At 41.7% G+C, this 72089-nt stretch overlaps 1 pseudogene; it reads left to right on the forward strand.

Annotated features, from left to right (window-relative positions):
* The first annotated feature begins 39544 nt into the window (after window positions 1-39544).
* Window positions 39545-39600, forward strand: LOC117664500 (U6 spliceosomal RNA; annotated as a pseudogene).
* Window positions 39601-72089: the final 32489 nt, after the last annotated feature.

A 72089-nucleotide genomic window follows, 5' to 3' on the forward strand; every position in this document is an offset into this window, starting at 1 on the left:
GGGCCGTGAAAATATCTACAGACCTCTCACATTCTGGCCATAAACTGTTTCAACTTCTTCCCTCAAGATGGATGCTATTGGGCAAGGGTCTCCAACCTTGGCAACTTTAAGCCTGGAGGACTTCAACTCCCAGAATTCCCCAGCCAGCTTTGCTCAGGGTTGAAAAAAGAAACACATATTCATGTTGCCTTGGCTCTGGAAAGTTTAAAAACCACTTCATTGCATAGGGCATTGCACACCAAAACAACTAGACATAAAGGCAGGATTTTTCCCTCCCATGCCATCACTCTGTTATAAACTACCGTATTTTTCGGAGTATAAAACGCACCCTTTTCCCCCTAAAAAGGGGGCAAAAATTTAGGTGCGTCTTATACACCGAATGTAGCCCCGCCCACCCACTGGCCCCCATCCTTTGGCCTCTGCCTCCCAGCAGTTACCTCCTTGCAGCAAACAGCAAGAAGAAACAGCTCCTTTCAGCTTCAGCACAGCCTAATTAGCACAAATTGATTGGATTGGCCTCCCGATTCTCAGCTGTTTTGCTTCTCAGCTGTTTTGCACGGCCTCTGCTGCTTGCTGCAAGGAGGTAAATTGCTAGAGCAGATTTTTTTTTCCTTGTGCTAATCAAGCTATGCTGAAAATGAAAATGAAAGTCAAGCAGGCTGTTTGCTGTTTGCTGCAACAAGGTAAAATTGCTGGGAGGCAGAGGCAGATTTCTTTTTCTTGTTTTCCTCACCAAAAAAGGTAGGTGCGTCTTATAGTCCGGTGCGTCTTATACTCAAAAAAATACGGTAATTCCCACAATATTTTGGGTAGTGTCTTTTTTAAAAAAAATAATTTTTATTAAACATTTTTCAAAAAACAAAAAAGACTCTTTAAACAATAGTTTCTTTCCAACATTTTTGCAATGGTTAAACATTTCTTACTGATCCATTTTTTCTCCCTTATTTCAATGTATCCTTTATACATACAAGTCTAATTGTCAAGTTTCGTGGTCGTCTCGAATAAAATGCATTTCAAGCAAAATCTTTGGAAAAAAAACCTCCTGTTTATTGAGGACTTCCAGCCCCAAAACCCTCCCTTTCCGTTACCCACTCCCCTGCACTCATTGGCCATCTTCCAAGTCATTCTACCCCTAATCTACTCTAACTCAAAGGAATTTCCCCCCTCCCATCTCATATCCTCGGAAACATTATCTCCAGGGAAAATAAGTAGGTGAAAAGTCAGCCGTCCCTTTCCAGACGCCTTCGCTTCTCCTTCTTATGTCAGCACTAGAGAAAATGCAGATTAAAGTGCTGACATCAATATTGATTTATTTACATATATGCATATAAATAACAGCGTACACAATTTCATTTCTACAAACGGCATTTTTTCTGTTTCCTCTTATTTGTAGTTACATTTCTACTCCTATATCTTCCTTATCTGATCTTTCCTTGCCTTTTATCTCTCTCATCTAGCCTTTCGTACCATTTCTCCCACACTATATAATATTCTGTTTCCTCTTTTTCTTGTATCTCCTTTGTACGTTAATCCATTTCTGCACATTCCAAAACTTTGGGTAGTGTCTAATGCCCTAGGACAGGGCTGACAAACTCCCTGCCCATGGGCTGGATGGGGGCTGGCCACACCCATGTCCAGTTTAGCAAAGGGGGAGAAAGTCCCAATATGTCACATGATACCACCGTGACCATATGAGCTTGACACCCCTGCTCTAGGATATCAAACCATGTAGGAGGGCTGTATTACTATTATCCTTATCATCTTTCCTATTTCCTATTCCTTTACATCTTATGACTATCACTTTGTTTCAGTGGTGGGATTCAAACTTTTTTACTACCGGTTCTGTGGGTGTGGCTTGGTGGGCGTGATGTGGCTTGGTGAGTGTGGCTTGGTGGGCGTGGCAGGGGAAGGATACTGTAAAATCCCCATTCCCACCCCACTCCAGGGGAAGGATACTGTAAAATCTCCATTCCCACCCCACTCCAGGGGAAGGATACTGCAAAATCCCCATTTCCTCCCGATCATCTGGGACTCGGGAGGCAGAGAATAGATGAGGGCAGGGCCAGTCAGAGGTGGTATTTGCCGGTTCTCTGAACTACTCCAAATTTCCGCTACTGGTTCTCCAGAAGCTGGAGAAGCTGCTGAATACTACCTCTGCTTTGTTTGTATCTTATGTTGATTGCTTTTATTTAGTATCTTATGATGGTCACTGAGTGTTGTACCTTATGATTTATGATGATTGTATTATGATTATGTTCATGATTTATCACTTGTTCCTTATGTGTACCCTGAGAGCTTATGTACCGCAGACAAATTCCTTGGGTGTCCGATCACACGGGACCAATACAGAAATTCTATTCTATAAAGAATTCTATTCTTGAGTTCAAGTGCATTTTACAGAGCAACAAAGCTGCATGGAAGCTAAATCCCAGATGGAAAAAAAAAGATAAAGTCAGAAATGTCCTGTATGAGAACGAAACTTACTTCTGCGCCTTAATGGCCCCTTGGTGTTCAGAAGCCAACCAGGAAAGCTTTTCATAGCATGAAAAACCAACATTTTTTTTTATTTGCTCGTACCTGCACATCAAGCTGAGGTTAAAGCTAAAGCTATAATATCCATTTGAAAAAGTGCCAATTCTCGATGTTAGAAAACGAGATCAAGCAAAGCACAGCAAGTAAATCAGAGCTAAGATGCCTTCAGAGACAGATGAACATGTCATCTTCAAGATCAGACAGAATATGAGTGTTTGAATGCCAGCCAAAAGAGAATGGAGAATTAAGAGCACTTGTATCGCAGATCACCCTGGAATGAAGATGGGTGTTTTCCTTGCAGAAGATGACAGGACTGGTATTATTGAGATAGAATAGAATAGAATAGAATAGAATAGAATAGAATAGAATAGAATAGAATAGAATAGAATAGAATAGAATAGAATAGAATAGAATAGAATAGAATTCGTTTATTTGCCAAGTGTGATTGGACACACAAGGAATTTGTCTTTGGTGCATATGCTCTCAGTGTAATAAAAAAAACAACATATATTTGTTAAGAATTATAAGATACAACACTTAGTGATAGTCATATGATACTAATAAGCAATTAAATCATACTAGAAAACAATAAAAACCATATAAGTTGCAAAGATACAAGCAACATGGATAGAGCCATAAGTGGGAAGAGATAGGTACTAGTAAGGATGAGAAGAAGAATAGTAATACAGTTTTAGTAGTTAATTTGACAGTGTTGTGGAAATTAGTTGTTTAGCAGAGTGATGGCGTTCGGGAAAAAACTGTCCTTGTGTCTTGTTGTTCTGGTGTGCCGAGCCCTCTAGCATCATTTTGAGGGTAGAAGTTGGAACAATTCATCTCCAGGATGTGAGGGGTCTGTAGATATTTTCACAGCCCTCTTTCATTTAATTTCATCTTTATTATTATTTTTACAAATAAATCAAGGTGGTGAACACATTCAACAGACCCTATTCCCGTTATTTCCCAAAGAAACAACAATCCTGTGACCCAAAGGTCCTTTTCAAAAGACAACTGGACTTCCTTTGTTCTTATTTCCTTGAAAATATTTTGCTTCTCATGTGAGAAACTTCTCCAGTTCTGACTGAATGGTGGGGAATGGAAGAATTTATATAATTATATTTATAATTATATAATTCTGTTTTAATTCTTTTTAATTTTTATACTGTATGTGTTTTAAATTTTGGCTGTTCACCGCCCTGAGTCCTTCGGGAGAAGGGCGGTATACAAATTTAAATAATAATAATAATAATAATAATAATAATAATAATAATAATAATAATAATAATAATAATATATTCTTTGCAGATATTTGGTTGTTAGCACTCTCTCTGAGAATCGTTGAGGCCACTTGGAGGATTATCTGTACCCTCAGTTCCAAGAAGTCCCCACCCCCAAATACACCCTGATTCAGGTGACTGTGAGGGTACAGATAAATCAGTAGTGAAATGCTACTGGTTCGCACCAGTTTGGGCGAACCGGTAGCAATAAAAGCTACCAGTTCGGGCGAATCGGTAGTAAAAAAAAAAGCTACTGTTTCCTCCGAACCAGTATTTCTGACAATCAGCTGTGCTGTGCAATTTAAAATCGCTAGATTGCAGGAAATCCCCTGCTTTCTAGTGAATCTAAATCGCACAGCACAGCTGATTCCACCCCCTGTGCTGTTCTACTTACCTTCCCAAGCCTCCTTTTGGTGCGTACTGTGCATGCAGCGCACATTTGGTATGCACCACGCATGCGTGCGCGTTTAGCACGTGTTTGGCACACACATGCGCAGCCAGCAAACTGGTAGCAAACCGGTTCAGATTTCACCACTGAGATAAATCCCCAAGTGGCCTCAATGACTCTCAGAGAGCTAATGACCGACCATCAGTGTGCTAATTTCCAGATGACTTCAAAGAATATAGATCCTTCCATTCTCCATCGTTCAGTCAGAACTGAAGAAGCTTTCTTGAAATGTCTTCAAGAAAGAAACAAAAAAGGCCAGTTGCCTTTTGAAAAGCACCCTTGGGACAACTATGACTGAGAATCTCCATAGAAAATAACCCGGTGAGGTGAGGTGAGCTCACAGTAAGTGACTGGCCCAAAGTCATCTAGCCAGCTTTCATGGCTAAGGAAGGACTTGATTTCATGGTCTCCCATTGTATGTCTAGTGCCTTAACCTCTAGTCCAAAGTGGGCTAGTGTCAAACTTCAAAAGCTGCTTTTTGCCATTGCAACTATTAATCACTTCTCAGCTTGCCAACGGACTATGGGGGGAGGGAAGAGGGAGGTGGAATGTAGGTTCCAGACATCAAGATGTCAGCTGTGAGAACCAAGGATGTTTTGGCAGGTGTTTATCAGAACCAGAAAGACTTTCTCACAACACTATCAGGAGACTCAATTGGACAATATGACCTGATCTAATTGGACAAGGGGGAGAAGTTGAACTTTAACCATGTCAGTTTGCGTGGGAAATGATCAGATCTGGTTTTGCCCTCGTCAGTGCTGAAATGATGTACTCAATGAAGTTTTGCATTAAGAGACTGGATTGTCTTGGCTGTGGTTATTTTGGTTCATCAGTCAGAACTTTGACAGCTAGTGTATTAGTATACTGGGCTTTCAAAAAGTTTTTAAAAGTTGGAAGAAAATTCTCAGCCATTCCCCACATCTTAGAAAGCAAGTGCAACCCTCATCCAGCCTGTTCTGGAGAACCGGTAGCGGAAATTTTGAGTAGTTCGGAGAACTGGCAAATACCATCTCTGGCTGGCCCTGGAGTGGGGTGGGAATGGAGATTTTGCAATATCCTTCCCCCAGGAGTGGGGTGGGAATGGAGATTTTGCAATATCCTTCCCCTGCCATGTCCACAGAACTGGTAGGGAAAAATTTTGAATTTCACTATAGATAGATAGATAGATAGATAGATAGATAGATAGATAGATAGATAGATAGATATTTTATTTATTTATTATTTATTATTTGGACTTATATGCCGCCCTATCTCCGAAAGGACTCAGGGCGGCTCACAACAATAAAACACACAAAGTTCAATTTTTTAAAAAAAATACCCAATAAAACTATAAAAACCATTAAAATCCCCTCTAAAATCCCTTCAGTCCAAGCCGGCCAGACGGAATAGCCATGTTTTAAGGCCAGGGAGGAAAGAGTGAAGGTCAGGGGCCATCCGGAGCCCCAGGGGGAGCTGATTCCACAGGGTAGGTGCGCCCACAGAGAAGGCCCGCTCCCTAGGGGTCGCCAACCGACATTGTCTGGCCGACGGCACCCCAAGGACGCCCTCCCTGTGGGAACGCACCGGGCGATGGGGAGCTGTCGCTGGCCACAGATGGTCCACCAAATACCCCGGGCCTAAGCCATGTAGGGCTCTATAGGTGATTACCAGCACCTTGAATCTCACCCGGATAGATAGATAGATAGATAGATAGATAGATAGATAGATAGATGAAAGATAGATAGATAGATAGATAGATAGATAGATAGATGAAAGATAGATGATAGATAGATAGATAGATAAATAGATAGATAGATAGATAGATAGATAGATAGATAGATAGATAGATGATAGATAGATAGATATTCACTCCATCCAAACTATCAGTAATGCAGACTAGGCAGCTAGGCACAGAGCAGCAATTACAACAAGTTTCCTAAACTTCTCAAAGAAAAAAGGAAAGGAAAGAAACGCAACAAAGCAAAATAGTCAAAAAAGAAGAAAAGGAGGGGGGGAAAGCCTCATTTCCCTACAGAAATCAGGCTTTCGAGAAGAAGGTGTGCGGAAACAAAAGCAGCAAGCAGGAAGGAATTAAGTGAACGCTGTAGAAGCTGAATAGAAGTAAATTTCGAATGCATGAGGGCACGGGTGGTGGGGGGAGGCGTTGTGACGAAAGGCAGGACAAAAAAGAGATATCCGAGCAAACATTAACTCTGCATTGAAAAGACAGCTTGGATTGGTACAAGTGATCAATGGGGGGCAGAGGTGCAGGAGTACATGATTAGACAAAACCTTTCCTTTGGGCGGGATCCAGATCGGCAGCTGAACAGCTGCACGGGTAAAACAAAACTCCTGATTAATAAAGGAAGGAGAGCCAGGTGTAATCATCTCAGTCTTACGTTCTGAATGCACAAATTGGGCTAGTCAACATCTCTGGGAAATCATACGGCGTATACACAGTGGAGTAGGTTTCAGGTGTTGAGATGACACGCGGGGTTTTTCTCCTGTTCGCTGTGTGCATGTTTGGAAAAAGATGGATCTGAAAGAACAGTCTTGGCAAACCAACTTTTTTTTTTTTTTTTGTACATTTGAAGTGGGAATAGTATTGAAATTCCTGCCTTCCTGCTCCAGATCTCAAAGCTAAGTGACTCCTAATGCTCATTTCCTCATAAAATAGGACTCTATAGCCAGGGGTGGGTTCTAATTTTTTTTACTACTGGTTCTGTGGGCGTGGCTTATTTTGTGGGTGTGGCTTGATGGTCATATGATAATTCTTTAGGATTTAGCAGAGGTACTGGTCTACCAGGCTTTTAACTGCTTACAGAGCTGTACCGGTCTACCCATTTATTTTTGGAGGCACCGGTCTACCACCACACTGCCTTTTAACACTGATCAGCTGGAGGGTGGCCCTTTGAAGCCCATGGCAAGAATTTAAACAGGTTTTTTCCTTCTAGCCAATCACCTGGGACTCAGGAGGCAGCAATAGATTGGGGGTGGGGCCAAATAAAAGGTAAGAATAATGTGGAGGGGGCGGGAGGGGCGGGGGGGGGGCAGAACCAGTTCGTCACCGCTACTGGCTCGGCAGAACTGGGCCGAACCGGGAGGAACCCACCACTGTCTATAGCCCTTGGACTAGGATGGCAAAGTGAACTGGAGAAGATCTCTGCTCATCACCATTCCTGTAGGACAAGGATGTCAAATTGACGGCCCGTGGGCCAGATCCAGCCCACGAGGTGGTTAGATCTGGCCCGCAGGGCTGCCATGGAAGCAGGGAAGGACCAGCCCGTGGTGCCTTGGCCTGGCCCTCTGTCTGTCTTTGTTCCTCCAGTGGATCAGGTCACAGTTTCCACCCTGGTCCCAACCCTTCTGCTAGAGACCCTTCTATCCCTCCCAGCCCTGCCCGATCCCCCACAGGGCCCGCCCCGGATGTGAGCAACACTGAGCTGGCCATGCCCAACCTGGCCACTCCCACCCATTGGGCCGTGACCCCCCCAGCCACGCCCACCTGCCCACCCATTGATGCAGCCCTCAATGAAATTGAGTTTGACACCCCTGCTGTAGGAGAAGCAGAGGCAGAGCTAAGGGCCCGCGTCAAGAGAGTAATCAGTCTGGAGTCATTACGTTGCCACAAGTGATTCAAGTCCAGTGCCCCCTGAACTCCGTTAACTGATATCTAGTATCAATTTAGCACTAGTTGATTAGTTTGTTGTGCATAGGCTTCAGCAATAAAGCTTCCAAACGGCAACTTAACGTATGGTCCTGATCTTTTGCGCCTGACAATTCCAGACACATTTCTAAGTGAGATGTTTACTACTGACACAAAGCAGGCCCTGCCTTTTCTGACATTGCACGGAAATAATTTCTGATAAAAGCTGACATTTCGAGGGAGAAGTCTGCCAAAACAGCATAAGCCCTAAACTAAGACCAACATATATTTTTTTTAAAAAAAAATACCTGCTCAAAATTTCCAAGAAAACTTAATTATGCCTGATACTGTATATTTGATCTATAGGTAAAGTTAAAGGTTCCCCTCGCACATATGTGCTAGTCGTTCCCGACTCTAGGGGGAGGTGCTCATCTCCATTTCAAAGCCGAAGAGCCAGCTCTGTCCGAAGACGTCTCCGTTGTCATGTGGCCGGCATGACTAAATGCCAAAGGCGCATGGAACGCTGTTACCTTCCCACCAAAGGTGGTCCCTATTTTTCTACTTGCATTTTTTACGTGCTTTCGAACTGCTAGGTTGGCAGAAGCTAGGACAAGTAATGGGAGCTCACCCCGTCACGCGGCACTAGGGATTCGAACCACTGAACTGCCGACCTTTCCATCGGCAAGCTGAGCGTCTTAGCCACTGAGCCACCGCGTCCCTTTATTTGATCTATGGTCCTGTTCATTTTGTACATTCATCCCATCCAGTGAGGTCCTTGGCCTCTTCCAAGTAAATGCATTCAGCCTCTAAAAGTTTGCCCATCCCTCGTCTTGGCTATGAACCTACTGAAAAAACGGTGCTTCGTGAGACCAAGTCTGTTCGTTCAGAGTTCTGTTTCTCAAAGGAGACATCCAGATGTTTCCCAGTGCTTCCAAGAAGGGCCGGGACAAAACAATTCCTGTTGTTATTCCCGGCAACAGGCATTTGAAGGCAGGCTGCATCCAACCCAGACGTAACACTCCATGAATTTATCCACCACCACCTCAAAGCCAACTATGATAATAGCAATACCACACCTGGCGGCAATGAATTCTGAAGATTAATTATGTGTTTTGTGAAGAAATTGTTCTTTGTCTTCTCTAAATGTCCTTCCAGTCAGCTTCATCAAATGACCTCTGACAATAAAGCTATAAGAAAAGAACACAAACTTCTCTCTGTCCAATTTCTTCGTGCCACGCATGATCTCTCACATCTCAATCAATTCCTGATCACTGGTGTTACTTTGAACTTGGAGGGGGAAAAAACCAACAACTTTGAGATTCGGTGAATTGTTTTGGGGTTTTTTTTTGCGTTGTTGTACCAAAGGAAATCTTTCCAGCCACCGCTTTGAATGTAGTGCAGTGGTGGGTTCCTCCTGGTTCAGTCCGGTTTGGCCAAGCCGGTAGCGGTGACGATATGATGTCACCGAACCAGTTCTCCCCCCACGCCCTCCCACCCCCCCACCCTCCCACGTTATTCTTACCTTTTATTTGGTCCCACCCCCAATCTATTGCTGCCTCCTGAGTCCCAGCTGATGACTAGAGGGAAAAAAACTGTTTAAACTCTTGCCGCGGGGCTTCAAAGGGCCGCCCTACAGCTGATCAGTGTTAAAAGCAAACAAATGAGTCGGGTCGTAAGTGCAAGGACTGGTTGTAAGTGTGAGGACCTTCCAGAAATGACTCTGACCAGCTAGCCATGCCCACCTAGTCACATGACCTCCAAGCCACACCCACAAAATAAGCCACACCCACAGAACCGGTAGTAAAAAAAATTAGAACCCACCCCTGATGTAGTGGCATAAAGGTAGGACAGGTTGCGTTAGCAGCACACACAGACGCACAAAATGATATGCGTGCGTGTCTTTGAATCCAACAAATTCATCCTAGCTCTTAGTTCAATTTTGGCAAAGATGCTGCCTGGCCCACGAGACAGTCAGTTTTGAGATCATTTGTTTGGTTTTAATTTTCCATCTGTCATGATGTGTGGGAGGATAAGAATGGTGTGTTAACTTCTCAAGTAGGAGACTATTTCTGGAACCAGATTTGACCTGCAGTAAATAATATGTTCGCACTGAGCTACTGTTAGATTAGTCGCACAGTGTAATGCAGGTCAGATGGAAATATGCAAAGATATAAAATAAATAGCCACTACTCTTCTGTCTGGGAGCCTAGAAGATATTAAAGCTTCTGTGGAGACATTATATAGTGGACATGGTGGCTCAGTGGCTAAGATGCTGAGCTTGTCGATCGAAAGGTCGGCAATCCAGCGGTTCGAATCTCTGTGCCACGTAACAGGGTGAGCTCCCGTTACTTGTCCCAGCTTCTGCCAACCTAGCAGTTCGAAAGCAGGTAAAAAATGCAAGTAGAAAAATAGGGACCACCTTTAGAGGAAAGGTAACAGCATTCTGTGCGCCTTTGGCGTTGAGTCATGCCGGCCACATGACCACAGAGACGTCTTCGGACAGCACTGGCTCTTTGGCTTTGAAACGGAGACGAGCACTGCCCCCTAGAGTTGGGAATGACTAGCACATATGTGCAAGGGGAACCTTTACCTTTACCTATTCTAGAGTAGGAGTACAGTTTTATCTGCCATCTTATCATGCTGGAGTGACTAAGAGAACTTCCATTACAAACTGTGGACCATTTCCATCGTGTCACTTTCTCACCTATTGCCCTGACCTTGTGTGAAGCCCCCGCCCCCCTATCAAAGAATGAAATATTTTGGGGAATATTAAAAATGGCAGAATATTATATTTCCCCAAAAGGAGAAATGGAGAAACATGTTCTTAGAGGCAGGAAGCAGCCCCCAGTCTACAGCAGACATTAAGACATCCTGAGTCAGCCTGTTCACAAAACATCTTCACTTCCAGGTGATGGGATTAAGGACAGGACATGAAACAATACCTGTGTCAGGTTTCGATGCTATCTCAAAATAAATGAATTTCAAAATTGCTGATCTTTGAGGAAATTTTCTCTTTATTGAGCATAGCGATCTGATCCTGGCTCTTTCGCGGTCAGTACTGACCTTTACCCCCCAATCCCTCCCTTTCCGATCCCCAATTCTCTGCTTCTCATTGGCTATCTTCCAAGCCACTTTCCTCAACCCTTCTTCGTCAGATCACAGGAATGTCTCCCCCCTCCCATCTCCGAGGAGACAGAATCTTCAAAGGGATTTAGTAGGCAAAAGTTCAAGCTTCTCCTCTCTTTATATATGTCAGTGCTAGGACGCTGACAACCTGTCCATTAAGAAAGGCAATAGGTAACAGGATAAAATCAACTATGCATGCCTGACAGGATTAGGACTAAGGAAGTGATAATTAAGAACCATCATGAGCCTTTGCGAAACAAGTAAAACCAATCAAATAATAAAAACACACAAGCCTCCAGATTACAAAATGCTGTAAAAAAAACTGTATTTAAGTCCATGTAAAACCAAACCAATTTGTGTGTGTGTGTGTGTGTGTGTGTGTGTGTTGGTTCTGTTCTCAATACACAGTCTTTCTTTCCAATCAGCCTCCATGTTATTTCTAGTGTCTTTCTCCCAGCTTGAAACTGAACCAACCTACACACTGCTTAGCTCAGGTGTCAGCAACCTGTGGCTCTGGAGCCACATGTGGCTCTTTCACCTCTTTGCTGCGGCTCCCTGTCACTCAAAATATGCATTACAACCATCAATGTGCAAAACCCGCTGGCACGCAATTTATTGTGCTTTTCAACCCCCGGTAGGCCAACCATGGATAAATCCAAGAAAAGAAAAGCTTCAGAAGAAAACAGAACATTTAATTCAACTACATATGCTAGTTTTTTGGCCGCTCAAGAAATAGTCAGGCACGGGAAGAGTCTTGTGGCTCCCGGTGTTTTCTTTTCTGTGGGAAACAGGTCCAAATGGCTCTTTGAGTGTTTAAAGTTGCAGAGCCCTGGCTTAGCTCATGATTTGACTATAGGTAGTCCTCAATTTATGACTGTAATGGAGCCTGCCAACTACAGACATAATTCATGATGGTCGTAAAGTGGATCACCATGTGACCGAACCGATTTTGCAACCTCTTGTTGTGGCAGTTGAAAAGCAAACTATATAGCAATATAGCAATAGCGTATGTATCACTTCACAGTGTTTTACAGCCTTCTCTAAACAGTTTACAGAGCCAGCCTATTTGCCCACAACAATCTGTGTCCTCATTTTACCAACCTTGGTAGGATGGAAGGCTGAGTCAACCTTGAACTGGATCAGGATCGAACTCCTGGCATTTTTGCTGAACGCCAGAGGTAAATGCTGGTTTTTCACCAAAAACCTTGTAAATTGTGGTCATGTTTCTGCGGAATGTTACAAACCACCGTAAACGCAGACCGATTGATGAGTACCCGAAATGTGGTCACATGGCCAAGGGGAGAGGTGGCACCAGAACCTCTGAAACTAGGTCACAAGTACCTTTTGGGAGGAGGAGGTCTGTTGTAACTATGAATAATTGCTGAGTGACCGGTCATAAGCTGAGGACTACCTGTATTAAAATGGGCCATACAGGGGCCAGCTCTTAAAGATGTTAGGGAAATTACAGAAAGTCCAAGGTGACAACCAGTTAGGAGCATATTGGTGGGGGCATGAAAGAGCTCTGTTGGCTTAGCTCCATTGATTTCCAATAGTCTTCCATAGGTCATGCTCTTCGACTTAAGCCATAGTTGGTTTCTTTTCTGCCATAGTTTGTTCATCCAGGAGATGTAATCAGATAAGGGCCTTCTACTGCTACCCTACAAAGATATTCTCTGGTAGGGGTCAAAACCAGTGGTCGAATTCTATTTTTTTTACTACTGGTTCTGTGGGCGTGGCTTGGTGGGCGTGCTGTGGCTTGGTGGGCGTGGCAGGGGAAGAATACTGCAAAATCTCCATTCCCATCCCTCTCCAGGGAAAGTATACTGCAAAATCTCCATTCCCACCCTGCTCTGGGGCCAGCCAGAGGTGGTATTTGCCGGTTCTCCGAACTACTCAAAATTTCCGCTACCGGTTCTCCAGAACCTGTCAGAACCTGCCGGATTTCACCCCTAGCCCCCCTCTTCCCCACTAAAGACCCTCCTGCCGATTTGAATTAAACCTATTCCATGATCTTTTTCATGTCAACATTCATGAAAATTTCCTCCCTAGACTGTTGAGTGGGCTTCTTCTGTGTTTTAAATATCCATGAACCTAATCCGATTTCTTAACTTACCCTTGCCTATCACACTCACACTGCCCATGTCTATTATTGCTTCTTTTTTATTGCTGAGATCATGTGTTTTTATGTCTTTAAATTGTATTTTAATTGCATGTTTTATTGCTGTATGGAGAGAGTTTAATTCAGAGGGAGGGCAGTAATGCTGGCTGAAGAGCCTTTTTCTCTGCTTGCCTTCATCCAGTGAAAAATGGTTAGAAGCAGATCTTCTCTTGACCCCTCTCCCACTTTCCCAGCCCCCATGTGTCAAGAGAAGGAAAGTGGTGAAAAGGAGAGAAGAGGGATCCACTCACTTCTCCTCTCCTGCATGCAGGCACTCTTTCCTTTGAGTTTCTTAAGATTACCCACTTATTTGTGTTATTCATTCATTCATTTATTAATAGAATAGAATAGAATAGAATTTTTTATTGGCCAAGTGTGATTGGACACACAAGGTATTTGTCTTGGTGCATATGCTCTCAGTGTACATAAAAAGAAAAGATACATTCGTCAAGAATCATAAGGATAATGATAGTCATAGGGTACAAATAAGCAATCCGGAAACAATATCAATATAAATCGTAAGGATACCAGCAACAAAATTACAGTCATACAGTCATAAGTGGAAGGAGATGGGTGATGGGAATGATGAGAAGATTAATAGTAGTGCAGACTTAGTAAATAGTTTGACAGTGTTGAGGGAATTATTTGTTTAGCAGAGTGATGGCATTCGGGGAAAAACTGTTCTTGTGTCTAGTTGTTCTGATGTGCAGTGCTCTATAGCGTCGTTTTGAGGGTAGGAGTTGAAACAGTTTATGTCCAGGATGTGAGGGGTCTGTAGATATTTTCACAGCCCTCTTTTTGACTCGTGCAGTATACAGGTCCTCAATGGAAGGCAGGTTGGTAGCCATTGTTTTTTCTGCAGTTCTAATTATCCTCTGAAGTCCGTGTCTGTCTTGTTGGGTTGCAGAGCCAAACCAGACAGTTATAGAGGTGCAGATGACAGACTCAATAATTCCTCTGTAGAAGTGGATCAACAGCTCCTTGGGCAGTTTGAGCTTTCTGAGTTGGCACAGAAAGAACATTCTAAGCAGAACAAGAAGCAATGAATGGAAACTAATCAAGGAGAAAATCAACCTAGAACTAGGGAGAAATTTCCTGACAGGGAGAACAATTCAATCAGTGGAACAACTTGCCTCCAGAAGTTGTGAATGCTCCAACACTGGAAGCTTTTAAGAAGAGATTGGACGGCCATTGGTCTGAAATGGTTTCCTGATTGAGCAGGGAGTTGGAGTAAAAGACCTCCAAGTTCCCTTTCAGCTCCCTTATTCTGTTAACAGCACTCACAGGTTCCATCCTCTGCTCCCCTAGATAGGATTATTCTCCAGACAGAGTAGGAGGTGGAAAAGCACTTCTTTACACAACCAATATTTTTCAACCAGCTGCTGCACAAGAGGACTTCAGTGCAGGAAAGCATGCAGTCATTCTCAAGTCATACTCCCTTCCTCCCTCCCTCCCTCCCTTCCTTCTTCTCATTCTCTTTCTCTTTTTTCCTTCCTTCTTCCCTTCTTCTTCCCTTCTTTTAATTCCCTCCCTCCCTCCCTCCCTCCCTCCCTCCCTTCTTTCTTTCTTTCTTTCTTTCTTTCTTTCTTTCTTTCTTTCTTTCTTTCTTTCTTTCTTTTTCTTTCTCTTCAGTTGAGGTTGCCTGATGGTATCTTTTCCGAGCTCTAATCAGCTGTATTAACATCCTGTCTTCCTTCCTCCTCTGTCCCTCCCTCTCCTCCTTCTCTTTCTCCTCCTTCCTTCCTTCCTTTCTTCCTCCCCCTTCCTTCCTTTATCTTTCTCTTTTTTGTTCATTCCTTCTTCCCTTCTTCTTCCCTTCTTTTAATTTCCTCCCTCCCTTCCTCCTTCCTTCCTTCCTTCCTTCCTTCCTTCCTTCCTTCCTTCCTTCCTTCCTTTCTTTCTTTCTTTCTTTCTTTCTTGTTATCATTATTCATTTTGACAGTATGATCATTGCTGGTTTTTTTTTTAATGTTTGCAGCCCATCAGCTTGGAAGTAAAAGGCTAACATATTAAGCCACACTTGGGATTTGGAAAAAAGTTACCTATCAACCCTCACATTCTAGCTATAAAAACTGTGAGCTCCATTTTTTTTCCCAAAAATCATCTTTCTTGTCAGCAGTCACATAATTTAGTCCCCCTCTTCCCCCCCACAGTTCTGCCCCATCATAACAGTTGACAATCGTTCTCAGGACTAGCCTTCAAGCAGAACCTTGACACTGTACTCATTTCATAACAATATACCCTGACATGCACACAATTATAGCTTTGCATATTAAGATGCAAATGTGATCATATTATCATAAGCATATTAATTTATGCATCTGATGGAGTGAGTTGCAGTTCACAAAAGCTTAGCCCTGTTAATAAAATGTGTTAGCCAGAAAAGGTGCTTCTTGTGGTATTTTTATCACCAGGAGCGAACACAGCTTTCTTCTAATTGTGGGCTTGGAAGTTCACTGCTAACTGGGATACTTATATACATGAGTTCCAGATCTATTTTAGTACACAGCTCACGACGATATAAAAAAAAAAAAAAATCCTTTCGGAACGATGTAGTTTTAAACTGTTAGCAGATTTATGCCTAAGCGAATCACTGCAGCTGTTAAGCAAACACATTGTTGTTAAACGAACACATTGTCGTTAAGCAAATCAATCTTCCCCTATTGACTTTGCTTGTTGGAAAGTTGGCTAGGAAGGTTGAAACTGATGATCATGTCAATTAGTCAGTCAATCAATCAGAATAGAGCTGGGAGGGACCTTAGAGGTCTTCTAGCCCAATCAGCTGCTCAAACAGGAGACGCTGTACCATTTATTCTTCGCTATACCAAAAAAATGTCTTCACTTTCAATCAGGTTCTACCCTTATTCTTCACTTATACAATGAACAACTTGCAATTTGTGAAAAAGGTATTTTTGTATTCATTTTAACTTATTTTTTTAAAAAAACTTTTCGTATTATTTTTATTACCGAATTAGCTCATTCATCATCTTGACAGGGTAGAAAGGAAAATAAATGGTGAGTAGCTAACAATAATTAGCTGTTATTAAAACAATAATCATATTAAAATAACCATATTAATATTTTCCACACCATTATTTCCAGTTTCCAGGGTGTGCAGGCTATACACAAATGAGAATTGCCTCCCCATAATGCCAAAACCCCTAATCTGATCATTAAGTACAATCGTATCAAGACTGCTTTCTTTCTTTTTCTTTCTTTCTTTCTTTCTTCTTTCTTTCTTTCTTTCTCTTTCTTTCTTCTTCCTTCCTTCCTTCTTTCTTTCTTTTTCTCTTTCCTTCCTTCCTTCCTTCCTTCTTTTTTCTTTCTTTTTTCTTTCCTTCCTTCCTTCCTTCTTTCTTTCTTTCTTTTTTATTTATTAATTACAGAGGTTTTTTTTCAATGCATACAACAAGATGGTGAGGTAAAAGCAGAACCGATCGATGATAAGTACTAATTCATGGATTTTTTCCTTTTCTTTCTTTCTTTCTTTCTTTCTTTCTTTCTTTCTTTCTTTCTTTCTTTTTTTTTTTGCTGTTGAAACAGGACTTGAGAATTCAGGAATGGAAAGGGGGGGGGACCAAAAAACAACAGAGAGATTTTTAGAAGCGGCCCTTGTCTAGACCTGACTTAAGAAAAAGCAATAATGCTTGTCAGCCTTATGACTCATCAAAAGATTTAGACTTTCACAAGCCCGTAGTCCCGTAGTTTTGAAAGCAGATGGTGAGGAAGAAATGACTCTCAATTTCACTTTGACTATTGCAATTCCCGTTTTAATTGTACCATAGGCAACCTGCCGGATGCCTTTAGATCTAGCAGCCAGCTCAGACAAAGCAAAAATTATGCTCCAACCTTACAGATCTCGTCAGTCATCTGAAACTTACAAACAGGGGGGAAAAGTGCCATCGGAAACCCTCCTCCATCACCCTTAAGCTCACTGCTCTCCTCTCCTCGCCTATGATTAATAACATCTGGGATCCGAAATGAGTTCAGCTGCAATCTAATAAACTTGGTATCAATTGTGCAGGGCGCAAATAACCATGTAATGCAATAACTCTACACGTAGCAGACAAACAGAGGCTCAATAGTTCAACCCATGAAGGAACGGGAAGATGCGAGATTCATTAAATCGCTCTGCATAGCCTTAATCTCGTGAAGAAATCACCTGCAGCTTTGTTACGTCTTCCAGGTTTCTCAAGCAAGTGCAGGAGAAGAAATGGAAAGTTGAAGAAGGGCTTTTGCCTTAGGCCCAGTACTCTTCAATATTTTCATCCTTGCTTAGATAAGGGAATAGAAGGTGAGCTCGTCAAATTTGCAGATGACACCAAGCTGGCAGGAATAGCTAAAACTCCAGAACAGGGGTGTCAAACTCGATTTTACTGAGGGCCACATAGATGATAGATAGATAGATAGATAGATAGATAGATAGATAGGTAGGTAGATAGATAGAATTTTTTATTGGCCAAGTGTGATTGGACACACAAGGAATTTGTCTTGGTGCATATGCTCTCAGTGTACATAAAAGAAAAGATGTCTTCATCAAGAATCATAAGGTACAACACTTAATGATAGTCATAGGGTAAATAATAAGCAATCCGGAAACAATATCAATATCAATCTCTTCTCTCTGGGGGCACCTGCCCTCTGGAATGAACTGCCCCTGGAGGTTTGCATGATCCCAGACCTACGTACCTTTCACCGTGCCCTTAAGACTCTTTTATTTCAACAGGCCGGGCTGGCTTAGAAAATGAATTTTAAATTGGGTGTTTGTAGCTTTTAACATAAGGGCCAAATTTATATATTTATTTTAAATTGTTTTTTTAAATTTTGTGAGTATATGTTTGTTTTAATATGGCTGTTCACCGCCCTGAGTCCTTCGGGAGAAGGGCAGTATAGAAGTTTAATAAATAAATAAATAAATAAATAAAGTCATAAGGATACAAGCAACAAAATTACAGTCATACAGTCATAAGTGGAAGGAGGTGGGTGGTGGGAACGATGAGAAGATTAATAGTAATGTAGACTTAGTGAATAGTTTGACAGTGCTGAGGGAATTATTTGTTTAGCAGAGTGATGGCATTCAGGAAAAAACTGTTCTTGTGTCTAGTTGTTCTGATGTGCAATGCTCTATAGCGCCATTTTGAGGCTAGAAGTTGAAACAATTTATGTCCAGGATGTGAGGGGTCTGTAGATATTTTCACAGCCTTCTTTTTGACTCATACAGTATACAGGTCCTCAATGGAAGGCAGGTTGGTAGCCATTGTTTTTTCTGCAGTTCTAATTATCCTCTGAAATCTGTGTCTGTCTTGTTGGGTTGCAGAACCAAACCAGACAGTTATAGAGGTGCATCAGGGTTGTGTTTGACCTCGGGGGACCAAGGTGGGGATGGCCAGCTCGACCTCACTCATGTCGGGGGTGCCTGTGGCCAGTCTGAGTGCTCTGCCAGCAAAAATGGGCCCTCGCAAGCTCCGTTTTCAGCTGCGACGGCCTCCTGCAACCCACTGCCAGCAAAAATAGAGTTCCGTTTTCGCTGGCAGAGGCACCAAAGGCCAGTTCTTCACTGTTTCAGGCTAGCCCTATGGGCTAGATCTAAGCACCCCACAGGCCGGATCCGGCCTGCGGGCCTTGAGTTTGACACACCTGCTCCAGAAGATAGGCTCAATATACAAAAGGATCTTGGCAGACTTGAACACTGGGCCCTATCTAACAAAAGGAAATTCTATGGTTTAAAAAAGTAAGGTTCTACATTTAGGCAAGAAAAACCAAATGCACAGGTAGAGTATAGCTGGTACCTGGTTCAACAGCAGTAACTATGAGAGGGATCTTGGGGTCCTATTGGACAATCAAATTCCTTGTGTGTCCAATCACACTTGGCCAATAAAAAAATCTATTCTATTCTATTCTATTCTATTCTATTCTATTCTATTCTATTCTATTCTATTCTACACAGTGTATGAAAATTTGGGAAATTGTAAAACAAAGAACAAAGATGACAACCCCTTCAATGACAATAACCAAAACAGGGAAAAAAATGAGTGCCAAATCAGACATCCACATTATCCTCTCCAGCACAACAAAAAACTATAGATACAATGCTAGCCTCAGATAAGGAAAAAGCTTCCACTGCACTTAACATACAAAATATACAATCAATATTAGCTATGATACAAGAGGGGATGAATAAGATGCAGGAAACGATAGTGAATAACCATGAAGAGACGAGAAAGAACCACGAAGAATTGAAGCTAGATGTAGGACAAATAAACGAAAATATAAAAAAAATGGATAATAAGATAGAGAGAATCCAACAAAATATTGCAAAAAATGAAGAACAGATTCAGAACATAGAAGCAAAAATGGAACTAGTGGAGAAAAAGATCGATAACATAGAACAAAATCAAATGGAATTAAATTGAGAACTGGAGGATTCGATTACATATTTAGAATTAGAAAAGGCATCGTTCTTCTTAAGATTCCAAAATATTGCAGAAACTAAAAATTCTATTCTATTCTATTCTATTCTATTCTATTCTATTCTATTCTATTCTATTCTATTCTATTCTATTCCATTCCATTCCATTCCATTCTATTTTCTATTCTATTCAGTGGGCTGCAGCTGCCAAAAAAGCCAACTCAGTCTGAGGCTGCATTAACAGAGGGATAGAATCAAGATCGCGTGAAGTGTTAATACCATTTAATAAATGCCTTGGTAAGGCCACACTTGAAACATTGCCATTTTGGTTGCCATGATATAAAAAAAAGATGTTGAGACTCTAGAAAGAGTGCAGAGAAGAGCAACAAAGATGATTAGGGGACTGGAGGACAAAACCTACGAGGAACGATCTCAGGAATTGGGTTGTCTATTTTAATGAAAAGAAGGATTGGGGTGATAGGATTGCAGTGTTTCAATATATAAGGGGCTGCCACAAAGAAGGGGGGGGGTCAACCTATTCTCCAAAGCATCTGAAGACAGGACAAGAAGCAATGGATGGAAACTCACCAAAGAGAGAAGCAAGCTGGAACTAAAGAGAAATTTCCTGACAGTGAGAACAATTAACCAGTGGAACAACTTGTCTCCAGAAGTTTTGGGTGTTCCAATACTGGAGGATTTTAAGAAGAGATTGGACAACCGTTTGTCTGAAATGGCATAGGGTCTCCTACTTGGGATGGGGGTTGAACTGAAGGATTTCCAGCATCTCTTCCAATTCTGTTGTTATTCTGAGTCGCTCAGTTTGTCCATTCAAAAATTTGGAGAGCAGTTGAGGGATTTTTCCATCAAGGGTTCTAATGTCTTGTGTTTTCCCAGGATGCTAAATATCTCCTCAACTCAATTAGGAATTACTTTACAGGTAGTCCTGGACTTCCCACCAGGCTATCTTTAATGACATCCCTTCATCACCCTTGTCTGCATGCGATCTTCTGAGGCTGAAAAAAAAAAGCCATTTTATAAAAGTAACAGCGGTTAACTGTTGAGCAGTTAACTACCGTACAAAAGTTTAAGTTTTCTTCAAGTTCAGTTTAATTTCGAGTACGTGCGTAGACGCAGCTGTGCAGTTTTCTTGGCAGGGATACAGGCCATTTCCTAATGCTTTTCTCCAAGATGGTTTTCGACTTCCCAATCTGGTTGACAGTTGCTGGTGAGCTGCCATCTAAGTATTAACCAGGAAATGGGGAACAAATAAACTGTTGGACAACAGTAGCCAGGGTGAAGGTGGAAGATGTTTAAAATTGATAAAATGGCAGGCAGAAGGTACCTCTTCTTGCCCTCTTTGGATTGTGCATTCAGCATTATTGTATGTACAGTAATCCTCAACCTAGGACCATAAAGGAGTCTGCCCAATGTTAGTCATGACGTTCATAAAATGGGTCGGTCCGACCCGAATTTACAACCATTTTTGTTGCGGTTTTTAAGTGAATCACTACAGTAGTGGCCAAAATTGTGGAAACCTTTTGGGAAAAGCGTATTTTTGAGGTTTGATGGCTAACAACACCGCTTTTTTTGGGGGGAGCAGTACCATAAAATTATATATCAATGGAAAGAGAATTTAATCAAGAATGTAATGCTTTTCAACCTTTGTTTGAGAGATAAAAGTGGCTTTTTTTGGTGGAATTCTAGATTTTAGGCCAAATTCCTACAGTCTGCGCCGAACAGTCCTTGCACTCAACTTCACATTGCATTGCGCCATTTCATCTTGTATACCCCCGGATTTTTATTTTATTTTTTTATTTGATTTGATTTCTATACCGCCCTACTCCCGAAGGACTCAGGGCGGTGCACAGCCAAACAATAAAATACATACATACAAAATTTAAAAGTGGAATTAAAATCAAATTAAATAGTTTTGGCCCAGACAAATTAAAACCCCAATCAATTTAAACCTATTTTAACATTTGAATATATAAAATACTAAAAGATATTAAAAATTAAAAATCTTTTATAAAAGAGGGAGAAAATTAGGCCAGGCCCGCCTGGTGAAATAAAAAGGTCTTTAAGGCGCGGCGGAAGGTACGCAGATCCGGGATCCTCCGTATCTCCGGGGGGAGCTCGTTCAAGATAGTAGGTGCCCCCACAGAGAAGGCTCTCCCCCTGGGGGCCGCCAGTCGACATTGTTTGGCCGACGGCACCCGGAGGAGCCCCTCTCTGTGGGAGCGTACCGGCCGGTGGGAGGTTATTGGTGGTAGTAGGCGGTCCCGCAAGTACCCAGGTCCTGAACCATGGAGCGCTTTAAAGGATGATTTTCTTCTGTCACATAGGCACAGTATCTTAATTCTTCTGTCATCACTTGCTGTTGTGCACCTTTTCCTGCCTTTACCAGTGTGGTTTTGTAGTGACTGAGTCTCCTTATACCTCTTCACAACTTAGAAATGCCACCTTTGGTTAAATTTCCACCAATTTTTCTGATAATTTCTTTATAACTGTTGCCTTGTTCACTTAATAATACTATTTTGCATCGCTTTCTGGGCGACCAGTCAACTCTTTGCACCGTCACTTTAATTTTACTACGTTTTACAAACTCACTAAATGGAAGAACACAAAAAAACCCCAACCAACTTGATAGCAATCACATAACACACTGACAAATGTCCTCTTCTCAGCTTCAGAACATGACATCAATCACTGAATCGTACTGTAATCTGATTGGTTCATTGCCAAAACAAAATGACACCTGATTGGCTCTCTAAACACTCCTGCTCATTGGCTACAATCAGATGAAAGAAAGCTACCTGATACCAACCTAAGCAAGTTGTGCTTCCTTTTTCTGGTTATTTGGCTATAACTTTTCATAGAATACAGATAATTGAACAAACTTTATTGCATTACATTCTTGATTAAATTATCTTTCCATTGATATATAAATTTATGGTACTGCTCCCAAAAAAAGTGGTGTTGTTAGCCATCAGACCTCAAAAATATGCTTTTCCCAAAAGGTTTCCACAATTTTGGCCACGACTATATGGTTGTTAAATGAACTTGCAGTTCTTAAGCAAACCAACGGTTCGATTTTGCTGAAAATTCTATTCTATTCTATTCTATACAGTTAGTCCTCAAGTTACAACCATAACCGAGCCCAAAATTTATGTTGCCAAGTGAAACATTTCGAGTGGCTGCGGCTGTGGCTTCCGGCGCCCCGATATAGTCAACAGGTGCCATCGTTGACTATTGGGGGTGAATCTTTGCCCCCCACGGAGAGGGCTCGCAATCTGGGTGTCCTCCTGGATGCATGGCTGTCTTTAGAAGAGCATATGACGGCCGTGGCCAGGGGGGCCTTTTATCAGGTTCGCCTGATCCGCCAGTTGCAGCCCTTTCTGGACCGGGACGCCCTGCGCACGGTCACTCACGCGCTTGTTACCTCCCGGTTGGACTATTGTAATGCTCTCTACATGGGGCTCCCCTTGAAGAGCACTTGGAGGCTCCAGCTGGTCCAGAATGCGGCTGCGCGGGTGGTTATGGGCGCAACACGTTGTGCCCGCGTGACACCCCTCCTGCGCGAGCTGCACTGGCTCCCAGTGGTCTTCCGGGTGCGATTCAAGTTGTTGGTTACCACCTTTAAAGCGCTCCATGGCATAGGACCCGGGTACCTTCGAGACCGTCTTCTGCCACCAATAGCCTCCCTCCGACCAGTCCGCTCCCACAGAGAGGGTCTCCTCAGGGTGCCATCGGCCAAGTTATGTCGGCTGGCGACACCCAGGGGGAGGGCCTTCTCTGTGGGAGCCCCAGCCCTGTGGAATGAACTGCCCCCGGAAATACGTAAGATCTCCGACCTCCGCGTGTTTCGCTGCACACTGAAGACCCTGTTGTTCCGCCAGGCCGGGCTATCAACATAATGGTTTTAAATTGGGGTATTTTAAATTTCTGGGGTTTTAATTGAGCCAAATTATTTAATTATTTTAAATTTTAATTGCTGTTTTGGCTTGTGTTTTTAAATAGGCTGTACACCGCCCTGAGTCCTTCGGGAGAAGGGCGGTATAGAAATAAAATTATTATTATTATTATTATTATTATTATTATTATTATTATTATTATTATTATTATTATTATTATTATTATTATTATTATTATTATTATTTCTTAAGTGAGTTTTGCCCCATATTACGACTTTTCTTGCCATGGTTGTTAAGTGAATCATCGCATCTGTTAACTTAGTAACTCGGGTGTGAAGTGAATTCCACACTGACTTTGCTTGTCAGAAGGTCGCAAAAGTGGATCACGTGACCATGGGGGCTGCTGCAATGGTTGTGTGAAACTTTTTCCAGCGCCGTTGTAACTTTGAAGAGTCGCTAAATGAACTTTTGCTACATGAAAAGGTCCCGTGATCACCTTTTGTGGCCTTCTGACAAGCAAGGTCAATGGGGAAGCCAGATTCACTTAACAACCGCCTTACTAACCTAACAATGACAGTGATTCCCTTAACAACAGTGGCGCAAAAGGTCGTAAAATGGGACAAAACCTCATTTAACAACTGTCTCGCTTAGCAACGAAAACGTTGGGCTCAATTGAGGTTGTAAGTTGAAGACTACCTATATAGCAGAGTAAAGCCAAAGTTCCTCCTAATTTATTATTTTGCTCTCCCACTCATTTTCTCAGACATTCTCCTCCTCCTATACTTTAGCCAAAAAAAGAAGAAGAAGAAAAATAAAGAAAAATACAGGGTAAATGGCATGCAGACAGATGGACCAATTTCATAGAAGTGCAGGAAATATGTTGTTGATTGTATACTAACGTTAGATGTGGATATTTATAGAATGTGGGCACACACTTAATTTTAGTTGCATAAAGAGGGTTTGAGGCCTTTATATGTGTTGAAATTTCGATACTCTACTCTTGATAAATCTGCTTTCTGGGTACAACTTTTTCACATTGTTTCAGCAAAGACTCTTATCTGTCACTTCGTTTCCAATTTCTCTCTCTCTCTTTGTCTTTTTCTCTCTTTCTTTCTCTCTCTCTCTCTCTGTCTCTCTCTCTGTGTGTCTCTGTCTCTATGTCTCTCTGTCTGTCTCTGTCTCTATCTGTCTATCTCTCTTTCTTTCTCTTTCTCTCTCTCTGTGTGTGTGTCTCTCGTTGTCTCTCTCTGTCTCTCTGTCTTTGTCTCTCTCTCTCTCTGTCTGTCTCTCTCTCTGTGTGTCTCTGTCTCTCTGTCTCTCTCTCTCTTCTGTGTGTGTGTCTCTCTCTCTGCCTCTCTGTCTGTCTCTGTCTCTCTGTCTCTGTTTGTCTCTGTCTGACTCTCTCTCTGTGTCTCTTTCTCTGTCTCTTTCTCTCTCTGTTTCTGTGTGTGTGTGTGTATCTCTGTCTCTGTGTGTGTGTCTCTCTGTCTCTCTGTCTCTGTCTCTCTCTGTGTGTGTGTGTCTGTCTCTGTCTCTCTGTGTCTGTCTTCTGTCTCTGTCTCTGTCTTTCTCTCTCTGTCTTTCTCTGTCTCTCTCTCTCTGTCTCTCTCTCTCTGGAAATATGTGTAGACAAACTGTAAAATGTTTGCTCCACAGTTAATGCCGCATGCAGCACTTAAGACAAAGGGGAAACTCTGTTCATTTGCATAGAGAGTGCAGAGTAAATTGTAATTAAACCAGCTTCTAGAGATGCAGCAGAGGAGAAAATAAATAGAGAGAAGGAGGAGGAGGAAGAAACAACTGTTTTTATTTATTTATTTATTTATTTTCCTATTTCTATGGCCGCCCATCTCACGAAACAGAACCATGGGTGGTGCACCATTTAAACAAAACATAACAGGAAGAGTAATATAAATATACTACAACTGAAATATTTAAAAGCTTAAAAGGCCAGAAGAGAGCATTGATATTATTATTAAAAGGCTAAAAGGCCAGGAGAGAGCATTAGACATAACAAACAATGTAGCAAGAGCAATAGCACTTAGACTTATATATCGCTTCACGGTGCTTAACAGCCTTTTCTAAGTGGTTTACAGAGTCAGCATATTAACCGCAACAATTTGGGTCTTCATTTTACCCACCTCGGAAGGATGGAAGGCTGAGTCAACCTTGAGCTGGTCAGGATCGAACTGCCGAACTGCTAGCACCCGGAAGTCAGCAGAATTAGCCTGCAGTACTGCATTCTAACCACTGCGCCACCAGGGCTCATGTAGCTCCCTTATTAAATCAGAACAGAATGCAGAGTTGGAAGGGATGTTGGAGGTCTTCTATTCCAACCCCCCTGTTCAAACCGAAGACCCTATACCACTCTAGACAACAGGCTGTCTGGTCCCTTCTTTAATGCCTCCAGTGATGGAGCATCCACAACTTCTGTGTCAGATATTGCCTGCATATGATGCACCAGAGACTAGAAGGGGTTAAGTCTTTACAGACATCACATGTGACTATATCAGCCAATGAACTCTCTTATTGGATTCTTACCTAGAAACCACTTGGACATCTTCCCTTTTTTCTCTCTCTCTCTCTCATCTATCTCTCGAGACAACACGTGGACTTCTCTCTCCTCTCAACATTAGAGTCATACAGTTAGGGTAAAAGGTGCAACAGGACACCCTGTTCATTATCGTATGCATGTATATATTTGTAAATAATAAAAACAACTTTTTGAACCTGAAGCTGTATTGACCAAATAATTTCCTCATAGAACCAAATGAGCACGACCATCAATATATATATATATCTGATATTCTGAAGTCGTTCCAGTGGTTTATTATTCTCATTGTCAGGAAATTTCTCCTTAGTTCTAAAATTGCTTCTCTCCTTGGTTAGTTTCCATCCATTGCTTCATGTCTTGCCTTCAGGTGCTTTGGAGAATAGATTGACTCCCTTTTCTTTGTGGCAGCCCTTCAAATATTGGATGACTGCTATCATGTCACTCCTAGTCCTTCTTTTCATTAGATATGGCTTAGGCCCGGGATATTTGGGGGGCCATCTGCAGTCAGCAACAGCTGCCCATCGCCCAGTGCGTTCCCACAGAGAGGGCCTCCAGAGGGTGCCGTCGGCCAGACAGTGTCGGCTGGCGACCCCCAGGGGGAGGGCTTTCTCTGTGGGCGCACCTACCCTTTGGAATCAACTGCCCCTGGAGCTCCGGGTGGCCCCCGACCTCCGCTCTTTCTGTCGTGACCTGAAAACGTGGCTGTTTCGTTTGGCTCGCCTGGACTGATGGGGGTTTTAATTTTTAACTTGTTAGTCTTAATTGCACGTCTAACTGTTAAAGTATGAGATTTGGATTTAATTTCTTTTTAACTTTTTCATTGCCACCAACAGCCTCCCACCGACCAGTTCGCTCCCACAGAGAGGGACTCCTCAGGGTGCCATTGGCCAAGTTATGCCGGCTGGCGACACCCAGGAGGAGAGCCTTCTCTGTCGGAGCCCCTGCCCTTTGGAATGAACTGCCCCCGGATATTCGTAACATCTCTAATTACCGGGTCTTTTGCTGTGCCCTCAAGACCCTACTGTTCTGACAGGCGGGGCTGTCTAATTGAATGATTTTAAATTGGGTTTTAACTTTGGGTTTTAAAATTCGGCCAAAACTATTTAATGTTTTTAATTAATTTTAACTATGATATTGTATATTTATGTTTTTAATTTTGGCTGTACACTGCCCCGAGTCCTTCGGGAGGAGGGTGGTATATAAATAAAATTATTATTATTATTATTATTATTATTATTATTATTATTATTATTATTATTATTATTATTATTATTATTATTATTATTATTATATGTTTTTTACTGTTGTGAGCCGCCCTGAGTCCAGCTGGAGATAGGGCAGCATATAAATCTCATAAATAAATAAATAAATAAATAAATAAATAAATAAATAAATAAATAAATAAATAAATAGATAGATAGATAGATAGATAGATAGATAGATAGATAGATAGATTAGATATACACAATTCCTGCAACCGTTCTTCGTATGTTTTAGCCTCCAGGCCCTTAATCATTTGTGTTGCTCTTCTCTGCACTCTTTTTAGAGTCTAAACATCATTTTTATACCTTGGTGACATCATTCAGGTTTGCGCATGTGAAACGCTAGCTGGGGAATTCTGGGAGTCAAACCTCTTAAAGTTACCAAGACTGAGAAACAGCAAGTACGTTTTCCCTTCTTTTTTTTTAAATGGTAGCTAGTATAGCAGTGGGGATTTTCCGTATTCATAACCCTGTTCTTAAAATGATTAACCCCAAAGCCAAGCCCTTGAACCTGAGCATAGCTTTCTATTTTCACCCTTCCTAAGATTTACTTTCGCTTTGAAATCTCAGCCACCTGCATATGCTCTAATTTCCACTAAGCGAGCCTGCTGAGGGCCTGCTGGTACTGTAGACACTTGGAAAAAACAGAGGAGAAGGTTTTTTTTTTATTTTAAAACGAACTAGGCAAATAGTTACTGTGTTAGTTCCCGAGCAATCTGTCGTCCTCCTTTCTCCGCAACTGTTGGTCAAACAATTAGCGACGGCAAATATTTGCTGGTGGAAAGACGCATAAACAGAGAGAGAGATGCAACGCCTAAGCTGTTTTGTGGAGAATTAGTTTTGTGGAAAACTAGGCTAAATTAGTCCCTATAAATTATTCATGGGGAATTATTCACGCAGCTGTACCCAGAGGGCAAAAAAAAAAAAAGACCATGAGAAAAAGAAATTGAGAGCGTGAGAGCGCCCTCTCTATGGGCACACAAACCGTCACCGCAACTGAGCTCTGCCATGCATGCACGTGTGCCTCCCTCTGGACAGCTGGTCTTCGGGTCTCTGCCTTGCATGTGCGGGGGGTGGGATGCATGCGCAGGGAGGTAGGTCACATGTGGGGGCCTGTGCATGCATTAACGGGGTGGGGCACTGCAGGGGGGGCACATGTGTATGCACAAGGGGTGGGATGCATGCACATGTGCGTGAGGGTGGGGCACATGCAGGGGCCTGTGCATGCATTAACGGGGAGGGATGCTACAGGGGGGCCACACACACATGCATGTGGGGGAGGGGCACATGTGGGGGGCATGCGTGAATTAATGGGTGGAGCACTGCAGGGGAGCCGTGCATGCATGCATGGGGGTGGGGCACGTGCGGGGAGCCATGGGTGCATGCACGGGGGCAGGGCATATAGGGGGGGCTGCATGGGCATTGCATTTTGGGGGTTCGGGCATGGGGGTGGAGTGCATGTAGGGGGCCGCAAGTGCATGTTCTGGGGGTGGGGTGCATTCACAGGGGCTGCACACGCATTTCATTTTGGGGGTTTGTGCGTGCTTTGGGCACTTGGTCCGGAAAAGGTTAGCCTATCACTGGCCTAGGTCATTTGTTCTCCACTCCTCTCCGGGGAAAACTCCCTCATTGATGACAAGACTCAGAAAGATGAAGGAGATCGAAGGAGCAAGACCAATCCGGATTTAAATAAGGCCTCTTGGACAGCAGTCTAGAGTAAATAGGGAACTTTGGAAACTGGGGGAGGAATTTCCCACCCTCATTTATGAAGGGTTAATTAAAGGAGGCCACTTCTATTTCTTTCCAGCCTCCCCACAATATTTGACACACATTATATAAGTCGCCAGGGATCAATATAATGATGGTAGCAGCTCTGTGAATAACACAACTGTGTGTTAAAGCCCTGGAGAGAAGCAACAACAGAATAGAGACAGTCCTTGATTTACAACCATTTGTTTAGTGACTAATGGAGATTGATTAATTCTCTGAAGCACCAGAGAGCAGGACAAGAAGGAATGGGTTCAGAGGTGGTATTCAGCTGGTTCGGACCAGTTCACCCGAACCGGTAGCGGAAATCATGGGTGCGCCTGCCCACCCGCCCCGGCTCTATGCCATCCTATTTAGGCACATTTTTTAGGCTGGGCACATGCGCAGAAGGCGCGTGTGTGAGCAAAGCACATGAGCGGAAGGCCGGGCGCATCTATGGAAGGCATGCATGCATGTGAACTGGGGGGGCGCATGTGCACGAAATGAGTATGCGCGCACGAAGCGAGGGTATGCCCGCAGGGCGAACCCCTAGTTTTGCATTCACATAATGTGAAACCCACCACTGAATGGGTGGAAACTTGTTAAAAAAAGGTCCAACCTAGGAGGAGGAGGAGCAGGAAGAGGAGGAGGAGGAGGAGAAAAAGAAAATGCAGTTCCATCTTTGAAACTTATCTTTTACATTTACTAATGTGTTCTATTAAGTAAACTAAGGGGTAATGAGCTAAGAGTCATTAACTTACTGGAGGAACAGAATTGTGGTTTGGCATAATTAGCAATTTGGAAACAGTGTATATAGAAAATATGGTGCAGCTGCTGCTTTTTGGATGGATGGAATAGTATTTTTTCTACTCTGTGGCTTTCTTAAGACAGGGATATTTCCATGGGATAAGACCTCCCAAAGAAAAGTGTGTGTGTGTGTGTGTGTGTGTGTGTGTGTGTGTTGAATGGTATATCATAGCATAAAAAAAAAAAGAGAAGGCAATAGAATCCAGAATGAACCTGTGTTTCACCCATACCAATTAGACCAGACCAGGGATACATTACTAAATAAGACTAAAACTGTCTTTATATAGATTGGCTACAATAATCAAAGGGAATGCAACGGCTCAGCGGTTAAAGACGCTGAGCTTGTCAGCTGGAAATCTGACAACCCGGGTTTGAGACCTGGGTGATGAGCAAAGTCACTGGGGAAGCCACATTCACTTAACAACCGTGTGACTAATTTAACAAGTGCAGTGATTCACGTAACAACTGTGGCAGGTGGTCATAAGTTGAAAGCTACCTTTATTTCCTCCCTCCCTCCCTCCCTCCCTCCCTCCCTTCCTTCCTTCCTTAAGAGAAATTTTGGGTTCAATTGTAGTCGTAAATCAAGGATTACCTGCAGAGGTGGTATTCAGCTGGTTCAGACCGGTTCAGGCGAATCAGTTGTGGAAATCGCTGGTGGGCCTGTCCACCCACCTCAGTTCTATGCCATCCTATTTAGGCATGTTTTTGAGGCCAGGTGCATGCATGGAAGGCCAGGCGCATGTATGGAAGGCAGGCACACACGCGAACTGGGCGTGCGGGGCGAACCGGTAGTAACAAAATGGGAAACCCATCACTGATTACCTGTATTATCTTCTTTTCTAGGGCTTACAAAATGTTTCAGCATCTTTTGCCTACATGATGGTTCCTTCACCTATCGCTTCATTTTGCTTCTATGAAGCACCTCCTCATCAAAGCAAATCAAACTGAATTCCTTGCGCATGCCTCTTAATTCCCCATAGCTGATCCACCATTATATTTCAGCTGTATTTTGAACAGCAGTGAACAGAACAATATGGTTTGCCTGTTGGATGTTTCTTTAATTTGTCACTACAAATAACAGGTGAGACAATTATATGTGATAAATATACACAGTCGGTCATGGGCCGGCTGTTCAGATTCAGAGGAAGCAATTTGTCAACTCGCAAAGCATCCCTGGCCTGCTCTCGAGTTGCCAGAAGCAGCGGGGATGGGAAAATGAACTTTGCAGCTGCAGCGAGGCAGCATGGCAGTCAAAACAAAAGCACATTCCAGCCATATCTCTGTCAAGGGCGTCTCCATGGTTACCCACAATAGCTGGAGGGGAGTGATCTCTACAACCCACGAAATTGCTTTATTGGAGAATGTGACTGATGACACACCTTGGGGGGAGGGGGGAAACAGGGTCAGAGCCAGAATGTAAATTAAGTGGGGTCAGAGTTGGCTTCACTTGGAACATGCTGACATGAAGCTCTTAATCAATAACTGGGTTTCTTTTGAAGCTTGGCTCGAGGCTCATGATTTAATTAGGGCATCGGTGGGAACCCCTGACACAATTATGATTTGTCTATGGAGAGTCTCAATCAACCAGGTCATGGTTGTCCCAAAAGTCCTTTTTTCAAGAGGCAACTGGACTTTCTGGTTTTTCTTTGAAGACGTTTCGCTTCTCATCCAAGAAGCTTCTTCAGTTCCGAAAGATGGATGAGAAGCGAAACGTCTTCAAAGAAAACTCCAGTTGCCTCTTGAAAATAACCTTTGGGATAATTCTGATTTGGGGATTAATAATATTAATGAACCCATCAGAACTGAGTCAGGCAATTTGGACTTTCTTGATTCTTTAGAGTGAATATTTTTGGATTCTCTAAATATTTAGCAGCGCATTTAGCGATATATTCAGGGTTTTGTTGTTGTTGTTGTTTATTTTAACAAATTGTGTTGGGCTATGTTTTGTCCGCTGCCTAGAGTCCCTGCTGTGAAATGGAAAGCCATGTAAATTATATAAACAAACAAAACAATAAAATGTTATATTTAATTTTCTATCAGGATTGTCAGATTTCCCTGCTGTCAATTTGGGCTAGAAATCATACAGTAAATCACAGCCTCTCCAGAGCTTTAATTAATAACATTTATTAGAAGGAAAGTTAAAGCAGTAAGACAAGTTAAGATAGTTAAGAATTCCAAGAACTTTAGAGGTAGTCCCTCACTTACAACAATTCATTTAGTGACCATTCAAAGTTACAACTGAACTGGGAAAAAAAAGTGACTTATGACTGTTTTTCCACTCTTACGATCGTGGATTGTAAGATTGACTTAACAAGATTAACTTAACAACCAGGCTACTAAGTTAACAACTGCTGTGATTCTCTTAACAAATGGGACAAAATTCACTTAACAGATACTTAATTGTCTTGCTTAGCAACAGAAATTGTAGGTTCAATTATGGTCATAGGCCGAGGACTACCTCTACTGTGACATCAAAACATTTGTTCATTTTTTCCACACTCTTACAATGACAGGTTCTTAGTTGCAATGTATGGCTGTGAAAGTTGGACCATAAGAAAGTCTGAACACCAAAGAATTGAGGCCTTTGAACTCTGGTGCTGGAGAAGACTCCTGGGAGTCCCTTGGACTGCAAGGCAATCAAACCGGTCAGTCCTAGAGGAGATCAACCCTGAATGCTCTTTAGAAGGCCAGATCCTGAAGAGGAAACTCAAATCCTTTGGCCACCTAATGAGAAGGAAGGACACATTGGAGAAGAGCCTAATGCTGGGAACGATGGAGGGCAAAAGAAGAACGGGACGACAGAGAACAAGCTGGATGGAGTCACTGAAGCAGTCGGCGTGAGTTTAAATGGACTCCAGAGGATGGTAGAGGACAGGAAGGCCTGGAGGAACGCTGTCCATGGGATCACAATGGGTCGGACACGACTTTGCAACTAATAACAACACAATGACAGGAGTGTGTGTTGAAGCTTGTCTGTTTTGTGAAGGTGGACAGTACACCTCAAAACAGCTTCCAGACCAATGGCACAGAATTTCCTTGAAACAATACCTGGATGGAGAATCTGCATTGCTGTATCAACAGATATTGACCCAACTGTCCTATTACCTATAGTATTATTTTATTTTTCAGCTGTGTTTTGAATAGCCATGAACAGAACAATATGGTTTGCCTGTTGGTTGTTTCTTTAATTTGTCGCTATAAATAACAGGTGAGACCATTATATTTGGTAAATATACACAGTCAGTCATGGACAGGCTGTTCAGATTCAGAGGAAGTGATTCTGATTTGGGGAGTAATAATATTAATTAGAACCAAGCCAGGAAATTTGGACTTTCTTGATTCTTTGGAGGGAATATTTTTGGACTCTCTAAATATTTTGCAGTGCATTTTGTGATATATTCAGTTTTTTTGTTGTTTATTTTAACAAATTGTTAAATTGGCAGTCCAGACTCTTCTTGAAAGCTTCCAAGTGATGAAGCTCCCACAACTTCTGAAGGCAACTTCTGTTCCATTGGTTGATTGCTCTCACGGTCCGAAAATTTTTCCTTATTTCCAGGTTGAATCTCTCCTTGTTCAGTTTCCATCCATTATTCCTTGTCTGGCCTTCAGGTGCTTTGGAAAACAGCTTGACCCCTTCCTCTCTGGGGCAGCCCCTGAGATATTGGAAGACTGCTATCATGTCTCCCCTGGTCCTTCTCTTCACTAGACTAGCCATGCCCAGTTCCTGTAATCGTTCTTCATATGTTTTAGCCTCCAGTCCCCTAATCATCTTGGTTGCTATTCTCTGTACTTTTTCTAGAGTCACAACATCTTTTTTATAGTGTGGTGACCAAAACTGGATGCAGTACTCTAGGTGTGGTCTTACTAAGGCTTTAGTACCTCACTTGATTAGTATTAGTACTTCACTCGATCTTGATTGTATCTCCCTGTTAATGCAATTTAGGATTGCATTGGCTTTTTTGGCTGCCACCGCACACTGTTGGCTCATATTTAATTGGTTGTCCAGAGTTTATTGTCAACTCTCTCTAGCAAGCAGCTTCTATTCTGGCCAGGTATTTTAATAATGTAGGAAATAATGCTCCCAGCTCTTTATGTATTGGCCTGAGATTCTGCTTAAATGCCAGTAGAGGTAACCTTCAACTTACTTTTTTAGTGACTGTTTGAATTTATAATGGCATTGAAAAAAATGACGTATGACAATTTTTTATACATACGATGTTTGAAGCATCCCCATGGTCACATGGTCAAAATCCAGATGCTTGGCAGCTGACTCATATTTATGATGGTTGCAGTGTCCCAAGTCAAGTGATCCCATTTTGTGACCTTCTGAGAAACAAAGTCAATGCTAAGATTCACTTAAGAACCAGGTTTCTAACTTAACAACTTAACAGTGATTCACTTAACAACTGTGGCAAGAAAGGTCGTAAAATGGGGCAAAGCTCACTTAACAAATGTCTCATTTAGCAACAGAAATTGTGGTCACATGTTGAGAACTACCATTCATTCATTCATTCATTCATTCATTCATTCATTCATTCATTCAGGAATGTCGAAACAGAAACAAGCTTTTGAAGGCAAGTGCTTGATTACAAATATATCTCACTGATCTTTCACCTATTTGGTGCATCACATGGAACATTGCCTCTTCATTACAGGTTTGTTTTAAAAGTGATTTTAACTATTTAAACTGATGTACAGTAAAGAAGCTTTATTTCCTTTAGCAGATTGTTCTCCCTCTTCCTCTTCCATTTGCTTTTCAACCGATCTTTCTTTCTTTCTTTCTTTCTTTCTTTCTTTCTTTCTTTCTTTCTTTCTTTCTTTCTTTCTTTCTTTCTTTCTTTCTTTCTCTTTCCTTTCTTTCTTTCATTCATTCATTCATTCATTCATTCATTTAATATTGCTGCCTATTCGCCCAATTGCGACTCAAGGTAGCTTACAGAATATAAAACCACGTTTAAAACAATAATAAAACTAATAAAAAGAAACAAATAAATTAATATAGTATAATATAATAAAATCACACACATACCCGGCGAAAGCAGATCACACAAGCCATTTAATGGGCTCCATCCTGCTCTGAGTTCCCCAGGCCCGTTGGCAGAACCAGGTCTTCAGTGCCTTCCAGAAGAGTATTAGAATGCGGGCTGTTCTAATCTCTGGGGGAATAATGTTTGGGAGAGAGGGAGCCACCACGGAGAAGGCCCTTCTTCTGGGTCCCACCAGATGTATCTCCTTCAGGGATGGGACCCATAGCATTCCCTGCCTCCCTGCTCTGATGGGTTGGGTAGATGTGACCAGCAAGAGACGGTCCCTCAGATAATTTACCTGCGTCCTGTTCTTCTTGGGCACCTGACAGGCAGGATGATGTGTGAGACATACTAAAAATATCTGAAAAGGTTATCAAGGAACAGCTATCTTAAACAGAGGTGCACTTTTGGGGGTCTGACCCACATTTGCCCTTCAATGGCACCTCAATGGTTACGATCTAAAAACAGATGGGGCCAGGACAACGTTAAATTAAACCTAGTTTAATTCCAAGTAATTAAAATTAAATGTCCATGATGAAATACACAATTAATATGATTCTCCCTATGTGTTTAATCATTTCCCATTTCTACTGCATTAAAAAAAAAAGATAATGTGATAGCAATTACTGTAGCAGCCTTTGAGTGTGTTACCCAAGGAGTCTCCAGCCCTTTCAAACCGCCTCACCAAATTAACGGAGTTATTATTTCTTTTTATGGAAATGATTTATTTCTGAAGAGCAGAATTTTAAGTATGTGAGACTCTAGTCATATTCCTTGATCGATACAAAACCAGGTCCTTTGTATATTTGTGATAATGCTGCCAGGTTCTGTTTTTAAGGTGTTTTGTGATATTTAACTGATTTTTTCACTGGAATAATATTTATTGTGTCTAAGACCCTGCAATAAATGGGATGCATCATTTTGAAAAATGAAAAACATCTCGTTCTTTCTAAAATTTGGAACGTTATTATTATTATTTTTTTTTGCATACTGAAATGGGATTCTTCCAGATAGCTGTTTATGTATTGGTTCATAAATACAGGTGCGCCTTCTTTAATGACCACTTATTCAATAACTATTCAAAGTTATGATGACACTGAATGAGTGGTAATTATGATCAGTCCTTGTACTTACTTAAGGCAGAGGTGGGCTGCTGGGGGTTCTCAGGGGTTCGGGAGAACCTCTAGCTAAGATTCTGTGCAGTTTGGAGAACCTCCAAATCCCACTCCTGGCTGGCCCCTCCCATCCCGCCCTTCCAGGGAGTCACCATGCGGCCCGTTTTGGATGCAGGTAAGTGCAGAGCGCGCATGGAGGCTCAGGAAGGTGAAAAAAGGGCCTACAGGAAGTTTGAGAAGAATGGAAATGGGCCCATTTCCAGCCTCCAGAGGGCCTCCGGAGCCTGGGGAGGCTGTTTTTGCCCTCCCGGAGGCTTGAGGAAAGCCTCCGGAGCCTGGGGAGGACAAAAATACTTCCCGCCATGGTGCAGGAGGCGGACTAGGCCACACCCACTAGAGCCACGCCCACCCAGAAACCAGGCAAAGAACCCATTGCTAAAATTTTTGAAGCCCACCCCTGACTTAAGGCCATCGTGCAATCCCATGGTCATGTAATCATGCTTTGCTATCTTCCCTGCTGGCTTGTGATAAGCAAAGTCAATGGGGAAGCTGCCAGGAAAAAGTTGCAAGTTGTAGTCATGTTAACTCCTCACTTAATGACCTGCACAATCCTCCCTTATCAATGACAAGTGGAACTGTGAGTCAAATGCTTTTTAACTTACAACCATATGACTTAGTAACGGAATTTACGGTCCCAATTAAACATTCCCAATTTTTAAACTAGGACTACTTGTGCTATCTTTGGATTGTGCTTCCGAAAGAAGGGTAAATTTTAATTCCTAAACCAGCAAGACTTAAAGGTAACAGTCCAAATGGAACTGAACAGAACAGCATAGTACAGAACAGCACAGCACGGACCATCACAGAACAATATAGCACAACACAACATAGCACAGAACAGAACAGAACAGAGCATGATAGAATACTTTATTGACCAAGTGTGGACACACAAAGAATTTGTCTCCAGTGCATAAGCTCTTTACATGCAAACAACATGCTAATATTCTCACAAGATACCAATGGGAGAAGTTGGTATAAAATATAAGGTACAACCATACTACGTGGGTAAATGTCCTTAAGACAGTAAGTACTGAGGGGATTAGGTATTCAATTTATATATGGATACACCCAGTGTGGAATTCAGCCAGCTCAGACCAGTTCGAGCAAACTGGTAGTTAAATTGCTGGCTGGTCCCACCCATCCCTTTTGGGCTCCCAGGTAACTGCAAGGCCTAGGCCCACAGCAGGGTGCGGGGGGACACATGCCCTCCTATGGCCCATTTTTGCTCCCAGGAGGTTTCAGGGAGGCCTCCTAGGCCCAAAATGGGGCACGGGGGGGGGCAGGCCCCAAGGCCCATTTTTGCTCCCAGGAGGCCACAGGGAGGCCTCCTAGGCCCAAAACAGGGTTTGGGGAGGGACACCCCCCCACACGGCAGGAGACCGAGAGCTGCCTGTCACACCTCCTGGCCACACCCACCAAGCCACGCCCACAGAACCGGTAGTAAAAAAAATTGAATCCTACCACTGGATACACCACAAGCCATGCCTGTAACTCCTTCATTTTGAGAGCAACCCATTATTTCCAGTTGTCTTTCAAGCACAATGCAAGCTGTTGGTTGTCAACTTAGAATTCCTTCATAGACCATACCCATGTTATTCTAATAACACTTGGTCACATGGTAAACGGCAAAGTTTGTCACTTAAACGAGCCTTCTCAGTCATTTCTCTCTCTTCTGGAATATATAATATCCCTTCTGCCCAATGTGTATGGAGATTCTCAGTCATCCAGGTCATGATTGTCCCAACAATGCTTTTCAAGAGGCAACTAGACTTGTTTGTTGGTTTTTTTCTCGAAGACATTTTGCTTCTCATCCAAGAAGCTTCTTCAATTCTGACTGAATGGTGGAAGGATTTATATTCTTTGCAGTCATCTGGTCATCAGCACTCTCTCTGAGAGTCACCGAGGCCACTTGGGGGAGAGGCTGTTTACAAGACAGTCCTTTCAGCAGTTCCAAGAAGGTTCCACACCCATTTGCACTATTCAGATAACTCTGAAAGCACAGATAAACCTCCAAGTGGCCTCAATGACTCCCAGGAAGAGTGCTATGACCAGATGACTGCAAAGAGAAGCAACCTAGAACTAATCCTAATTGCTATAGCAATCAACCAATGGAATAACTTGCCTTCAGCACTTGTGGGTGCTCCATCACTGGAGGTGCTCAAAAAGAGACTGGATAATCATTTGTCTGAAATGGTGTAGGGTTTCCTGCCTAGGCAAGGGGTTGGACTAGAAGACCTCCAAGGTCCCTTCCAACTCTCTTATCTGTGTTCTATAACATACTTCAAGGACTACTTGTCTCACGAATATCACTATAACCAGTCCCCCCCCCTTTTTTTTTTCTCTATAAGAAAATTCACCTTTCTTTTAATGCTACATATTTTCCCTTCTCTCGTTTGATTTCATAATACCTTGGTAGAAGTTGTCTGTTTGGAATTCTCCAAATTTATGGATAGACAAAGTGGAGAAACAGTTCTTTGCATTTCTGGATATGGGAGATGGGTACATAAATCAAATCAAATCAATAACCCAACTCTGACTCCAAATGGCGTACAACTCCCCAACTCCATAATTAAAACAAACAGCTAAATAATCGAATTTCAAAATTAGAATCATATGTTGTAGGTAGCCGTATTAAAAACTGGGAATCATCCTTCAGGATAAAAATCAAATTGATTCATGATCTTGGGAAGAAAGTAATAAGTCTGGTCCACAAGGTTTAATTGAATAACCAGGTCTTTTGAAAACGAGGAGACAGAAATACTTGCAGGCAGAAGGGATCCCAAAGGTGCTTTTTCGACAGACAACTGGGCTTCCTTTGTTTTTTCTTGAAGACATTTTGCTTCTCATCCATCCTGAGGAGACTTCTCCTTGGTTGGCTTCCATCCATTGTTTCTTGTCTCACCCTCTGGTGCTTTGGAAAATAGGTTGAAACCCCCCCTCCCTCTTCTTTGTGGCAGCCCCCCACATATTGGAACCTGCTATCATGTCACACCTAGTCCTTCTTTCCACTAGATTAGACTCATTCAATTCCTGCAACCGTTGTTCACATGTTTTAGCCTCTGGACTCCTAATCATCTTTGTTGCTCTTCTCTGCACTCTTTCCAGATTCCCTCCATCGGTTTTATATTGTGGGGACCAAAAACTGGATGCAGTTTAATGCAGACCTCTCATTTAATGTCTGTTCCGAGTTACAACAGTGGTGAAAAAGGTGACTACTGTATTTTTTGGACTATAAGACGCACCTGATTATAAGATGCACCTAAATTTAGAAGAGGAAAACAACAACAAAAAAGTTTTTGGTCTCCGCATGTCCCATTTTCGGGCCTCTTTGGGGGGGCATTTTTGGCCCTTTTCTAGCCTTTTTGACCTGTTTTCAGGGCTTTTTTCAGCCTGTTTTTTTCAGCCGTTTTAAGGCTTTTTTCAGCCTGTTTTTCTAGAAAAAAACAGGCCAAAAAAAAAAAGCCTCAAAAATGGGCCAAAAAAAGCCTCTGTGCTTGCTTCGGCAGCACATATACTAAAATTGGAACAATACAGAGAAGATTAGCAAAAATGGGCCAAAAAAAGCCTCAAAACAGGCTGAAAAAAAGCCAAAAGAAAAAAAAAGGGGCCAATAAAAGCCCTGAAAATGGGCCAAAAAAAGGGGGGGGGCTGGAAAAATGCTAAAAAAGCCTAGAAAATGGGCCCAAAAAAGCCTCAAAAACAGCTGATTATTATGTATATGCTACTAATACACTAAAACAACCCAAACTCCTTGTATGATTGTTGGGTTTGGACTGGAAGATCGGATATTTGATTCCTGAGAGCCAGTTTGGTCTAGAAGGCACCAGGCTAAAAATCTGAAGATTGTGAAATGTAATCCTGAATTAGGCTTGGAAGTTGGCTGGATGACTTTGGGCCAATCATGAGGAGAGTGTGAGTTTTATTCCCGCTTTAGGTAGGTATGAAAGAGAAAGAAAAGGGAAGAAAAAGAAAGAAAGAGAGGGAAGAGAGGAAGAGAGAGAGAGAGAGAGAGAGAGAGAGAGAGGCAGGGAGGCAAGGAGACAGGAAGGGAGAAAGAGGGAGAAAGAGAGGGAGGGAGGGAAGGAAGGAAGGAAATAAGAAAGGGAGGGAGGGAGGCAGAAAGGCAGGGAAGGAGGGAGGGAGGAAGGGAGAAAGAGAGGGAGGGAAGGAGGAAGGAAGGAAGGAAGAGAAAGAAAGAAAGAAAGAAAGAAAGAAAGAAAGAAAGAAAGAAAGAAAGAAAGAAAGAAAGAAAGAAAGAAAGGGAGGCAGGGACAAAGAGAGGGAGGGAAGGAGGAAGGGAGGGAGGGAGGAAGGAAGAAAGAGAGAGAAAGAATGAAAGAAAGAAAGAAAGAAAGAAAGAAAGAAAGAAAGAGAAAGAAAGAAAGAAAGAAAGAAAGAAAGAAAGAAAGAAAGAGAGAGAGAGAGAAAGGAAATTAAAAGGAAATTGCTATGCAGATGTACATTCTCAACAGCTGAATCCCTGTTTTAATAATAGGAATGTCCTGGAACCTCTATTCTAGTTCAGTGTTACCCAACCTTGGCAACTTTAAAGATGTCTGGACTTCAATTTCCAGAATTCCCCAGCCAGCGTGCTTAATCTTAAAGTTGCCAAGGTTGAGAAACACTATTCTGAGTTGGTTAAAACCTGCTGAGCTACAAAATATTTCAAAAGGCCAAATGCACATTCCTGGATTACCTGATTCCCTGGGGAACAATTACCTCCCAAAGACATTTTGCAGTTGGGTAGAGAGGTGGTTGTAACACACACACACACACACACACACACACACACACACACACACACCACACACACACGAGGAAAGGCTCTCTTTTTAATTTTACTGCCAGCGTTTCCCTTCCATTCTGTCTGTCCTTTATCCTTCTCTGTCTCTTGAGGATGCTGACTTTGTTACTGGGAGAGGCAGGGGGAAAAAAACGCCCATTTGTCAGCCTGTTATCTTGGCTAGTTTCTTCACGTTGTTGTTCTGTTTTCATTTTTAAAAAAAAAGAAAGAAAGAAAAGAGAAAGATTGCACAAAGGTCCAAGTCATTTATTTCATCCTGAAAAGTTTCAGCCTTTGTGCAAGAATTGTCAAACGCCCTTGTCTTTTTACTAGTAACAACAATATCTCTGTAATCGTAAGTCTTTTTTCCCCCCCAGCGAGCAACAATTGCAACTGACATCTCTTGTGCAATACAGCAATTGTCTTGAGAAAGAACCGTAGTAACCATCTGATATTTTTAAAGATTGATTTGATGGCCAATTCTTTTTATTCTTCTATTTTTTGTTCCTGGGCTTTAGCCATTAATACTAATAGCAGAACGAGAATAATTCCTCTTTCCTAATATAGAACTTGCATTGTATTCAAATAGACCGCCCCCTTTTTTAAAAAAAACAACAAAACTCTTTTTGTAAAATTTGTGGAGCCTGCTGAAAAACAAGAGTCTGATTTTGCTTCCTTTGTAGCAAAGCAGATTTCCAATTTGTCAATCTGCTCCATGGATTTTTAAATGAAATACCTGGAGGTAAATTGACTAGTTCATTTAGGAACAAAGGTGTGATCACCTAATTTAGAAAATGGTACAGTGGTGGGATTCTACCAGTTCGGGCAGAACTGGTAGCTCCGATGATCAAATGGGTCCAGCTGCCTGCCCGCATTATTTTCCTACTTTATCTCCTCAGCTGATTCGCACGAATCAGCTGTGTTACTCATCCGATGGAACCCGGAAGTGAAGATTTCTTCAAACTGCACACACAAAGCGCAGGATCACCGAAACGGTTGTTAAACCAGGAGGATTTCACCACTGAGATGGTGCCATGTTAAAAAACAAAGCCAAACCCAACCTTGGTGCATAATCCTGGCTTGTTTTATATCTATGCAGGGAATATTTGTTCAGAAAATGTAGGCAGTTAGCACCCACCCATCTCCTAGGAAAACGAGATATTTTAGGAAATATTAAAAGAGCAGAAAATTTCCCCTAAAAGAGAGGCAGTAACTCACCCCCACCCTACCTTTGACAATGGGCCATTAAGGCCTGGGCAAATCTGTTCTACATAACAAAGATCTACCTCCTTCAGGCAGAGCCATAGTAGGAATTGCCCAAAGCCTCATCATTACATCATCACCCAGCAAGGCTCAACCAAGCTTGGGACTCTAAGACACAACCTACAGAGTTTTTTTTTTTTTAATTTGATTTATATGCCGCCCTTCTCCAGAGACTCAGGGTGGCTTACAATGCGTTAAGCAATAGCCTTCATACTTTTGTATATTTATACAAAGTCAGCTTATTGCCCCCACAAATTGGGTCCTCATTTCACCTACCTTAGAAAGGATGGAAGGCTGAGTCAACCTTGAGCCTTGGAGAGATTCGAACCAGCAGAAATTGCAGGCAGCTGTGTTAATAACAGGGTGTGTAGACCACTGTACTATCAAGGCTCTAACTCATGCAGAGTTACCCCTGCATTGCCCCATGGGAGTCTGACAACCAATCAGAATACCAGCTCAAATTCAAAGCCAAACAGAGGGTATAAATCTGTCTCTCTCAACCATGTGCTTTTTGTCCAGGATCTCAAACCATGTGGTCCTGTCCACCATTAAAAACCATCTTTCCAATCAGCCACCATGTTTCCAGTGTCTTTCTCCCCATTTGGAACTGAACCCAGATGGACATGTCTTCCAACAAAAAGAAATAAAAAGCAAGGAGTTTTTCTTTTCTAGGAGCAAAGAATGTTAGCTGGATTGCACTCCTGATAGCAGTGATGTATGTATTCATGAGAATAACAATAATAAAAAAAACACCCTCAAGTCAGATTCCAGCAAGATCCTTGGCAAAATTCTTTTATATTCTTAATCTGTGGTCAGAGAAACAGGAGAAATAATTGCACTGAGTTTCTCCAGAGAGACAATATGTTGGCTGGCAATTACTTGAGAGGGGGCCCACCATAAAAACAGTTATACCTTTCTTCGTATTTCCTAAGCTCTTTTATTATCTTGTATTTTTGCTCCCTCCTGAGGAAATAGATTCTACAGAAACATGGTGAAAACTTAAGAGAAAAATAGCCTTTTTTTTGTTTTAGACTAAGAGAAAAATACCAGCTATTGTTTTCTTGATGATCAATTTCATTGAGATTCTTAATCTTCATTCATGTTCATGTTTGCTAATTTATTATGATCTGTTTCCAGATGGAGATAGATATAGATAGATAGATAGACAGATGATAGATAGATAGATAGATAGATAGATAGATAGATAGATAGATATAGATAAATACCAATAGATGATAGAAAGATGATAGATAGATAGATAGATAGATAGATAGATAGATAGATAGATAGATACCAGTAATGATAGATAGATAGATAGATAGATAGATAGATAGATAGATAGATAGATAGATAGATAGATAGATAGATGGTAGGTAGGTAGATAAATACCAGAAGATGACAGATAGATAGATAATGATAGATAGATAGATAGATAGATAGATAGATAGATAGATAGATAGAGATAAATACCAGTAGATTATAGAAAGATGATAGATAGACAGACAGACAGACAGACAGACAGACAGACAGACAGACAGATAGATAGATAGATAGATAGATAGATACCAGTAATGATAGATAGATAGATAGGTGATAGATAGATAGATAGATAGATAGATAAGTAGGTAGGTAGGTAGATAGATAAATACCAGTAGATGACAGATAGATAGATAGATATATGATATTTATTTATTTATTTATTTATTTATTTATTTATTTATTTATTTATAATTAAATTTATATAACGCCCTACTCCCGAAGGACTCAGGGTGGTGAACAGCCAAAAAAGTAAAATACACATAGTACAAATGTTAAAAAACCATTTAAAATACATTAAATACTTCGGCCCGATTTAAAACACCCCAATTTATAAAACAAATTTAAAAGCAATTAAAAGGGAGGTTAGGCCAGACCAACCTGCTGGAATAAGAATGTTTTGAGGGCATGGTGGAAAGTGCGCAAATCCGGGATCCTCCGTATCTCCGGGGGGAGCTCATTCCAGATGGCAGGTGCCCCCACAAAGAAGGCTCTCCCCCTGGGGGCCACCAGTCGACATTGTTTGACCGACGGCACTCTGAGGAGACCCTCTCTATGGGAGTGTAAGAGGCTACTGGTGGCAGAAGGCGGTCTCGTAGGTACCCTGGTCCTAAGCCATGGAGCACTCTAAAGGTGGTAACCAGAACCTTGAAGCGCAGCCAGAAGACCACCAGAAGCCAGTGCAGCTCGCGCAGGAGGGGAGTCACATCGCTCCCGTCGCCACGTCGCTCCCGTAACCACCCGCGCAGCCACATTCTGGACCAGCTGGAGCCTCTGGGTGCTCCTCAAGGGGAGCCCCATGTAGAGAGCATTACAGTAGTAATAGATAGATAGATAGATAGATAGATAGATAGATAGATAGATAGATAGATGATAGATAGATAGATAGATAGATAGATAGATAGATAGATAGATAGATAGATAGATAGATGAGAGATTAAATAGGAAAGAGATGAGTGAGGATAGAGGATTGACAGACGATAGACGATGGATGATGAAGATAGACAGACAGACAGAAAGAGACAGACAGACAGACAGGCGATATAAGATAGAGCTGATAGATTGAGTTGATAAACATAATACAGAGATACAGTAGAGAGATGGTAAAGAGAGAGAGAGACAGAGAAAGAGAGACGGGGACAGATATTGTGTGATCTAGGTTCAGATGGGATGCATGAAATATCAAGTATATGATTAAAATTCTAGTACAATTGCAACCATTTTATTATGTTTTTTCCCTGCATTACACAATCTATTTTGACCTCTATCTCTGGCTTATTGTGACACACTCAGATAGGGGTTTGGAGGCTGCAGAAAAAGTATACATTGCTACGTGTAGCTTGAAGGTCACAAGTTATCCACACCCACTACAGTGTGATGAGGACACATCTGTATTTGGCCTAATATTAAGGTATTCTGGCATGTCAAAGAAGAAAAGTTTGCCCCTATGCTATTAGTCCTTTTCTAATAAACAAATTCAAGGTTTTTGAGGAGAATAATCTCAAGACCACACTTGGAATATTGCACTTAGTTTCGGTTGCCAGATATAAAAAGGATGTTGAGACTCTAGAACAGGGGTCCCCAAACTTGGCAGCTTTAAGACTTGTGGACTTCAATTCTCCAGCCGGCTGGAGAATTCTCGGAGTTGAAGTCCACAAGTCTTAAAGCTGCCAGGTTTGAAGACCTCTGCCCTAAAAAGAGTACAGAGAAGACAAACAAAGATGATTAGGGGACTGGAGGCTAAAATATACAAATAGTTGCAAGAATTGGGTATGTTTAGTTTAATGAAAAGGATGACTGGGGGGGTGACATGATAGCAGTGTTCCAATATCTCAGGGGCTGCACTAAAGAAGAGGGAGTCAAGCTATTCTCCCAAGCACCTGAGGGCAGGACAAGAAGCAATGGATGGAAACTAATCAAAGACAGATCCAACCTGGAACTAAGGAGAAACTTCCTGACATTGAGAACAATCAACCAGTGGAATACTGTAGCTTTCCTTCAGAAGTTGCGGGTGCTCCATCACTGGAGGCTTTTTAAAAGAGACTGGACAGCCATTTGTCTAAGGTGATATAGAGTCCCCTGGTTGAGCAGAGAGTTGGACTAGAAGACCTCCAAGGTTCCTTCCAGCTCTGAAATTCTGTTCTGTTCTCTCCATGCAGAAAAACAGGATCTGTGAAACTTTCACAAATGAATGTGAAACAGTGGACTGGAAGAAATCAGATTTCAAAGAAGGCACTCAAAAGCCCATCTACATTCTTCCTTCCTTCCTTCCTTCCTTCCTTCCTTCCTTCCTTCCTTCCTTCCTTCCTTCCTTCCCTCCCTCCCTCCCTCCCTCCCTCCCTCCCTCCCTGAATTTTTTAAATCAGCTGAAATAATACCTACCCCAGAAAAAGTAGGAATGGATCCTAGGGCCAGGAGCTGAAAGTAATTGCTTTCTGTTTTGTCACAGCTTGGAGATGGGAGAATTAACATTCTCCCAAAGCTATGTGCTTGGCAGTCTGCACATAAACTGATTATTTTCTTAAAAGCAAAATTGTTTTGTTGGCTGGTTCTTCTCATTTCCTCTGTCACCTCCTTTTCTGTTCCACCCTTGGAGGAGTTGCAGTTCAATAATAATAGAGTTTTCCAGAATACAAATGAGGCCTCTGTGGAGGATTCAAATGGGAGTGTACGGTGTATGCTAACTTGAAAGACACAGAAGAATTTAATTCAGGTGGTACAAGATTTGTTCTACATCTTTACAGAGGAAAATCAGAATAGCAATTTTGTATTTTAGGAATCAAAACGGTTTGCGTCCTATTGATTTGAAGTTGACTTCAACTGTGGGACTTGAAATCAAGATTTACTTCAGATCAAAGCTGTTCTTCTATCTAGTCAAATACAGATAGTCCTCGATTTATGACCATTCGTTTAGCAAATGGTCAGTTATAATTAGAGGTGGTATTTAGCCGGTTCATACTGGTTCGAGCGAACCAGTAACAGAGATCGCGGGTGGGTTCTATTTAGCCATGTTTTTGAGGCCGGGCGCATGTGCAGAAGGTATATGCGCGAGGTGAACTGGTGGTAGAAATAAGTGAAACTCACTGCTGGTGTCAGCGTTCCAGAAAACCCCCCAACTCCAAGTAAAGACTCTGAAGCAAACCTTTTTCTAAGTTCTATTTACTAGAATAGGTAAACTGGCACATCTGAGGAAAACCCGAATCTGAGAGGTCCGGGTTTTCCCTCAGTAAATCAAAACCCCCAAAACCATCCCCTCACTCCTCAGCCGATCACATGCTCCAATCACCATCCATCCCATCTCGAGACAGCACTCTGACCACTCCTTCTCCAGATGCAGGCTCGTCCTGACCTTGACCGACAGGAAGAATGTTATTATGTCTACAGATGACCCCTCTACTAAATCCCCCCTCCTACTTTCCCACACATGAGAAGGTGGCAGCATGGAAGCTTCCGGCCTAATATGGCTTCCAAAGCTGACAGCTGGTTATAATGGCACTGACAAAAGTGACTTATGACCAGAAGTGGGTTTCAGCAGGTTCTGACCAGTTCTGGAGAACCGGTAGCGGAAATTTTGAGTAGTTCGGAGAACCGGTACTAAAAATGCTGACTGGCCCTGCCGCCATCTATTCTCTGCCTCCCGAGTCCCAGCTGATCGGGAGGAAATGGTGATTTTATAGTAAACTTCCCTCAGAGTGGGGTGGGAATGGAGATTTTACAGTATCCTTCCCCTGCCACACCCACCAAGCAATGCCACACCACCAAGCCACGCCCACAGAACTGGTAGTAAAAAAATTTGAAACACACCACTGCTTATGACTGATACATACACAACACACACACAAAACTGTTGCAGCATCCCCAGGGTCACGTGATCAAATTTTAGACATTTGGCATTTATTTATGATGGTTGCAGTATTTCAAGGTCATGTGATCACCATTTGCAATCTTCACAGCTGGTGTACGACAAAGTCAAGTTTAGTCTGTTCTCGTCTTCCTTTCCTTTCAGGAATTTAATGTTCACAGCAGGGACATTGAATAGGAAAACTGATAGGTTTAAGAAGAGCATTTTGAAGGAAGCTTTGGATTCTCAGTGATGCTGAGCCCAAAATCAACTTATGCTCAAGCAATTAAACCTATTTAAACATCTTATTTAGCTTCCCTAGATAAATACTGTTTTGTCACTGAGATCAATAGGCTCATTAAATCTACATAAATACATCTATGGGACAAACAAATGTATGTAAGAAAAAAAAATCCCCGTTTTAGCAAGCAATATCTTCTACTAGTGTTGGAAGAAGTGTCCATCTGGGTTCAATTCTAAGTGGGGAAAAAGACACAGGATTCGTGGAAGTTGCTTGGAAAGAAGGTTTATTGATGAACAGGATCACATGCCTTGAAGATCTTGGGCGAAGAAAAAAGGACAGAGATGCTGAGAGTGCCTGAGTTTTATGCCCTCTGTTGGGCTTTGAATTTGAGCTTGCGTTCTGATTGGTTGTCAGACTCCCATGCAGGGGTAACTTTGTAGGTTGCCTGTGTCCCAGGCTTGGTTGAGCCTTGCTGGGTGATGATGTAATGAAGGGGCTTTGGGCAATTCCTACTATGGCTCTGCCTGAAGGAGGTAGATCTTTGTTATGTAGAATAGACTGGCCCAGGCCTTAATGGCCCATTGACAAAGGTGGGGCGGGGGGCTGAGTTTTTGCCTCCCTTTTAGAGGAAATATTCTGCCCTTTTAATATTTCCTAAAATATCTCATTTTCCTAGGAGAGGGGTGGGTGCTAACTTCCTACACTAGGAAAACATTTTGAGGAGATCAATGCTAGGCTTAGCATTGGTGAGAGTCAAAAGTTACCTCAGGTTGCAGATGCAGACAAGATAACAGGAGACAAATGCTCAGCCATTTCCTTTCTGGATCTCCTAACAGTTTCTGTCTTTTGGAGAACACAACACCCAGTGATATTTGCCATCTAGCCTCCTGCTAAACTAGAAAGCTGTTTTCCCTCAGAGTAGAAACTTATCTTTTTACCAAAGTTGGGTACAATTGCTTGGTCTTATTTGTCGGATACCATCTTATCCAATGCTTTGAGTAATAAAATTCCTGTTACCAGAAGGGCCTTATTTTCCAATAGTTCTGAGCTAGATTCTCCAAAGCAGGGGATCTCTTAACATTGGCAACTTTAAGACTTGTGGACTTCAATTCCCAGAATTCCTCAACCAGCTTTGAGTTATTCTTGCTGGCTGAGGAATTCTGGGAGTTGAAGTCCACAAGCCTTAAAGTTGCCAAGATTGTAAACCCCTGCTCCAAAGCACCAGAAGGCAGGACAAGAAGCAATAAATGGAAACTAATCAAGGAGAGAAGGAACCTAGAACTAAGGAGAGATTTCCTTTCAGAACAATTAATCAGTGGAACGACTTGCCTCCAGAAGTTGTGAATGCTCCAACACTGGAAGTTTTTAAGAAGAGATTGGACAACCATTTGTATGAAATGACATAAGATTTCCTCCTTTAAGAGGGGTTGGACTAGAAGACCTCTAAGGGCCCTTCCAACTCTGTTATTCTGTTAGATTCTGTAGATGCTCCTTATTTATTTTTTAAATTTTATTTTTTAAAGTACTTGTTTCCTAAAAGATTGCTCTATGTTAAAAAAAAATCCTTCTGCATCTCTGCTGTAGTTAAATCATTATTTCACTAGTTTATCCGTCTCTGGAGTTTTTGATATATGTCTTGTCTGAAGTTATAAATTTCATGAGGTTTTTATTTATCTTTATACTAAAAGGGCCCTTTTTAAAATTAAAATGTAATTTGGTTACAGGTTAAAACAGACAACAGATGAAATCATTTCAAAATATTACAGATTTGACTCAGCCTGACATAGCATTCACACAGCCAAACAACTAACTCAATTTTTTATTGTGCCCTGTAATATATTTCTTTAACACATTTATCAGACTCATACAAAAGCAAAAATATTTTTTCTCTTCCCCTATTCCTCTCCTATTTTCTCATTATTTTCATTTTTCCTTTGTATTTTGTATTTGATATTCTGATAAACTAATAAAATATTTGAAAAAAAACCCCAAGTAAAAATAACTGAGCTGTCAGTTTTAGAGGGTTGAAATGGCATCCACAAGAATTACCTCTTTTTATTGTATATTTTCTTCAATTTACTATTTACAGGAGAATTCCTCTCTTACGTTTGATGCTGTTTTCAGTCATAACATATTTATGTTTGTCTACCCTGTTTCCCCAAAAATAAGACATCCCCTGATAATAAGTCCAATCGGGCTTTTGAGCACATGCGGTAAAATAAGCCCCCGTGAAAATAAGCCCTCCCCAAAAATAAGCCCTTCCTGAAAATATTTAAATGCATGTGCAGCTAGTCCCTGCCATTTCCTCTGGTTAGATTTAGGGAGACAGAGCTGGAAATCAGGTAAGACAGCAAGAGGAGCCCCATCTTGCTCCACATTCCCCAAAATAATAAGACCTCCCCCAAAATAAGGCCAAACACTTATTTTGGGGTTCAAAAAATATAATACAGGGTCTTATTTTCAGGGAAACATGGTAGGTATATTTTGCTAAGACAGATTTACTGTAAGAGATGACCAGGCTAAGTCCGAAGGAGGGGTCAAATGCATCATAAGTCATAAATCCTTGTATGTCCGCAAGAGATCTAAATCCAGCCCATCTTGAATGGCTTTCTTATCTCCTGCTCATTTCCTTTTATCATTAGTTGGCCAGATTCAGGGGTGAAATCCAGCAGGTTCTGACAGGTTCTGGAGAACCGGTAGTGGAAATTTTGAGCAGTTCACAGAACCGGTAGAGGATATTTTGAGTAGTTTGGAGAACTGGCAAATACCACCTCTGGCTGACCCCAGAGTGGGGAGGGAATGAAGATTTTGCACTATCCTTCCCCTGCCACGTCCACCAAGCCATGCCCACTACGCCACACCATGCCCACTAAGCCACGCCCACAGAACCAGTAGTAAAAAAAATTGGATTTCACTACTGGCCAGATTCATGTAGAGAGCTTAAACCTGCAATAAATCTTTATACTCATTTGAACTGCCTGAATCTCCTGATTTTTGCCCAGTGCTTGACATTAACAAGGGTAAAACAATTGTTCCAATATCTGGAATATCTGTGCATTATCTCCTGAAACAACTTTTCTATTACTTTCTGAAATTCTGCTTATCTAAGAATCCAGTGGTGAATTTATTATTCTATTTCCCTCATTTTATGGTATTTTCCGTCTTTGAATTCCGCTGATGTGACGTTGTCAGATGTCAGGGTGAAAGTTACAGCAAGGAATTGGGGCTGTTTTCTGCCTCCCTAGATCTTAGCTGCTTCTTCCCCCTAATCATTTTCATTTTCTTGGCCTAAGGCCAAATGCTTTTCCTTGGAAATATTCTACATTTGATTAATTGCACAGGCTCATTATATTCTTATCCGAAATTAAATCTTGCAGGTGGTACTTCCATCATCACATTAAAAAACAAAACCAAAAAAAAAACCAAGAACGGCTGCTCGATTTAAAGAGAACTGAAAGTTTTAAATCGATGGATCTAAATGTTTGAAAATGACATTGCTGATTGTATTTGCTTCCAGGTGATGATTTTTCAGTTCACATTTTCCAAGGGGGATAGTCATCCTGTCTAAAATGCATTGTTGTCCAATCGGCACATATGTTCTCTTTAGTGTTTTTAAGTTGCCTTCTCAAATTTGTCGCAGTGTGTGTAACTTATCACTTAGCGCTTTCATCCATCTCCAGATGAGACACTTTCTTTACTTGTAACTCTCTAAGTCCCATTCCCTTCACTTGCATTTTCTCCTTCTATGAAAATGTGGTCATTATTACAATTACCCATTTGCTTTTCTTTGGCTACTAATCTCATGACTCCCGGAACAGCTGGAAAAATAGCTTCTTTTTTAGGCCTGATCTGTTTTGAATCTGCTATTGTTGCAAGAAATTTTCTCCTGAGGGACTTTTTTTAAAAAAAAACAAAAAAAAAAACACTTCCTATTGCTTTCTCACCATTACTATCTGTGCGGATTTTTAAATTCTTTCAGTTTCCTGTTTCCCCTTGTCTCCCATTTTTCATTTGCTGGAAATGCCTGCCAATTTCTTTCACACTTTTACCATGTTGCCTGGCCTCCAGGACCAAGCCACAACCTGAAGCATAACAGGATGCCTCACAAAATGTTTCTCTTTGCCCTTCTCCACGCCTATTGCCTGTAGCTCCATCTTCCCTCAGTCGTTGGTGTTTCTGGGTTAGAAACTAATTGGAAACCAATCAAGTAGAGAAGCAACCTAAGGAGGAAACGGTATACTACATAGTGTATTTCCTAATGGTGAGGACAATCAACTGGTTGAATCGCTTGCCTTCAGAGGTTGCGGGTGCTCCATGATTGTGAGGCTTTTTTATTTAAATTTTAAAATTGTTTATCCAAATACAATATAAAATTCAAAAATCAGAGGTTGTATTCAGCCGGTTCTGACCAGTTTGGGCGAACCGGTAGCAGCAACCTGTGTGTGGGCCTGGGCGGGCCTGGGTGGGCCCGCCCCTGCCCACCCTGGAGCTATGCCGTCCTATTTAGCCATGTTTTCAAGCCGTGCGCATGCATGGAAGCCATGTGTGCGAGCAAAGCGCTTGCGTGCGCTCACATTTTCGGTGCTGTGCAAACCGGTAGGTAAATGATTTGAATCCCATCCCTGACAAAAATACTGAAGAAAATAATGGAAAAATAAGGGAGAAAGTGGGAAAGAGAAAAGTGTAAGGTAACAGAAAAAAGAAAGAAAAAGTGTTGACTTCTGACCTCTTTGGGTGCAGAACAGAGGTGGGTTTCGGCAGGTTCTGACCAGTTCTGGAGAACCAGTAGCGGAAATTTTGAGTAGTTCGGAGAACTGTAGTAAAAATTCTGACTGGCCCCGCCCCCATCTATTCTCTGCCTCCTGAGTCCCAGCTGATCGGGAGGAAATGGAGATTTTGCAGGAACCTTCCCCTGGAGTGGGGAGGGAATGGAGATTTTACAGTATCCTTCCCCTGGAGTGGGGTAGGAATGGAGATTTTGCAGTATCCTTCCCCTGCCACGCCCACCAAGCCACACCCACCAAGCCATGCCACGCCCACCAGGCCACCCCCACAGAACTGGTAGTAAAAAAATTTGAAACCCACCACTGATCATCATCATAGATTTTCTGTGGAGATTCTCAGTCATTCAGGTCATGGCTGTCTTAAAAATGCTTTTTCAAAAGGCAACTGGACTGTTTTTCCCCCCACCCCCCCGGGGTAGAAGAAGAAGACATTTTGCTTCTCACCCAAGAAGCTTCATCAGTTCTGGCAGAATGGTGAAGGCAATGGCAGAATTACCACCCCCCCATCCTGTCAGAACTAATCCTTCCATCGCCCCACCCATCCTACTTGAAGCTTCTTGCACGAGAAGCAAAATGACTTTTTCTTCTTTCTCAGGGGAAAAAAAAATAACCAGTCCAATTGCCTTTTGAAAAAGCACCTTTGAGAGAATCATTGATTGATTGATTGATTGAGACAATCAAGACATTGATTGATTGATTGATTGATTGATTGACCAAAGTCATCATAGATAAAATGTGGAGAAAATAGGGAGGGAGGGAGAATATCGTAAAGGGAAAATTCAGAAGGGCAAAGGGAAGAGTTCATCAAGGCGATAGTGCAAAGACCAAAAAGGGATGATAGCTGGACAAATGCAAGGGGACATAGTAGAGTCACAGCAGTAAAAACAGAAAGACCAGGGAGGTGGGTCAGAGTAGAGGAAGAAGAAGAGTCGAAGGTGATTGAAAATCAGTAGCTGTCAGAATTTAATGGTTCCCCTGGATAATGCTCTAGGGGCCTTTCAGACCAAACCTTCTGGCCACAGGTCATGACCCTTTGACTTAAAGACCCTCCTTGTGTAGAGGCAATGAACCAATTCTGGAGACACCAGCCAGATGGTGTCATCTTTCACAACTGCATTAGGTGGTCATTGGGATTTTTAGAAACAAGAATCAGGTTTCGGTCTACCTTTAATATTTATTTATTTATTTATTAGTCATATTTCTATGCCGCCCACTCTCTGAGGACTCTGGGTGGCTTACACCAAAGACAGTATACTAAATAACATATTGCCCCCTAACAATCTGGGTCCTCATTTTACCCATCTCGGAAGGATGGAAGGCTGAGTCAACCTTGAGCCAGTGAGATTTGATCCGCTGATCTGCTGAACTAGCAGTTCAGCTGAAGTAGCTGCAGTACTGCACTCTAACCACTGCGCCATCTCGGCTTCTAATAGAAGTAGAGCTATATTTTTATAGCCCCGCCCCCCCCCAAAAAGCATTAAAAGTTGTTAACCTAATCTTGCGTAGCTTCTTCTCCAGTAATATTGAACTGCAAACTAGGGCATACAAAATTTTTGCTAGACCAATTCTTGAATATAGCTCATCTGTCTGGAATCCGGACTGCATATCAGAGATTAATACAATCAAATGAGTCCAGAGATATTTCACAAGAAGAGTCCTCCACTCCTCTGCTCATAACAGAATACCATATGCCACTAGGCTTGAAATTTTGGGCTTGGACAACTTAGAACTTCACCGTCTTCGGTCCGACCTAAGCGTAGCACATAAAATTATCTACTATAATGTCCTACCTGTCAATGTCTACTTCAGCTTCAACCACAACAATACACGAGCACACAATAAATACAAACTTAAGGTAAACTGCGCCAAACTCAATTGCAGAAAATACGACTTCAGCAACAGAGTGGTCAATGCCTGGAATGCACTACCTGACTCTGTGATTTCTTCCCAAAACCCCCAAAACTTTAACCTTAGACTGTCTACTGTTGACCTCACCCCATTCCTAAGAGGTCTGTAAGGGGCATGCATAAGCGCACCAGCGTGCCTACCATCCCTGTCCTAATGTCCCCTTTTATTCGTATCCATTTCATATATTCATAATGATGTTTATACTTATATCTGTTATCTAATACATGCTTGACAAAAATAAATAATAAATAAATAAAAATAAACAACTGCATTAGGTGGTCATTGGGAGTTTTAGAAAGAAGAATCTGGTTTCAGTCGATCTTTAATAGAAGTAAAAGGTAAAGGTAAAATTCCCCTCGCACATATGTGCTAATCGTTCCTGACTCTAGGGGGTGGTGCTCATTTCCATTTCAAAGCCGAAGAGCCAGTGCTGTCTGAAGACATCTCCATGGTCATGTGGCCAGCATGACTGAACCCCAAAGGTGCACAGAATGCTGTTACCTTCCCATCAAAGGTGGTCCCTATTTTTCTACTTGCATTTTTTACGGGCTTTTGAACTGCTAGGTTGGCAGAAGCTGGGACAAGTAACGGGAGCTCACGCCGTTACGCGGCACTAGGGATTCAAACTGCTGAACTGCCGATCTTTCGATCGACAAGCTCAGCATCTTAGCCACAGAGCCACTGCGTCCCTCTTTAATAGAAGTAGAGCTATATTTTTATAGCCCCCTCCCAGCCCCCACCCCACATTCAGCCTCAGGCAAGCTGTTACCTCTTTCTTCCAGAATCCTTCCTACAAGACCGCCTTCTGCCACCAGTAGCCTCTCACCGACCAGTACGCTCCCATAGAGAGGGGCTCTTCAGGGTGCCGTTGGCCAAACAGTGTCAACGACGGCCCCCAGGGGGAGAGCCTTCTCTGTGGGGGCACCCGCCATCTGGAACGAGCTCCCTCCAGAGATACGGAGGATCCCGGACCTGCGCGCTTTCTGCCGTGCCATCAAAACATTTCTTTTCCAGCAGGCTGGCCTGGCCTAACCTCTCTTTTAAACTGTTTTTTAAAAAATTTTAAATTTTAAATTTATCTTATGAATTTGGGGTGTTTTAAATTTTGTTTTCCAGGTCAATTATTTAATTGCATTTTAATGGTTTTTTAACATTTGTATTATATGTATTTTATTTGGCTGTTCACCGCCCTGAGTCCTTCGGGAGTAGGGCGGTTTACAAATTCAATAAGTAATAATAATAATAATAATAATAATAATAATAATAATAATAATAATAATAATAATAATAATAATAATAATAATAATAATAATAATAATAGTGCCTTGCCAGCTGACAAAAAGTCTTTGATGAATTCAAGGCATTTGGAAAGTCTAGTCAGGATCAAGGAATCCATCATAAATATTACAATCAGATCAGAATTGAGTCTTTGGTCCCTTATGGTTCTCTCTGCCATCAATTTACTGAAAAGAGGGGAAAGGTTTTCAATGAACAAAGTTGCCTTGCGGTGCTAGAGATTACTAATTTCCTGTCGAGTATCATTTTATGAACTGGGCCGCCATTTATTTCTTCCCCAGAAGATTTTCCACGTCAGATTACCTAGGATTTAAAAAAAAACACGCATACACACAACGACACTATAAAAACCTATGTTTGCTTTTATACACAATTCTCTCTTCCTGATGCTCTTTGTATTCAATTTAGGTCATTTTCGTAAGAAATCCAGTTTATTTATATGTAAGTTTATTTTATTTTTTTAAAAAGTAAATGTTCATTTTTCTACATAACACCCCCCCCCCCATCAAAATAATGTATGGTTTTGTTTCTGTTGATTTTTTATTCTTTTTGGATTTTGTATTTTAATCTTCTGAATAAAATAAAAGATTTTTAAAAACCCTCAAAATAGGTAATTATGTGCTGATTACACACCACAACTGCAAAACACATGCAAAAACAAGCGGTTGACTGTAATTTTTCCAGTCAAACAATCTCCCACAATAGATTACAATATTATACCTTTGCCAACTATATAGTTTACCTTTTGCATGTGTTTTTTTCCCTCAAACGTATGCCCTGGAAGCGTGATAGCTAACCTTTTTGCCGTCACTTGCCAAAAGCGGGGTGAGTGCAGGAGGATCATGCATGTGCATGCACACACTCATAATTCATTGCGCTCCCCCACCGTGCATGCACGTGTGACCCTCCCCTGCGCTCCCCCCCCCGCTTTTGGCACATGATGGCCCAGTAGGCCTGGTAGACCCGTTTTTCACCCACCCCAGGCTCCAGAGGCTTTCTTGGAGCCTGGGGAGGGCGAAAATGGCCTCTCCCTCCCGCAGAGGCCCTCCGGAGGCTGGAAGTGGCCGATTTCCCAATTTCTGGTGGTCCCGGAAGGCCCGTTCTTCACTCTCCTCAGGCTCCAGGGGCTTTCTAGGAGCCTGGGAAAGGCGAAAATGGCTTCCCCACCTGGACGCCCTCCGGAGGCCGGAAACAGCCCATTTCCCAACTTCTGGTGGGCCTGGAAGGCCTGAAAATCAGTTGGCCGGTGCGCGCAAGTGCTCTGGAGCTGAGCTAGGACAACGCTTGCATGCCCACAGATATGGCTCCGCATGTGAGTGTTCAGGACCTGGACCATGAATAGTGACCATCTGTGTTGTTTAAGCTTCTGTGTTAGAGAAAATCATTGGAAAAGCATTAGAAGAACAAGAGGCCTATTGCAGCTGGTAGAAATGGTAGAGGGGAGGGAATCTTCCCAATAATAAAATAACTTGAACAGTAAAACCAGTTATCATGGAGCTGGTTGGATCTTTTATTGGATAAATTCAGGTGGAGGCTAGATGGTCATCCATCTGAAATGTTTCAGTTTGGATTCTGGCACTGAGCAGGGGGTGGGGGGAAGGACTACCCCCCCCCCCCCCTTTAATTTTAGGATTCTAGGAGTGTATTCTTTTTCTTTAAAAGCATCATCATCATCATTTAACGACCCCATAATCCCTTGCGGGGTAGAGTCTCGGTAACTGAATGGAGCTAGCAGAGCATTTTAATGGCCGGATGCCGTTCCTGTCACCAATGCGGAATTTTGTTCTGAAGATATATTCTCATTGTGCCCAGAGAGAGAAATATCTGCCTCCGCCTAGGATCGAACTCACAGCCTCCTGAATGTGAAGCGAGAGCTCCACCTCTAGGCCACCGCACCACTCTTTTTTTCTCTAAAAGCATCATGTGAGAAATTTGTTTTGCATCCCTACTTGGACATCTATCCAGCCCACTGAGACGGAAAGGGCAAGGTATGTTACCGGTCCCATTGGGTCCACCTAAAAGGACCTTCTTGGTGATGGCCCCCTCTTTATGAAATATTGTTTCCTCTAAGGCCGTGATGGCGAACCTATGGCACGCGTGCCACCTGTGGCACGCGGAGCCATATCAGTGGGCACGCATGCGTTGACCTAGCTCAGTTCCGGCACACACAGCTGATTTTCGGGCCTTCTGGTACTATCAGAAGTCGGCAAACGGGCCATTTCCCGCTTCCGGAGGGCCTTTGGGGTATGGGGAAGGCTATTTTCATCCTCCCCAGGCTTCAAGAAAGCCTCTGGGAAGCCTGGGGAGGGCAAAAAACAGGCCTACTGGGTCCACCCTGCCATCGCGTGCCAAAAGTGGGGGAGTATGGGGGGGGTGTCGCACGTACATGCATGGGGGGGGTGGATGCATTGGATTATGGGTGTGGGCACACATGCGTGCAACCCCATGTGCTCCTCCCCATTTTTGGCATGTGACGACAAAAAGGTTAGCCATCACTGCTCTAAGGTATGGTTGGGCCCACCCTCTTGCTTTTCTGAAAGTCCCTAAAACATGGCTTTATTTAGACCTGTCGACCCTCAGTGGAGAAGAGATCAGATTGCACTTCCTGAACAAATTGAAAAAAAGGCTTTCAGATTTTAACCATTCAATGCCTGTAGAGCTGAATAGAATTGTGGAATTGGATGGAGCTTTTGGCAGATGGAGCCAGGTTGAAATTCAATCTATCCAGTGAGTAATTGATTCCACTGGTGAATTATTCCATTCATTCCAGAAATCTGCCATTTTTTTTAATTTTTTTTTTTTTTTACTGATTTGCTAAAGGCACCACATCCTACCTTCATACCAGGACAGTTGTAGAAATACACATAGTCCTTGATTTACAAGCATTTGTTGTCAGGCCTGGAAGCCATCTTTTGCATTGGGCCTTCAGGCCTGCCGCATTTACTCCTGTGGGAAATTGGGAGGGGGGATTGTATGGAACATGGGTGATATATAGTCATAATAGCATTCCTTTCTCAGAGAGTCAAGGACATCTTGCCCTGCATCTGGATGGTTGGAACTGGGAGGCATCTCCAGTTGAGACGGTGCTTTGATTGGACCATGTGATGGACTTGTGGGTGTTGGGCAGGGACTTGGACTTTCCTTTGGGTGGGGAAAACCTGGAAGCTTTCAGATTCGGGTTTTCCCAGATATGCCAATATGACATTTCTAATAAAATGGAACTTTGAGGAACTTCAAGCCTCGGAGTCTTCTTTCATTGGGGGTGTTACTTGGAACCCTGACATTCGTTTACTGACCATTCAAAGTTACAACCGCACTGAAAAAAAGTGACTTTGTTGTATCTTATGATTCTTGACGAATATATTTTATTTTTTCTTTATGTACACTGAGAGCATATGCACCAAAGACAAATTCCTTGTGTGTCCAATCTCACTTGGCCAATAAAGAATGCTATTCCTTTATTCCTATCCCTTCTATTACAACATGAAACTCACCAAATATAAACCCACCCAAACAGGGGGGGAAAAAAATACAACAAAAATGGAGTTTTCGAGAGAACGAGACAGAGTCTAAATTTTCTAACCATTCCTTGCAGATAAATTCCTATTTATTCCACATGTTTCTTGTTATTCTGGTTTTTACTGGTTTGGAACCTCCTAGGATGAGATAGACAACTCCCTCAAGTTTTGGTTTTTTGTTTTTTTAAAATTCCCATGGATTCGGCTGAAATGGCCGTTCCTCTTGTTTTTGCCCATTTTTTGTGGAAGTTATAGTGCATGTCAGCCACGGCGCACATGGAAAATGTTAGCGGAATCTGAAAAGCGAAGCCGTGACTGATGACCTACCCTGGTAAATCCAAAGGGTCTCTGAGCAATTAAAAATCCTTGCCCTTTGGCATATTCCGTTTGTACCTGAAGAAAACAAATGAATGCTTAAAACTCTGTTTCTTTAGCCCCAGGGATGTCACCCTTGGCAGTTTGATTTAGCACCATCCAGAGGAGGGAGGGAGAGTCTTTAGAGATGGGGAACGGTCTCGGAGTCATCTGTTTCAAAACGAGTGGAAAAGAGGAAGATTCCATTAGGATCCCTTGAGGGGGGCCTCCCGTTATAACATTACTCACAGGTTCAGAACCTTGTTGGTTCTTTACCCTCCTTCCATTTTCAGCTTTCGGCCACAGGAGATAAGGGGTACGGGTTTCATTTATGACCCACATATAAATTAAGACTGCAAAGAATTCTGCTACGGTGATGTATTGAAAAATCTGGATTTTGAACAGGGTGATCACCAGAACTCGCCCACAGACCTGCCTTTCCTCGTGCTCTTTTTGACTGATAGATGATTCAGACCATCTCACCTCTGTCTAGTCTGGTGCTTCCCTCTTCACTCCTTTGTCTGGCTTTTGTCTGGTTCGTCTTTCTTCGCCTGAACAAACTCGGCGCTGATTCAGGTTTGGGCTGAGCAAAACAATACACAGAATACGAGTTGGAAGGGATCTTGGAGGCCTTCTAGCTTAGTTTACTTTATGACTGTAACCTTGTTGCTGGTATCCTTACGATTTATATTGACTGTTTCTTAATATGATTTGATTGCTTATTTGTATCCTATGACTATCATTAATTGTTGTACCTTATGATTCTTAATGAATGTATCTTGTCTTTTTATGTACACTGAGAGCATATGCACCAAAGACAAATTCCTTGTGTGTCCAATCACACTTTTTTTTTTTAATTTGATTTATATGCCGCCCTTCTCTGGAGACTCAGGGTGTCTTACAATGCGTTAAGCAATAGCCTTCATACTTTTGTATATTTATACAAAGTCAGCTTATTGCCCCCACAAACTGGGTCCTCAATTTACCTACCTTAGAAAGGATGGAAGGCTGAGTCAACCTTGAGCCTTGGAGAGATTTGAACCAGCAGTAATTGCAGGTCAATAAAGAATTCTATTCTATTCTATTCTATTCTATTCTATTCTATTCTATTCTATTCTATTCTATTCTATTCTATTCTATTCTATTCTATTCTAATTCTATTCTATTCTATATTGTCATTGCACCACGTACAACAAAATTAAATGCAATCTTCAGTGTACATTATAACTATAAAAATAAAAAACAAACACACATCCTTCACATTCTAGTCCAACCCCCTGTTCAAACAGGAGACCTTATACCTTTTTCAACAAATGATTGTTCAGTCCCTTCTTAAAAGCCTCCACTGCTGGCGCACTCACAACTTCTGAAGGCGAGTTGTTCCACTGGTTGATTGTTCTTACCATCAGGTCATGTTAAGTTCTAGGTTACTTCTCTCTTTGTTCAGTTTCCATCCGTTGTTTCTTGTCTTGCCTTCTGGTGCTTTGGAAAATAGGTTGACTCCCGCTTCTTTCTGGCAGCCCCTCAAATATTGGAACGCTGCTATCATGTCAACCCTAGTCCTTCTTTTCACTAGAGTAGACATACCCAATTCTTGCAAACATTCTTCATATGTTTTAGCATTCAGCGCCCCCAGTCATCTTTGTCCCTCTTCTGGACCCGTTTCCCACAGAAAAGAAAACACTGGGAGCCACAAAACCCTTCCCGTGCCTGACTATTTCTTGAGGCGCCACAAAACTAGCATATGTAGTTGAATTAAACATTCTGTTTTCTTTTGAAACTTTTCTTTTCTTGGATTTATCCATGGTTGGCATACCAGGGGTTGAAAAGCTCAATAAATCGTGTGCTGGTGGGTGTCACACATTGACCGTTGTGATGCATATTTTGAGTGACAGAGAGCCACAGCAGAGGGGTGAAAGAGCCACATGTGGCTCCAGAGCCGCAGGTCGCTGACCCCTGCCCTAACCACAGCAGCCACAAGGGAGAACTTTATGGCATATAGAGGTGTAGGAACTTCCTACAGAGGCTTTGGATAGGTAACAGTCAGTGGTGGGCTTCTTTTACCTTTGCTACTGGTTTGCTCGTGTGCACAGAGCGTATTTGATGACATCCAGGCAGGTGGGCGGAGCCTCCCACCACCGCTACTACCAGTTCGCCCGAACTGGAGCGAACCGGTAGCAACCCACCACTGGTAACAGTGAGACCCTTGGTGCTCTCTGAGCTTGGTTGTTTTCCTGCAGATGTTCAGTAATCACTGATCATGTTATTTAGTTGGGTAATGAAATGTCTGCAAACAAACAAACAAACTCAGAGAGCACCAAGGACTTCACAGTTCAAATAGCTACAAATATTCTCTGAGTTACAGTTATTCTCTTCCGTTGGATTATATAAGATTATAACGTACATTTCCCTCACATTTGGAAACCCAGGAGCATATAAAATGGCTCTTCTTAGAAACAGACTGCTGAGTTAGATTTAGGGTTGCCAGGTCTGCTTCCAAAAAATAGCGGACAAGCGGGGTGGGGGGTGGGGGGTGGGGTTAAGTAGTAAAAAAAAAAATACAATTAAATTATATATTTTCTTACAAACATTTTAACACGTATTAAAATAATCACTTCAAAACTTTACTTAAAATTCAAAACATCAAATATATTATAATAATATGTAAAATATTAAATTACATTTTACTTTGCTGTCGTGTGTATTTTTTATTTGACTGTGCAGCTTTGATCAATTCTTTGTGTTTAAGGAATAATTCTTTAATTTCAGTACAACGTTGAGAAATATTAAAAAATATACAATCATAAAGCTTTTGAATAAAAAAAATGTCCACTCTTTTGTGAAAAGAAATAGTGAACATAATGTGAAAAAAGTGGACTGTCCGCTCAAATAGTGGACACCTGGCAACCTTAGTTAGATTTTACAGTTCTTATATTGCCATGTTAACACTGCCTGTATGCATAGCTCTCTTTTGGAGGAAAAAAAAGTTCAACCTATTTATAACTGAATAATTTATGAATCTGATTTCCAATCCATTCCACTAAAGACACTCTGCACATTTAAAAAGCCTGTGGGGGAAAAAAAATCTGCATTAAATCTTGCATGTTACCTTTGTTTAAACCATGCACGCAGGATGCATTGCTGGGCCCAATTTTTGAGTCTTCCAATTCTATGTTTCTAAGGCATTTGACAAAGTAGACCACAGGAAAATGTTGGTTAGGCAGCATCACCGCTGGATGGATTGTGTTAAATTTAAATTTAACATAAATCGGAAGCCGTATGCTCTGTCCCATATTTGGGTAGACCAGGTTAACCTGATAGACCAATCTCACCGGAAATACACTTCACCAGATGGATTTGTAACTTACTGACCAATCACATTCAACGTGTAGTCCTTGATAAGAGACCTAGAGCTAGATGGAGGAAAGCACGCAGTAGGGTATCCCAAGATTCTGTCTTGGGCCCAGTACTCTTCAGCATCTTCAGAAATGATTTAGAACATGGGATAGAAGGGGAACTCATCAAATTTGCAGATGACACCACACTGGTGTATAACCAGCACTTAAGGAGATTATGCTCAAGATCTAAGGGTCTAAGTCTACATGGAGAGAAGTAAGCAGTAGGGTGCCACAAGGTTCTGCCTTAGGCCCAGTACTCTTCAATATCTTCATAAACGAATTAGATGAGGGAATAGAAGGGGAACTCACCAAATTTGCAGATGATACTAAGCTGGCAGGAATAGCTAACACCCTAGAAGATAGGCTCAAGATCCAGATGGATCTTGACAGATTTGAACACTGAGCCCTATCTAACAAATTGAAATTCAATGTAGAGAAAAGTAAAGTCTTACACTTAGACAAGAAAAACCAAAAGCACACATATAGACTGGGGGAAACCAAGCTTAATAGCAGTGACTGTGAGAGGGATCTTGGAGTCTTAGTGGACAATCAGCTAAATATGAGCCAGCAGTGTGCAGCAGCATCTTAAAAAGCCAACAGAATCCTAAATTGCATTAACAGAGGGATATAATCAAGATCAAGGGAGGTACTGATACCACTCTATAAAGCCCTAGTAAGACCACACCTAGAGTACTGCATCCAGTTTTGGTCACCACACTATAAAAAAGATGTTGAGACTCTAGAAAGAGTGCAGAGAAAAGCAACCAGGGTGATTAGGGGACTGGAGACTAAAACATACGAAGAACGGATGCAGGAACTGGGCATGGCTAGTCTAGTGAAGAGAAGAAGGACCAGGGGAGACATGATGGCAGTCTTCCAATATTTGAGGGGCTGCCACAGAGAGGAAGGGGTCAAGCTGTTTTCCAAAGCACCTGAAGGCCAGACAAGGAATAATGGATGGAAACTGACCAAGGAGAGATTCAACCTAGAAACGAGGAAGAACTTTCTGACAGTGAGAACAATCAACCCATGGAACAGAAGTTGCCTTCGGAAGTTGTGGGAGCTTCATCACTGGTGGCTTTCAAGAAAAGAATGGACTGTCATTTGTCAGAAATGGTATAGGGTCTCCTGCTTGAGTGCGGGGTTGGACTAGATGACCTATAAGGTCCCTTCCAACTCTGTCAATCTGTTAATCTAAAAGGATCTTGATAGACTTAAATACTTGGCCCTATCCAACCAAATGAAATTCAATGGATTGAGTACATTGAGGCAAGAAAAACCCAAATGCACAGGTATAGAATAGGTGGTACCTTTCTCAATAGCAGTAACTGTGACAAAAATATAGTGGACATCCACTTAAATATGAACCAGCTGTGGGCTGCAGCTTCCCACAAGGCCTAGTGGCTTAGCAGACTGATAGCAGACTGATAGCATTGTGATTAACACCAGCTGTCTGCAATTACTGTAAGTTCGAATCTCACCAGGCTCAAGGTCGACTCAGCCTTCCATCCTTTCTAAGGTGGGTAAATTGAGGACCCAGTTAGTGGGGGCAATAAGCTGACTTTGTATAAATATACAAAAGTATGAAGGCTATTGCTTAACGCATTGTAAGCCGCCTTGAGTCTCCGGAGAAGGGCGGCATATAAATCAAATTTAAAAAAAAAAAAAAGCCAATGCAGTTCTAGACTGAATTAATTGAGGGATAGTATCAAAATCACACGAAGCAGGGTTAGGGCTGCTTTACACTGTACTAATGAGACCACACATGGAATACTTCATCCAGTTTTGGTCACCACTGTTGGAAGAAATGTCCATCTGGGTTCAGTTCCAAGTGGGGAAAAAGACACTGGATTCATGGAAGTTGCTTGGAAAGAAGGTTTATTGATGAACGGGATCACATGCCTTGGAGATCTTAGGGGAAAAAAGGGGAAGGGATGCTGAGAGTGCCTGGGTTTTATACCTTCTTTGGCTTTGAACCTTCTGGGGCACAGGAAGAGTATCCTGATTGGTTGCTGTCAGAGGTCATGGCTAGCTTAGTAGGTTGTCTGTGTGCTAAGTTTGGTTGAATCTTGTTGGGTGATGCAATGAAGGGCAATTAAATGGCTCTGCCTGAAGGAGATAACTCTTTGTTATGTAGAATGGACTGGCCCAGGCCTTAATGGCCCATTGACAAAGGTGGGTGGGGATGGATTTCTGCCTCCCTTTTAGGTGAAATATTGTGCCCTTTTAATATTTCCTGAAATATTTCATTTTTCTAGGAGAGGGGTTGGGTGCTAACTTCCTACACCACTATACAAAAAAGATACTGAGATGCTAGAAAAATGCAAAGAACAGTAATAAATATAATTAGGGGACTAGAAGCTAAAACATGAAGAACAGTTGCAGGAACTGCGAATGTCTACTATAATGAAGAGAAAGACTAGGGTTGACATGAGAGCAGTCTTCCAATATTTGAGGGGCTGCCACAAAGAAGAGGGGGTCAACTCATTTTTCAAAGCACCTAACCGCAGGACAGAAAACAATGGATGGAAACTAATCAAGGAGAGAAGCAACCTAGAACTAAGGAGAAAATTCCTGACATTGAGAACAATTAATCAGTGGAACGACTTGCCACTAGAAGTTGTGGGTGCTCCAACACTGGAGTCTTTTAAGAAAAGAATGGACAGCCACTTGTCCGCAATGATTCAACCTAGAAATAAGGATAAATTTTCTGACAGTGAGAACAATCCACCGATTGAACAGTTTGCCTCCAGAAGTTGTGGGAGCTTCATTACTGGAAGCTTTCAAGAAGAGATTGGATGACCATTTGTCAGAAATGATAAAGGGTTTCTTGCTTGAGCAAGGGTTGGACTAGAAGACCTCCAAGGTCCCTTCCAACTCTGTTATGTAAATATATATATATATATATATATATATATATATATATATATATATATATATATATATATATATATATATATATATATATATATATATATATATATATATATATATATATATATATATATATATATATATATATATGCAAGTTTTGGTGTATTCGGGTCTTTTCCCGTGTAAGATTGAGAGGAATCTTACACGGGAAAGCATGAAGCCGAAGACACCAGCCTGAAGATGACAAGTGGGACCTCGTCAAAACATCACCAAGATACTCTCAATTTTACATGGGAGAAAACCCGAATAACCAAAGACCTACATACAAATACCCGCGAAAACCTCAGAAAACATATCTATATCTATATCTATATCTATATCTATATCTATATCTATATCTATATCTATATTTATCTATCTATCTATCTATCTATCTATCTATCTATCTATCTATCTATCTATCTATCTATCTATCTATCTATCTATCTACCTACCTACCTACCTACCTACCTACCTACCTACCTACCTATCTCTCCATATTCTACATTTCTGTTCTAAGCCACTTTTTTCTTTTTCCATTTGAGTTTTTTAAAATCTTTTTTTAATATGCACCAAATGTTTACAATTTAATATACGATTTAAGAAGTATTTTTTTTTTCCTGTAGGGATACGCTGTTTAATAGATCAAAACAGCTGAAAATGGCATCACAACATTGGGGAACTGCAAAGCAAGAGGAAAAATGCATTCTGATTGGCATCTTAATCTTGGAGACGAGCTCCGTTCATCCTGGAATTTAAGACATGTAAGATTTCTTAATCATCTCTATCAAGTGGTTTGCGAACTGGGTCCATCAGCTTCTTCACCAGGGATTCTTCGCGAGCTCACAGATTTCAATGGATTTTCCATATTAGGAAGATAAGATATATATTTTTCAGCTGAACAAAAATCTCCGTTTTGGCTGGACCGGTTGTATTAAAAAAATAGATAGGCTTTTACATCAGGGAACACAACAAAAAACAACTCGTGAACTTGATGCACTCCAGACTATATTTCATTTTGGTGAGATGGTTCAGTACAAGAATGCCCCAGCCAAAAAAGGAAGGACAGTTGCAATAAAGAATCTGTCAACGATTTTTTACTACCTTGGATTAAGATCGAAGAGCAGACTTCTAAAAAATTTGATATACGGGTCTCCGTTGGGTGCTTTATTTATTTCATTGTTTATTCCATATTTTTATCCTGCTTTTCAGAGATGGCTTGTCTCGCAAGGTGGCTGACATCAATTTAAGTTTTTTTTTTTTTTTAAAGCAAGGCTACGGTTATTCCCAGGGCCTCTTTCGCAGCACTAGAGAGCACTACAACTCTCTTGACCGTGTGTGCGTGTGTGTGTGCGTGTGTGTGTGAGAGAGAGACGAAGTCTCATTCGTCATCTTCAGGCTGGTGTCTTCGGCTTCGTGCTTCTAGGAGCTTCACGAAGCCGAAGACACCAGCCTGAAGATGACGAATGAGACTTCGTCGAAACGTCACCAAGACACTTCCAATTTTACGCGGGAGAAAACCCGAATAACCAAAGATCTACATACAAACACCCACGAAAACCTCAGAAAACATATATGTGTGTGTGTGTATGTATGTATGTATGTATGTATGCATGTATGTATGTATGTATTTCTCTTTAGCCAGGTTCTTCCTACGTAAACCAAGATTTTTATGCAGCCCTAGTTCAGTGAAATCACAATCCACTAGTTTCTAGGCTTTTTTCAGGCAGCCAGCAAGCACCCTGCTGCCCATTGGGAGACTAAGGAGAGTCTGCAGTGTGAGGACCTGGTTTGTGGGGCAATAAGCTGACTTTGTATAAAAAAGAACACCGCTGGAGGGGGGGAAAGCCCTACTAAGCAGGTATATATAAAAGTATGAAGGCTATTGCTTAATGCATTGTAAGCTGCCCTGAGTCTCTGGAAAAGGGCGGCATATAAATCGAACCAATAAATATACATACACACACACACACACACACACACACACACACATATATATATATATATATATATCACCTGGCACCAGAACTTGCTGGCTGCCAGAAAGAAAAAAAGCCCAGAATCAAGTGGATGTGATTCTACTGAGCTAGGGCTGCAGAAAAACCTTGGTTATGTAGGAAAACCTGGCTAGAGGAAAAACATATATGATTTGAGATATCACCCCACTATGGCTATATAAACATCTTGAGCTACGTAGGAAAAAACCCTGACTACAAAAGTATTATACATATGAACCTACGAATTAAAAGAACAAAATAAAAATAAATATATATGTATATATGTATATGTATGTATATGTATATCTATCTATCTATCTACCTACCTACCTACCTACCTACCTACCTACCTACCTACCTACCTACCTATAAAACAAACTATTCTAAAAATACAAGTTCCAGGTATATTTGTAAAGGAAGAAGCAGACATTCTGCAAACTAATTATTTTAGTTCCGGAGTTCGCAGAATGTCTGCTTCTTCCTTTACACACACACACACACACACACACACACATATATTTATATATACACACGTATATATACAGTGCTCAAAAAAATAAAGGGAACACAAGCAGAAGACATCCGAGATCTGAATGAATGAAATAGCCTTAAATACTTTGTTCATTACATACAGTAATTTTGTGTTCCCTTTAGTTGTTTGAGCAGTGTATTAACTACTGTATGTAAAGAACAAAGGCTATTTAAGGCTATTTCATTCATTCAGATCTCGGATGTCTTCTGCTTGTGTTCCCTTTATTTTTTTGAGCAATATATATGCAAAAAATTAAAATCTCGGGTGTTTTCCCGCGTCATTATAAATAAGTTGGTTAAAATATTTAAAATCCTGGTTAAAATCCCAGCTTAAAATCTTCTAAAAATCCTTACAGAGCACTCTGCAAGGTCCTTTAAAACCTCAGCTAAAATCTTACCAGTGACTTTAAAAGTTTTTCTTAAAGCAACGTTTCGACAGGCTCACACCCTGTCATCTTCAGGCTCTGTTTCATGTAGAAGCTATGGTACATGAAACAGAGCCTGAAGATGACAGGGTATGAGCCTGTCGAAACGTTGCTTTAAGAAAAACTTTTAAAGTCACTGGTAAGATTTTAGCTGAGGTTTTAAAGGACCTTGTAGAGTGTAAGGATTTTTAGAAGATTTTAAGCTGGGATTTTAACCAGGATTTTAAATATTTTAACCAACTTATTTATAATGACGCGGGAAAACACCTGAGATTTTAATTTTTTGCATATGCACACCTGCGAAAACTTAAGAAGACAAATATATATATATATATATATATATATATATATATATATATATGTGTGTGTGTGTGTGTGTGTGTGTGTGTGTGTGTGTGTACGTGTGTGTGTGTGTGTGTGTTGTGTGTGTTGTGTGTGTGTATATATACACACACACAAATATATATATATATATATATATATATATATATATATATATATATATATATATATATATATATATATATGAATGACATGGTGGCTCAGTGGCTAAGATGCTGAGCTTGTCAATCGGAAGGTCAGCAGTTCAGAGGTTCGAATCCCTAGTGCTGCATAACGGGGTGAGCTCCCGTTACTTGTCCCAGCTTCTGCCAACCGAGCAGTTTGGAAGCACGTAAAAAATGCAAGTAGAAAAATAGGGACCACCTTTGGTGGGCAGGTAACAGCGTTCCGTGCGCCTTTGGCATTTAGTCATGCCTGCCACATGACCACGGAGACGTCTTCGGACAGCGCTGGCTCTTCGGCTTTGAAACGGAGATGAGCACTGGCCCCTAGAGTTGGGAACGACTAGCACATATATGCGAGGGGAACCTTTACATACACACACACACACAAACACACACACACACGTACACACACACACACACACACTTATATACGGAACAAGGTTATGAGGAAAGTGAGAATTTTTATTTTATAGAGTAGTAAGTGTGTGACTTGGGGGAGGGTGTGTATGTACACCTTACTACATTATAAAACTAAAAATTCTCACTGTCCTCATATCCTTGTTCCATCGATTTCATTCCATCGCTCTGGGAGTGAACTTTGCAGGAGTGACATGCACAAATGCAGAAGGTGGCTTCTGTTCCAGGAAGCCAATCCTATCAAAGTCTTGGGGGGGGGTCAGCACTGTTTAAGATAATCCAAGAGTCAAGGGTTAGGCAAGGAAGATCATCTTTCCCCAGAGGATTTTCAATATATTCAGGGGATCAGGGTCTCATCTTTCAATCTTGAACTCAGAGAAGCGGGTCATCTAATCAATGTAGGAAGCCAGGAAATCTGTCCTATCAAAGTTGCTGGGGTCAAAATTATCTAAGATAGTCCAGGAATCAAGAGATAGGGAAGGAAGATAGCATACCACTTGAGTAAGAACACCGAGGCACTTCCAGGTTGAAAGGAATAGCCAGTGGCATTACTGTTGCCCAGGAGATGCCCAGTTGAGGGCTCCTTTCATGTCCCTGTCAGGAGCTGGAGTGAGGGATGGGAGCTCAACCCCGCTTGACAGCAGCACTTGGGTCTCCAACACAGGCTTGCAACCTCCAATGCAGTATCCTAACCAAGTGAGCTACCGTGCTCCTTGGCAAGGAAGATAATCTTTATGATGGTTGATATCATTCAGGGAGTGGGGTCTTGGGTTTCAGTCTTTGGGCTCAAAGTTTAACAGATTCAACAGATTAACAGAGTTGGAAGGGATCTTGTAGGTCATCTAGTCCAACGTCCCGCCCAAGCAGGAGACCCTACACCATTTCTGACAAATGGCGGTCCAATCTCTTCTTGAAAGCTTCCAGTGATGAAGCTCCCACAACTTCTGAAGGCAACTTCTGTTCCATTGGTTGATTGCTCTCACTGTCAGAAAATTTCTCCTTATTTCCAGGTTGCTTCTCTCCTTGTTGGGCTGAATGAAGGCTGTTTCCAGAAATGCATCTCTTATAAAGTCTTCAAATGCTGGACCAAGTAAAGTTCAGCTTAGATTCATTAAGACCTACAAACTGGGAGACTGTGGGTTCTACTCCTACTTTAGGCATGAAGGAAGCTGGGTGATAGCCTTAGAATAACTTTGTCCCTTTGAATGTACACTAATCGGCACACGTTAATATGAAATTTCATTGCATACAGCTCTCAAAGGGTCACCATCTCCAATATACACACATAAAACACGATGAAGAAAATAAATACAAAATTATGCATATACCTACATATATGATATGACACAGAGCAACGACACATTTTAGTTCAGATGTATACATGTACATGGTGAGAAAAACGAATCTTGCAAGTTTACCAGATGGACAGCATAGAGAACAAAGCGGTTACAGAATCTGGTAGTCCTGCTAGAAATATTCTCTCAACCCTAGGAAGGAGGCAATGGCAAACCACTTCTGAAAAACATGCCAAGAAAACTGCAGGCACTTCTCCAAGCAATCACCAGGACTCAACACTAATTTGAAGCTCCCAAAATAAGGTTGCTATTCCAGTCCAATCTTTCAGCCTTTTGTTCCCCCACTCAGCTGAGGCAGACTTACAGCAGTGGCCAAAATTGTGGAAACCTTTTGGGAAAAGTGTATTTTCTAAAACTAGCTAATAACAGGTACTACTCCTTTTTTTTGGAGTAGTACCATAAAATTATATATCAATGGAAAGATAATTTAATCAAGAATGTAATGCAATCACTTTTATGAGGGATTTGCTATTAGAATAGCAGTTACAGGATAAAGAAGGAAAATGAAACACGTAGAAAAAATGAGATATACGAAAATGATCACCATAGAAAAAACGAGATATACAAAAATGATCACCATGTCAGTGAATACTTAGTTGGGTAACCTTTAGCATGAATTATGGCCTTACAACATCTTCCCATGGAGTGAACCAAGTCTTTTAGTTCTGCAGCTGTTATAATGTGAAACTGAGATTGAAGGATTACTTCTATTAACTGGGTTTTATTGCTGGGTCGCTTCTGACTAACAAGTTTCTTTAGTCGACTCCGTAGATTTTCCATTGGGTGAAGGTCTGGGCTATTCCCAGGCCATTCCAGCAGTGGAATAGGATTATCTTGAAACTCAAAAAAAAAAAAAGTGGTGTTATTAGCCATCAAACCTCCGAAATACACTTTTCCCAAAAGGTTTCCATAATTTTAGCCACTACTTTGGCTCAGAAATGGGAGGTGAAAGATTGAACCTGGAGG

Source organism: Pantherophis guttatus, chromosome 5, assembly GCF_059756535.1.
Source record: "Pantherophis guttatus breed Tessera chromosome 5, ASM5975653v1, whole genome shotgun sequence".
Classification (NCBI taxonomy): domain Eukaryota; kingdom Metazoa; phylum Chordata; class Lepidosauria; order Squamata; family Colubridae; genus Pantherophis; species Pantherophis guttatus.